General features: G+C 32.1%; 2 protein-coding genes across 4 annotated transcripts; one reads left to right on the forward strand and one right to left on the reverse strand.

Annotated features, from left to right (window-relative positions):
- The first annotated feature begins 4025 nt into the window (after nucleotides 1-4025).
- Nucleotides 4026-25450, forward strand: LOC134680856 (asparagine-rich protein-like). Of its 3 annotated transcripts, none has more exons than XM_063540123.1 (9): nucleotides 4026-4251; nucleotides 10222-10298; nucleotides 14351-14506; nucleotides 15049-15195; nucleotides 16991-17137; nucleotides 18069-18427; nucleotides 20649-20739; nucleotides 24590-24666; nucleotides 25154-25450. In XM_063540123.1, exons 2-9 carry the CDS (start codon nucleotides 10226-10228, stop codon nucleotides 25259-25261), a joined length of 1158 nt encoding a protein of 385 aa, XP_063396193.1. In that variant the 5' UTR covers nucleotides 4026-4251; nucleotides 10222-10225; the 3' UTR covers nucleotides 25262-25450. The 3 variants fall into 3 exon arrangements, with proteins under 3 accessions (XP_063396193.1, XP_063396194.1, XP_063396195.1); XM_063540124.1 differs by having other exon boundaries at nucleotides 15055-15195; XM_063540125.1 differs by lacking the exon at nucleotides 14351-14506.
- Nucleotides 25451-27028: 1578 nt separating this feature from the next.
- On the reverse strand, nucleotides 27029-57489 carry LOC134680858 (uncharacterized). The gene is made up of 25 exons (XM_063540126.1): nucleotides 57365-57489; nucleotides 56358-56449; nucleotides 55446-56003; nucleotides 53929-53958; nucleotides 52862-53410; nucleotides 51956-52528; nucleotides 51253-51282; nucleotides 49979-50361; nucleotides 48852-49008; nucleotides 48268-48300; nucleotides 47427-47954; nucleotides 46499-46849; nucleotides 46166-46291; nucleotides 44297-44902; nucleotides 41901-42470; nucleotides 41196-41348; nucleotides 39266-39841; nucleotides 38467-38511; nucleotides 36435-36656; nucleotides 35566-35805; nucleotides 33998-34171; nucleotides 31524-31882; nucleotides 29413-29527; nucleotides 28173-28261; nucleotides 27029-27124 (listed from the first exon to the last, which is right to left on the reverse strand). The coding sequence occupies exons 2-25, from the start codon at nucleotides 56428-56430 to the stop codon at nucleotides 27065-27067; spliced, it is 6600 nt and encodes a 2199-aa protein (XP_063396196.1). The 5' UTR covers nucleotides 56431-56449; nucleotides 57365-57489; the 3' UTR covers nucleotides 27029-27064.
- Nucleotides 57490-72089: the final 14600 nt, after the last annotated feature.

Genomic DNA, 72089 nt, shown 5'->3' on the forward strand with positions numbered 1-72089 from the left:
TACTAAATTCACACAAGTTAAAAAAAGATGTTCATAGATTCTTTGAAAGTTTTCTCAATACACAAAAAAATGAAAATAACATTCGGGAAACGACAGAGAAAAAAAATCGTTTTTGGTTAGAACTTTTAAAAATGTTGCCCTGAATTCTGCAAGCAGCTTGAGACAATTGGTAAATTGAAAAAGAAAAAGAAATGGAAACTATGCAAGAAACTGTACCATCGTAGTTAAACATTATCAATTTGGGATGAATTTTTGGTTTTAACCCACCTGTAGTTCATATTGACTTTAAAGAAAAATCATGATTGTTAAAAGGAAATTACTTCCTTCCATCCTCTTGAAATATTGACGTTTTCCGGTCTGACATAATAGATCATAATAAGCATGACGGCAAAAAGTTTTAGAAAAGTTTTAAGTACACAAATTAAAACAGCCTTTGATAATGAGCAAAATATATACTTCCGCTTAATGAGAATAAACGAACAAGGCACGACAAAATTTGAAACAATACAACGAAGAAACCCTTATGTTGATCTAGCAAGAAAGAATTAATTGTAATTGGTTTCTTTAAGCTGGGGTCACACATTCACGATTTTTACTACCCTACTTGACCGGACCGTTCCCGATTAAAATTTATTAAAAGTCTGATCAAGATCCTGTGAATCGTGGATGGAAATTCAAACTTAAGCTGGGGTCACACATTCACGATTTTTACTACCGTTCTTGATAGGACCATTCCCGATTAAAATTTATTAAAAGTCTGATCAAGATCCTGTGAATCGTGGATGGAAATTCAAACTTAAATTAAAATTTGTAAAAAAAATAATTTGATCACGACAACAATCAGATAGTATTCAGGAAGCACCGATATTCAACCGTTTCTAAGCGAATTAGTCCCGATAATACCGTTCTGAATCCGCTTCTAATCCGATTTGTATTTTTCGCCAGGTAAAATTCGACCGAGTCTGTCACGACTGCGTCCCGACTCTACCGAATGTTATCCGACTGAGATCAGACAGTGACCGGACAGTGAACCGACGCTGACGGAAGTTATCCGTTCGAAAACTGTCGGCATATTCGGGATGATCAAGTACTGTCGGAACGTAATCCTATCATAGTCCGCTCTATCGCATTGCAAACGGCTTTGTCTGGTCTCAGTCGTATTGTATTCTGTAATTGTCGGGACTCTGACGTGGGTATCATTGACGAATTTCGTATCAATAACGGGACTGTTTCGGAACGGTTTCGGCAAAAAACGGTTCGCAATCGACAAGATCTGGATGCAATCTGGACTCAATCGGCAGAAAAACAACTATGAAATTTTACTCCGGATCATTCCCGTTCCACAGGACACCGTCCAGAATACACAAGACATTGTTCGGAATTCGATCCGATACAGCAGAATCTGTCACGACATAGCCACGATTGTAATCCGACTAGACAAAATCGGCTGAGTTGCCCCGAATGTTACGGGACGCACCTAACTGTCGGGATGCTTTGCCGAACTATTCGGACCCTTCCCGATCCGTAGGAATCTGTTACGAACTAAAACGAATGCGTTCAGACAATGATAGGACATTCCAGATAATTGAGGATACTAATCCGACTTTTTCACTTTTCGTGTCGTATTGCTGTCTGATCTCAATCGGGAGCAATAATCGGCAATGTGTGAACCCCGCATTAAATTAAAATCTGTAAAAAAAATAATTTGATCACGACAACAATCAGATAGTGTTCAGGAAGCACCGATATTCAACCGTTTCTAAGCGAATTAGTCCCGATAATCCCGTTCTAAATCCGCTTCTAATCCGATTTGTATTTTTCGCCAGATAAAATTCGACCGAGTCTGTCACGACTGCGTCCCGACTCTACCGAATGCAATCCGACTGAGATCAGACAGTGACCAGACAGTGAACCGACGCTGACGGAAGTTATCCGTTCGAATAGTTATCAAAAGTACCAGGATTATAATTTCATACGCCAGACGCGCGTTTCGTCTACATAAGACTCATCAGTGACGCTCAGATCAAAATAGTTAAAAAGCCAAACAAATACAAAGTTGAAGAGCATTGAGGACCCAAAATTCCAAAAAGTTGTGCCAAATACGGCTAAGGTAATCTACTCCTGGGGTAAGAAAATCCTTAGTTTTTCGAAAAATTCAAAGTTTTGTAAACAGAATTTTTTTAAAAATGACCATATAATTGATATTCATGTCAACACCGAAGTGCTGACTACTGGGCTGGTGATACCCTCGGGGACGAAACGTCCACCAGCAGTGGCATCGACCCAGTGGTGTAAATAGTTATCAAAAGTACCAGGATTATAATTTCATACGCCAGACGCGCGTTTCGTCTACATAAGACTCATCAGTGACGCTCAGATCAAAATAGTTAAAAAGCCAAACAAATACAAAGTTGAAGAGCATTGAGGACCCAAAATTCCAAAAAGTTGTGCCAAATACGGCTAAGGTAATCTACTCCTGGGGTAAGAAAATCCTTAGTTTTTCGAAAAATTCAAAGTTTTGTAAACAGAATTTTTTTAAAAATGACCATATAATTGATATTCATGTCAACACCGAAGTGCTGACTACTGGGCTGGTGATACCCTCGGGGACGAAACGTCCACCAGCAGTGGCATCGACCCAGTGGTGTAAATAGTTATCAAAAGTACCAGGATTATAATTTCATACGCCAGACGCGCGTTTCGTCTACATAAGACTCATCAGTGACGCTCAGATCAAAATAGTTAAAAAGCCAAACAAATACAAAGTTGAAGAGCATTGAGCCGAAAACTGTCGGCATATTCTGGATGATCAGGTACTGTCGGAACGTAATCCTATCACGGTCCGCTCTATCGCATTGCAAACGGCTTTGTCTGGTCTAAGTCGTATTGTATTCTGTAGTTGTCGGGACTCTGACGTGGGTATCATTGACGAATTTCGTATTAATAACGGGACTGTTTCGGAACGGTTTCGGCAAACGACGGTTCGCAATCGACAAGATCTGGATGCAATCTGGACTCAATCGGCAGAAAAACAGCTATGAAAAATTACTCTAGATCATTCCCGTTCCACAGGACACCGTCCAGAATACACAAGACATTGTTCGGAATTCGATCCGATACAGCAGAATCTGTCACGACATAGCCACGAATGTAATCCGACTAGACAAAATCGGCTGAGTTGCCCCGATTGTTACGGGACGCACCTAACTGTCGGGATGCTTTGCCGAACTATTCGGATCCTTCCCGATCCGTAGGAATCTGTTACGAACTAAAACGAATGCGTTCAGACAATGATAGGACATTCCAGATAATTGACTTTTTCACTTTTCGTGTCGTATTGCTGTCTGATCTCAAACGGGAGCAATAATCGGCAATGTGTGAACCCCGCATTAAATAGAATGCTGACTGCTCTAAGGATTTTAGCTTAGATAAACGTTGGTGTTCATAATTATGATAATTGCATGATAAAATATCAAAAATTGGAGGTAATTAATATAAGATTTATCTAAAACTTTTTGCCGTCATGCTTATTATGGCAGACCGGTAAACGACAATACTTCCGCTACGCGTCGCCAGGTAAACTAAATTTGCGACAGTAAAACTACCGATGGACGTCTTTAAAGCTTGAAATACACTACAGTATATACCTCTAAAATAGAAGATGATAGGAACCATATGAATTCGTACGTCCAATACTTAAATCAAAGCTTTGATCAAATAAATAAAAAAAAATAAGAACTATGTTGAAGTAATAAAACAAATAGATTTTTTTTATAGAATTCCGAAGAAAGTGATCTTATAACAAATCATATTATGAAATAAAAAAAAATAGTATCCAATAAATCACTACAAATAGGGTTACACCATAGTAAATATGACCATATAATTTCGAGGTGTTCGCTTGCTAAATCAAATAAAATCATTGACATGTAATGTTTATTCATATTATGTTACGATTCCGCAGTAAATAATGACAGATTTGTCTCCCGTGCAGTCACATTTACACATTTATACTCCATGTACATATATTTTATTTCACAATGTGCACATCTACCTGCATATACAGTAGTATAATGCGGTAATAACATTGTCTTCCCTCAAACATGACAAGAGTTGACATTTACATATCAAGACAATCATTGTCACGCACAGTCAGACTATCTATTATTACTTACTAGGAGTATCTGTCATTCACCAAAAAAAATATATTGATAATTTTCTATATGTATTGGGATTTTACTAAATAATCAGGTAAAGATATTATTTAACTGTTTGTCATTTTTTTGGTAATGGTTTTATATTTGTATGCAGTAACAGGGTAAAGATTTGAAATAAAGAAAATATAAACATTTCGGAATTCATTTTATTTTCAGATGTTTACATGCACTAATAATACGATGCACTAAATATATGCACGAGAAATCGGAAATTGCCATTTTATCTGATGTAACTTCTTTTTAAAATTGCGTTCTATGCGGTTTAGTAGACATCGAAGACCATTCTAATAATCTTCAAATATTGATGCTAAATAAGTTAGTCTTATTAATTTGTTTCTTTGTGTTACGCGGTGAAAACATATCCACAGTTGAAAACTAGTTCGAAATATTTCATTTTTTTTTCGGTAAAAAAAGACGACATCTTATGTTACGCAATAAAACAAAACAAAACAAAAAGGCGTCTGACATTTGTAACGGCAGGTCGCTATCAAACAAATTAATTTCAAATGCTAATACTTGTCAACTTTATATACTGTTGTAACTTTTGTTTTAATACACGATTAAGACGTCAATGACATATAGATGCAATTATAAACATCATGATATTCAAATTTTATGTTTCTATTAATATTCTAATTTAGCATATACCTTGCCAAATATATTTAATATCATTCGCTTGCGTCAGTAACGAATCGAGAATAGAAAATTTGAATTGGTCTTGGGTGAAATTGATATTCTTTACGACCTACTTCATAAAAATTTATGATGTTCGGTGCAAGCCAAGGCTCCGTGCCGAAGACCGTACTTTGACCTATAATGGTTTACTTTTACAAATTGTGATTTGGATGGAGAGTTGCCTTATTGGCACTCATACCACATCTTCTTATATCCATATAGCATGATGCCGATAACAGCTACAACTTTTTTTTCATAAAATTGTTCGTGTAATTGGAGTTTATGAAGGTGTAGTTAGTGGTCCTACGTTTTCTTATTTTTTACTTATTTTTTGCCATTTCCTTTAAATATAATTCTGTAAATTAGCATGTAAATATTTTGCTATTAAATTATCTGTATTTGTATTATTTTTTAATTATGTACATCGTTTATTTCGTATAATATATAACTATGTATATATTTTGATTTTGTTATTACCTAAAAATATTGCATTAAACATATACATATAAGTAACTCTAATGATTGCATTTTGCTTTATTTATAAATCTAAAAAGATAGTCTTGACCGTTGGTTTTCCCGTTTGAATGGTTTTAAACTAGTAAATTTGGGGCCCTTTATAGCTTGTTGTTCGGTTTGAGCCAATGCTTCGTGTTGAAGACCGTACATTGACCTATAATGGTTTGCTTTTATAAATTGATATTTGAATGGAGAGTTGTATCATTGACACTCACACCGCATCTTTCTATACCTATTTGCTCAACTTGTTTTGGATTTTTCAAAACTCTTCTTTTAACATTCAAATTTCTGTATTACCCAATAAATAACGAAAAGGATTAAAAATGTAAGGTAATGTTTTAAGATTAATAAATGATAAGTGTACATGTCTTTAATACGATATTATTGAGGGACGACATCAAAAGATCAATGTAAGATAAAAAAAAAAACTTAATTCAAATAGTTTGGGGTGGGGCCGGGGGGGTTGAACTGCTGCAAGATTTGGTTATCCGACATTGATTTTAACATATATCCATATGGGTCAATCAATTTTTCCCAAATTAAGTTAAGAGGGGGGTAGGGGGGTCAGTGAAAAAACTATGTGAATGAAGTTTTTTTTATCCTTCATTGAAATTTTGATGTCATCCCTAATTTGAATAAGAATTTAAATTCGTAGACACTCCATACAGAAAAACCACAAGAACAACATGCTATTTGTTTCCTTCAATTTGATTGATAACGTCCACCACAGGAAAATAATAACTTTTTTTAATACACTTTTTTTTTTTATATTATACATAAACAGGACATCATTAAGCGGTTACCGTAAATTCTTTTGGTATACTTTTTAGCCCAACTTGTTTTTATTTTCTTTTATACAAAATGACGTGGTCGATGCACAAGGATGATTAATATACGCCATAGATAGGATATATATAATTTAAAATATCACAACCAATTTGTTCAGTATTTGATATACGCCATTCACTCTTTCACCCGTTTATTCGAAACGAATTTCTCCGTAATATTTTACGATAGCTCTTGCTAGCTAGTAAATGTTTAAAAAACACTTTTTTTCTTAAGATTTTTTTTTTAATAATTTATATTTCTAAATCGCATATGTCAATTATTTAATACATGATTGAGATTGAAACTTTAATTAAATAATAATTTATCGATTTTTGTCAAATTTTGACAAACTTTTATTGAAAAAGAATATGTCATTGCTTTAATCAAATGACCAGTGAATCCAGTTTGATTTGATGTATAATAATATGGACACTGGGTTTCTACAGAGAAGGAACAACTTGGAAAACTACGCTTGACATTTTAAGCAACCTCATGTTTTAATTTATTTAACCTCTTTACAGAATAGAAATTGATATATTAAGTTTCTAAATTTGAAATGGATAGATGTGACAACGAAAAATATAAATCTGTCAAAATTTTATATTTGGGTCAAAGTTAATTGATCTTTTCAAATCTATTTTAACTTATATAAAGAGATGAGCGCCTAATTCTAGTCGTAAATAATAATGAATGTATGTTGTTTTGACAGCCTTTAAACTGTCGTAACAAATTATAAAATGTATGTCTCAACCGATCTGTTATCTGACGAAAGGGGTAGTTAACAGACCTCTTGCTTGTGCCTCAATTTGGCACTATGGCAATCAGTTTGTATTAAATACTCGAACTCCTTATATAATATATAATATATAATGTTTGTGTCATTTTGGTCTTTTGTGGATAGTTGTCTCATTGGCAATCATACCACATCTTCTTTTTTTTTTATATTGCCAGTGTTTTGATGACCATAATAACGTACAAAGCCTTACAAAAAAATTATAAAAAAATTATAAAGATAAAAAAGGGGGGACTTTTGATGCTTTTAACGAGCATAACTATCCCTATTAGAAATGCTAGCAACTAGTATTCTTATTCATACACAATAATTACACATTCATCTATTTGACCATAGAACAAGGAAGAGATTTCATTATAATATTTTTATATCATACTTGTAGTATATTTTGTGAAAAGTAAATGGATAAACAATCAATGATTTATTGTTTGATGTTTTTTCTCGTCATTATTTTTACGATCAGAAACATTCTGTATAATTATGTGGCACTTGTAGATGTAACAATATGAACATAAATATGTTGTATTGTACTCGACGCCTATACATGTCATTTTTATATTTTGACATTTGTAGTATAACATGTTATAGTCAACATGAGGTAAACTTTACAAACAATACACCTTCTTGGCAAATAAATGTTTCATTTCATACCACACAAAGATGTTAAAAGTATTTTTTGTAGTGTAGTATGTTATTGTCAACATGAGGTAAATTTTACAAACAATACATCTTCCTGGCGAATAAAGGTTTCATACCACACAAAGATGTTAAACGTATGTTTTGTTTGATTGAGTGATTGAATACCTTTAAACGAAAACTTTAGTATGTAGAAATCCAGATATCGTATCAAGACCTGCCACCACCATCCATGTCATGTGGTCTTTGGTAGGAACATGTCTTGTTACCAATACGTCTATTTTTATACTTATACATATAAATAAACTAATATATGTCATTTAAATACTAATCTTCAAAATACGGTAATTTTACAGAAATATTGTACACACCATGTTGTAAACAATAAAGTACAAATGTAAGTTATCAACAACATGTTAGAATTATAAATTATTCGTAATTTGATATATGCCTAAATTTAAAAAGCTTTTGTCTTGAATCAAATATTGCGTCCATGTAATTAGTTCTTATTGATGCTATTGAAGTCCTTTGGACCAAAAAAAAGACGAGGAAAGGGACAGCTCTGTTGTATTACTATCCGTATATTTTCCCATCTACTATATGTAAGTTATACGGATGGTGATACCACAGGGTTGTCCATTTTGTCCGATTATTATACACATGTAACTAATGTGATCAAATGTATGATATGGAATAGTTATCGATGGTACCAGGATTATACTAGTAAATTAGTACGCCACACGCGCGTTTCGTCTACATAAGTCTCATCAGTGACGCTCATATCAGAAGAGCCATATCATCAATAGTGTTAAAACTAAAACTATATGAGTATCATTAGAAACGTCAAAAGGAAAAAAAACACCACTTAATTATTGATGATATGTTTTTAGTCCATGTTAACACTATTTTGCCAGTCTTCTGATAATAGTAATGGTGTCTTATATTGCTTTAAAATCTTTGTTGTAACTTTGCTTATAACGTTATCTATATAAAATAAAATTCTGAGAACATAAACCACGTCTATTCAAAGTGGGATCGTATGTTTTATCAAGGTAATTACTATCGCAAAATTTGCATCTCCTGATCCGAGGACACAGTTATCGGCCTTTGATAAACGCTTGCATTTCTTTTTATTCACTCTCAAAATTTACTTCCTTAATATATTCTATGCTTGAAAATGAAGTAGAGAAATGAAATAACATGCTATAAAACTTTGGGTGATGAATGGTAAGATAACTTTAAGAGTGCGATTTTTTATAATTTGAATTTGTTTGTAAAATAAATGCACGTCGAAACATGTTTTCAGGCCAACTGGTAACCATGTATGTTTGTTCTTGTGAGTGAAAGTAATAAAACGTTTGTTAAGGTTTAGTGTAATCACCGTTGACTTACACCTCGTACCTTGAACAACAGGCGAAAAAACGAAAAATGTACCATTCATCAATTATATAATATCTCATTTGCATATTTTATTAATACCTTTTGTGTATAATTATGTAAGTTGTTTAAGAAGTCAGTTTAAATTATATAATGAAAACTACATTCATTCTTGTGAATTTTATAAATTACAATATAAATTCACATTCACGAATCAGATTCAGAAACAACAGTCTTGTGTTCTTGAAAGAATTTAACAAGGAAAAATTGGCTCAGGATGGGTTCCCATCTACAGTCGACACAATTATAACCTGCTATCTTTTTATACAAGTGAGAGGTTTAGCTAGCTATAAAACCAGGTTCAATCCACCATTTATACATAAGAAAATGCCTGTACCAAATCAGGAATATGACAGTTGTAATCCATTCGTTTGATGTGTTTGAACTTTTGAGTTTGCCATTTGAATGGGGACTTTCCTTTTTGAATTTTCCTTGGAGTTCAGTATTTTTGTGATTTTACTTTTTACTAAGTATTTGATGAAATATAATTAAAAAAAAACTTAAACACGTATCGATTGAATTAAAGTTGATTTACAATGTTCTTAAGTCATTTGTACCAGAATGTACCATTTTCTCGTAAATCAGATGTTAAAACTGTTAGTTATTTATAGTCCGAAGATCAATGTAAATCGAAAGGCAAAAACTTTCATTCAAAGATTTATTTGATAGGATAAAACGAAACACCTGTGTGATTGTCTTGATTCATCACCCTAAAACAAAACCGCACCTCTGGCAACGACCTCAATGTATATGAGTACGCTATTAATAGGTCAATACACATCATTGAGACACTTTAGTGTACTGGAAACGGTATTTCTCCAACCGGTAGTTTACAGTCAGCATACATAAACATAATATTTTTTTTTTAATTGGTCAGCAAAAGTGGATAAAAAGATATATTTTTGTAAAGTGACGTCCTAAAAATAAAAGCTTTTGTTTTTCTGTTGTACCGGCAGTATGAATAGCGGTAAAGCCCCTAATATGAAGGCCTTTACAAGAAGAAGTTATGAGTTTCAAATAAGATACCAGTTTACAATTAATATACAAGATGTCTTATATTTATATCTGACACAATTATTTAACGAAAGTGTCTTAAACGTGTAATTTTTTTAATTTCAGAAGTATGCAGGGACTATTTTTATCTGTTTGTATTGTCATATCATCGTATTTACACACATGTATATCACAAAGAATGAGTAAGTATTTATGTCAGCTTCAGAAAAAATCTCTCAATAATGTAAAAATAGATTTATAATATATTTCTCATAAGCATACGATCAGCACGAAATGACGAAGAACGAGATATTCGTGAATGATATATAAGAATATCTTTAAATAAAAATTGGCACAGATAATAACATTAACAGTACCAATTTTGTAAGTAGAAAAAACATTATTTATAAATCTTTCGTAGTTATGCTTGCGTTTTTGTTCATTGATGTAATTGGTGTCTATTGATGCTTGTGGATGATACCTGTTGAGTTTATTCACATACAATATAGTTTGTTGGTTTTGTAGTTCCCCCTTTTTATATGAAGAATTTCAAAGCCAATGAAGAAAGCTGATTTTTTTATCATGCATAACTCATTTTAATGATACATTTTTGTAAAATTTATTTATTGACCACTTTTTCGAATGTGCAAGATATTCTTTATTTTTTAATTTCCCTTTTTTTATGATCAATTAATTCGAAGGCAAATTGTTAGGAAGATTTTTTTGAAGAAAAATCCCCAAAATTAAAAATAGTTTGAAAGTACAAAACCGACGAAAACATGGTATTTAAGTTAAAACAAACAGTAATCCCGAATTACTTGTAACAAAAAAAAGACAGAAAAAACAAACTATGCAGCGTGATTACCCAAAAAAACCAACACCAAACAACCCCCACTAACAATATAAAAAACAACAACCCACCCAACACTGCATGAACATTTAAAAGTAATAGAAAATAAGAAACAAAACTAACTAATAGGAATAAACATGCAAGCGTAAGCTATAGGTTCATATAGCACATAATGGATATGTTCTCAGACGTGTTAACTGTTTATGCATGGTTGATTTTTGACACAATTTATCATATCTTGAGTTAACTTAGCATTACTCTATTACTTAAAATAGCTTTTGATGTTTTCCATTCATATAAATATGTATTACTATAACATTATACTTAATCATGAGGTGTTTGTCATTTAGCTTTTGCATTACTTAGCTTCTTAAAACAACTTGCAAAACTGGGATAACATTTTGATATTTAATGTTGCTAGTTTAAGGTTGTACATATCACTACAGTTATATTCCTCTGTAAAAATCAGCTGAACGTTTAAATCAAATTCTATTGTTACGGAAATATTTAAAAGTTTCTCATTGATAAAAATTAATGTTTGTAAAACTATTATATATCAAATGATTTTTTTTCCGATAAAGTTTGTGATTCGCCTTTAATAAGATTTTTTGATATTTTTGTCAAAAATTAATGAAAATTTAAAGATCGAAATTAATTTTAGCCACTGTATTTGGTACCCTTTTAAACGTCCTTTGGAAAAATCATTAAGTATTTAATCAATTGTAAATAAAGCAATACCACAGGGTTGTCCCTTTCCCCAACTATTATACTTCATGTATAGTATGGAATAGCAACAAATACTAAATAGTAACAAAATCTTAAAATGAAGACGGCATTTAAACTAGAATTATTGATAATATTTGAAACAAAATTAATTTGTGCCATTTAAATGAACATTTGTTTTTGTAATTTATATTTTTGTGTATTGGTCAAAGAAAAAATATTTTTGTAAAAATTTGAGAAAATTTAAACGAGATAATTAGATTTTTTTACTTAAAGCATAAAGTACCACCTTACTATGCTTACTTTGCATGTAGTATACATCATTTTTTGTCTTTTAGACACCGCAAGGAATATCATTTTCTATCTAAACAAGTTGTATTGCAATTTTAAAATACTTGGTGTTGAGCTATTCTGCGATTATGACAGTTTTTATACCTAAATTTTAACAGCACATCTAAGCAAAGTCGATGCTACTTTAATTTTTGAAGTAACACGTCTTCTGATGGCTAAATGTTTTTGTCTATCAGCTCATATACGTTTAGTTTTTACGTGACCTTGATGTCATGAACATTTTTCATGCTCTCATTGAAAATGGACCTGGGAATTAAATTATAAGGAATGGTTGTAGTAATATTTCTATCTGTTTAAAAAACCCTAGAAAATGTGGTGAAAACTTTAAAATAACCGTGTTCATCACATTTTGGATGTTTTTTCGTCATAGACAAAAAATATATTGCGATTCTTAAATAGCACAAATTCTGGAATCTGTGTCACATATCATATATAACAATCTATCAAATATTTGAGATATGGGGTCCATCAATTTTAGTTTATAGTGCATTTTCTGAATTTAATGACCGTCATTTTTAGACGGGCATATAATATCTTTAAAAAATCCATCCATCATCTATATATATTTTTGTAAAATAGCACACTTCCTGAACTGGTAAAACATTCAATCATATGAAACACACATATTCAAAGTCCAAAGAAATCCATGAAATAGCAACAGCAACGCATATTATGAGTCGTTATTTATTTTTTTTGGAAAGGGGGGGGGGGGGGGGTGAGGGGTAAAAGTACATTCCACAAAGCTCTGTAAAGGTATAACAGAATCATATCAAATGATGCTAGTTTACTAAGGATGCCCTGCCATGTAACATTTTACCTATACACGTAAAAATTATGACATTGAATGAAAATTATGTTCAACAGAACCGGTTACTCTAATTAACATTCTGATCAATGAATGGTACAGCTGTACAGAAGCGTACGACACAGCAGAGACGCTTAATGCGCATTTAAATTGAAAAAGACTGATTTTTTTTAATATATATTAACAATTACAAAAAAACTCTAAATAATAAAAGAAAAAAACCCAAAAAAAACCCACCAACCAGACATATACGTAATTGTTGTAATGTAAAGAATAAGCTCAATTTGCTGATAAAGTGCAAATTGAAAAATATTTATTGTACTTTAAATTATTTACTTCTGATAAGTGCTTAGACGAGCGTGTATATACTACAAAGCTTTTGTTTCTTACTTTCTTACATATTTTTTCTTTGTGGTACTCCAGTCTGCTTGATTACCAGTAACACTCCTTAGTGTTAACATACTTCAGATTTCCTAGACGCTTTATACTTCTTTCTGCTATGGCTTTATGAAGTTTGATATGAGCGTCACTGATGAGTCTTACATTGTATGTAGACAAAACGCGCGTCTGGCGTACTAAATTATAATCCTTGTACCTTTGATAACTATTTACAACTCTGGGTCGATGACACTGCTGATGGACGTTTCGTCCCCGATGGTATCACCAGCCCAGTAGTCAATACTTCGGTGTAGACAGGAATATCAAACATGTGGTCATTATTAAAAATTTCCTGTTAACAAAACTTTGAATTAATCCTTAGATTTTCTTATTCCAGGCATATATTACCTAGCCGTATTTGGGAATTTTGGATCCTCAATGCTCTTCAACTTTGTACTTGTTTGGCTTTATAAATTTTGATATGAGCGTCACTGATAAGTCCTATCTAGACGACACGCGCGTCTGGCGTACTAAATTATAATCCTGGTACCTTTGATAACTAATTAAACCTCTCATTTACATATGTATCGACAAATGCTCATAGGTTAAACGCTTATATTATGTAACGCTTCTAGAAAGTACGCACGCAATGCTTATTTGGCAACTGCTTGTAAAGACTGTAAATTCACAAAGGATTACACGCGCACATTTATAATCATGATCATTGCCAAAGAAAACGAAGTGGTTTTAATCAATAACATTTTAGAAATAATAGCATACAAAAATGCTGTCACACTAAAATATGCTGTCTCTTATTTACGCGTTTTCATCAAATTACATTATCCACATTAAAAAAAAACTCGATCCTAAGACATTCTGAGTTTGCAGTAGACAAATGATGGCAACAGCTTTGCTTGGTTCATAGCTTCTTAACACAAGTACTGTAAATTCAGAAATTAACTCGAAATTTTTATTATTGCGAAAAATGCGAGTTGTAAACGCAAATCTTTAAACTCACATTACGAAATATTTTTTATGAATCGCATTCAAGTCTAAAATAAAAAAAAAAACCCGCAATAATTTCTGAATTTACAGTAAATAAAAAAATCGAAGTCACTTCCTGTACCAAAAATGTGTACTTTTTACAGGGAGTTGTGTATTACGTCCTGTAGAAGGGGATACAACAAAATACAAAGTTTATTTAACCTCATCACGTGCTTCCGGTGAATTTAGATGCGCTGATGGAACACATTTTAATCAGGAAAAATGTTTATGTGATTGGCCACCAAGAAATAATAACTCAGGTGATATATTATATTAACTATTAGAATTAGCGCCAAAAAATGAAAAAAAACGTCTTAACCCTAATTTTACTTTTATCACCATCGTGATCGGATTTACACATTGAAAAAATAAAGCAGCTAATATCATTTTATATAATAGAAATGGGAGCGAAATTAAAACAAAATTATCGTCCGAAAATTTCAAGTTTTAACACCATCGTACGTGATCAGATATATACTATTAGGTTCGAAAAGGATTGTCTTTCGATACCTTCTTCAATCTTTCTACTCTGTCTACTCAATGCTTGTTTTTCTTCTCGATATTCATCTCTCCTGCTTTGTGCTTCTATCACTACCTTGAACGGAACATTTAGAAATATGAAACGTATGATTGAAAAGGGAACGTCAATTATATTGTTCAACACAACGTATTGGTATATTTAAATATTAAGTATCTTGCTTTGGACATGTTAAAATGCAATAAAGACAAAATGTGTTTAGCATCGACTTCAAATAAAGATTTGCCAGTAATATGTATGTGAACTGTCTTATTTATCTTTTAGCTACAGACACTTTACCAACAAGACCTAGACCAACTACTGAACCTATCTATAGACCAGGAAATGGAAATACAAGACCGTTGGACCCAATAAGGCTTCCTGGAGAACAGAGACCTGGATTTCGACCATTTGAATCTACAACTAGAGGGCGTAAGTAACTAATTAATAAGTGTTCCCAGTGCTTAATTTAAATACAGGTAACAGGAGCATCACTTTTTTAATTACTGTAATTGAGAGAAAGTTAAGTAGTGGTAGATTATTCTTTGTAGATGTGTATTTCATTTCCGTAAGTTTGATTGATAATTTTGGGTATAAAAAGGTAAAATGCCAAGATGAATGATTGCAACTCACTACCTTTGGTATTTTCCACCACAGATTTTGACTTTTCTAAAACCTGTCTTGCAAACATACCAACTTGTCTTATTTATCAATTTTGACTCCCATTAGGAAAAAGCGTACACAAGAATAAGATGATTTTGATGATAATAATGTATAGAGTAAACAAACAGTAGTTAAAACACAAAAAAGAAGATAAGAAGTCTAGTGTTTTCCTAAAGACAATAAGTGAAAAGTAAAAACATTGATAAATTATGTCTGATTGCGGTTGTGTTGACATTTACCCCACACATTTTCTTTCATAGGAAAACAAACACGGAGGTAAACAATGTGTTTCTTGCATGAACGAACGAGATATCAAATAAAAGTACATAAACTAGAAAAACTTTTGAAAATACTTATAAAGCAGATATATAAAAATAAAATGTGTAACCAATATCAAATTTTAGGATAACTGCTAAGTATATAGAAAATGTAAACAGGGTTACAAATGATATAAACTAGAGACTTTTCAGATCATGTGTCGCTTCTGTATGTAGGATAATTCCACGAAAGTAGTTTTGTTCGCATTGACATTTAAAGTGCTTTTTATGTTGTGCGTGTTTCACATTTACCACAACACGTACTCACCCTGGTTTTTTTTTTTAGTAAAATAAAGCCTTTGTTCTAAATCATTAGACTTCTAAATTTGCATTTGAAACTTTTACCTCTTGTCAATTTCTAACATTTCTGTTAAATGTTTGCACTTGAGTCTATGTATCTATTTGCGTTTGTAATATATTTGCATTTGTAACATTTTTTTAATGTTTAGTTTTCTCTTTATACTGTTAAAAAAAAATCCAAATCGCAACGTGGGTGAAAATTATCATTCAATTATCAATCACTCATATTAGAAGTGGACTGACACTTTTTGTTTCGTTAACATGATTGTTGATCGTATCATGTTGATCACTTACCTTTACTGGTCTCTCTTTCTTCAAAAAGTGTTTACCCAAAACACAAAAGCATCGAAACTGTCAATAAGAAAACAATTGACTATTTGACCTATGTTGATTTATTTGTAGATCTTGTTTCGCTGATCAATTTTGCGTTTTTATCTTCTATAAGTCTTTGAAAAATAATATGGGAAAACAAAAACATAGGAGAAGATCCTCATTTGTATCTCCAATTAAAAGCTTCTTATTTCAGTAATGTTGAATTACTTCTAAATCATGTCTTACTGCTAATTTTTGTTTTTAAAGTCTCTTGCTTTCTATACATGAAAGCGTAAAAGATAATAGGCAAAATTAATAAAATGACAGTATAAACAATTAAAGATCACCGTACAGCTTCCAACCATGCGCAAAACCCATACCGTATGGTAAATTTTAACAGCGCCTGGTATGACAAAGTGTGAAACTGGTCGATATTTGCTATATAGAGTAATTATAACTCACAAATGGTAGACAGGAGGAAACAACGACCACGGGCCTATAGGGTTCTGACAGAAAAAATAAGTTTTATTTAAGCATATTTGTGAGCGCACACACATTATCGTTTCCCTATACCTAGTATTCTTTTGAAAAACAAATAATTTTAGTTTAAAAATGAATTGAACTTTGTTTTCCAGCTTGTTTAACGTCACCTGACGCCGACAGAAATTATTTCTCCCAATATATCCATGGATACGGTACAGTTAGACGACGTTGTCCAATCGGAACTCTTTACAATGACAGAGAATGTGGCTGTATTGATTTAGCACCTGTAACAAGTATTTGTAAGTATTGATGAGTTGTAATACACATAAAAGAGGGACGAAAGGTACATAAGGGACAGTCAAACTCATGAATCTAAAACAAACTGACAACGCCATGGCTAAAAATGAAAAGGACAAACAGAAAAACAATAGTACACATGACACAACATAGAAAACTAAAGAATAAACAACACGAACCCCACCAAAAACTAGGGGTGATCTCAGGTGCTCCGGAAGGGTAAGCAGATCCTGCTTCACATGTGGCACCCGTCGTGTTGCTTATGTGATTACAAATCCGGTAAATAGTCTAATTCGGTAGGTCACATTCATGAAAGGGAAGGGGATTGTAGTTACGACATAAGGAAACATATCCGATATCATTTGTGAAACGGTTATTCCCTAACGGTCAACCAACTCGTGATGGCGTCCGTAAAAATGAGCTATATGATCAACCCAAAGAAAATGACTAGATGTTAATTATAATTTGAGTCAGTGAATTCGGATGACGGGTGATACATACAAAGCAGGATGAGTCGAGACACTTACCGTTTCAGCGCACCCGGTATTTAATTTTGTTTGTAATAAAATTGAGAAAGGAAATGGGGAGTGTGTCAAAGGGACAACAACCCGACCATAGAGCAGACAACAACCGTAGACCACTAGTTGTATCGATCTACGAGATTTGAACTATGGTTAATTACTGTTACCTTAATTTTTCCAAATCATTTCCTTGTATTGATGCAGCCATTTGGCTCTATGACAGTTGCTATCTCTGAAGAGAACTCACTTGCTGTTTGTTATCATTAGTAATATATCGATATTGAATCAGTAATGTTCTGTTTCATTTTTGCCAAAATAATGATGATATTCCGATGTATGTTGTAAAGCAAAGTCATGTCACATTTTATAATTTGTTAAGTTAGATATTCTTAAATCAGTTTTTCAATTTCAGATTGCAGACCAGAAATATATTTAGACTTTGATAGTAAACCAATTATAGATAATGGCGGCACAAACATTCCCATTGGTAATAATGGTCACGTTGATTCCGTTGCTAACGCTGGTAGATTTAACGGTATCGGACAGTTAACAATATGGATGTATTCAAACATTGACTTTGGACAAAAATTGACAATTAGTTTGCGTTTCTACGATTTCCCAGGAGGCCCTGATGAACAAGTTTTAGTTTCTAATTGTATGGATAATGAATTAGGTGCTGTTGAAATTGCATTAGCGCCAAGAAATAAAGAAGTTATTTTTAGAGCAGATACAGTTTCTAGTGGACCTGCGGAAATCCGATTACCATATAAGGTAAGCATGCAACAAGAGTAACTAGAGTCTACATATATTGGCAACTATTTTTAACATTCAGTGAAATTTTCTATTTATAGGAATCCAATTAATAACTGGGGAAATGCAAGGTTTTTTTATGAAAATAATCTGGAGACGTGATCACACTACAATTATGTAAAATGGCCTTAAATAAGAAGGTTTGGTTGTGAATTGCTTTTACTCAAATTCTAAATTAGAACGTTTATATATATATACAACTCGTCTAAACATCAACCCAACAATGTAAGATCTGTAAATTTGCTTCCGCAAATTTTTGGGTCTTCCCTCGCCGGGATTCGAACCCATACTATTGAGATATCGTGACACCAAATCGCCTGCACTGCAGCCGTCCCGCTAGACCACACGACCAACTGGGTCTCTCAAAAAAGAGCTTTCACTGGCCATGTGTTACCTTTCCACGTCAGTTTTAATCTAGCGGCGTACTACAGTACATGATATATAAGGCATGAAGATTTATATTCATCATTATGCACTATTATAATCAAAACCGTAACCGAAATTGAAGTATTTTGAATATGAAAAGACCTTGAACATACAAGCAGGTAGTCCTATCACCAAATCAATGTCAAACAGTGCGAAATTGCGAAAACACCTGTTGTTAGCAATGTGGTCTCAGAAAATATCGTCGGATAGAGATTTATAGTGTTTTTCTATTTTATTGTGGACTTTCCGTTTTAAATTTTCTTCAGAGCTCAGCATTTTTGTGAATTTACTTTTAAATGTTGTGAGTGTTTGTTCTAATGTTCTTGACATTTCCAACAACACGTACTCAAACCCTGTTTTAAATCAAGCCTTTGTTTTAAGTCATTATCCTCCTAAATTTACAAGTCGTCACATTTAAAACCTTTACCTCCTGACAATTAATTACATTTTCATGTCGAATGTTTGCACTTGCAAAGCCTTTTTTTGCTAGGACAAATCTAGTTTTTTCCGAACAAATAGATGAATAAGTTGTTTGATGTTTTTTGTAGTTGTTTATGCGAAGTATATAGCTGTTTTGTTAATACAGGATTTTAAATTGAAATATTTGGAATAATAACATATGTATTGCTGTTTTTAAGTAAATAACTTCTTGTTTATATGTTTAGCCTGCATTTCTTTGTAAGTCATAAACAATGTACGATAACAATTGCTTTAGTCATGTTGGTATCAATCATTTGTGGGTTTTTATAAGAAATATTCAGAAGAATCATTCAAAGTCCGGTTATCGTTGTTTTTTTTATTTTCACCACCAAAACCGCTTTAACGTGTTTGAATGAACACGAAATAGGAGAAATCATGAATTCCTCCCACGGTATTATAATCGTATCACTGGTATTTCTATTTGAATGATGTTATTTTAAAATTGTGATTTTACTGACTACCTCGGTAGCCAAAACTTAATCCTTGTCGCTTTTTAAGTTAACATTGTTTAACATTCTCAAAATACGTATACCCTTTTAATTTGTTTTGTTATCTTAACCGTATGTGTTAAACTGGAAGTAAAATTTATTTGTAAATGCTTTTTTTTTTATTTCAAAGTCTCATGGCCTACGAAATTTTTTAAAAAGGTATAACAATAATTCCAAACTCCTATGTAAATTCACAAAAGTCCATTAAAACTAACAAAATCAAACATTATGTATCAATTGAACATTGTCAAGTGAAAACAACTACATTTTCCTCGAAATTAAATAACTGTTTTTGTGATAAATGTCGTGGATTTGAAGCATTGTTCTTGATTAACCTTCACCAGAAACACTGAACCCAATACAATGAAAGCTAGAGATATATAAATACTTCAAAACTTATTGAACTCAAAATGGAAAAAAAAGAAAGAAGATATATAGGTAAAAAGAAAACTACACCATGGTCAAATGAAAAAGACAGACAAACAGACAACGCTCCACTTAACACTACACAGACGATTATATTTAAGATTCACTAACCCCACAAACATTCGGTAATAAGCTTAACTGAATCCGAAGTGAAATGAGTTCCGGTTAAACTATTGGTACTGGTTCGTGATTCACGACAAGTACACGTCCAAGCAAAATTGCTTTCAACATATTATTCTTCGATACATACATTGTTTGGCTTTACAACACATGTAGATCAGACATCCATGGATCAAACGGTATTTATTGGGAAAAAACTTTGAGGCTAAAACAAATAATTATTGTTTATTTTATTTCAACAGGATAAAGCATGGAAGAATGTAACATACGTATATGATGGAACAGCATTAAGGGCAAAGGTTGATGATGAAGAGCAGGCTGTTGCAATGAAAGGTAATATGAAGACTTATTTTTTGTATAAAAATGTTTAAGATTCTTTAGCAGATGTAAAGAAACCATCTTAAGTTTCATGTATGATGAATCAAGTCAAATCTCATCAAAGTTTGAGAATATCGCTGTGTTATTGTGTCACGTTACTGTGTGCCTTGTGTAATAGGTCGACCACTTTTATCCCTTCTTTATCAAGACACTCTGTTTTGTTTTATATTCAATGTATATAAATAGGGTCTCATCATTATATCATTACGCTAACTGTCTGTAATTTTTATCATCTTTTGTGAAGTCAAATTTCTATTGGTACAACTCTACGAAGATGTTACTTTATCATGTTTATCATATAAGGTAAACCTTTTATACATAAAACAATCGCACAAAAAAAAATATCGTAAGGTGGCCGTAGTCATAATAGTGATCAGTAGGTTATACATGCATATATTGTTACACTCATGAAATTTTGTCGTTACGAAAGCAAAGAGAGCAAGAGTTAACTGGAAATACTTGAGCTGATTTAGGATTTTTGTGAGGATTTTAAATACTCTACCGAATCGATTCCTAGTCTACAGTTGGCTATATATATGTATATGTACTACCGTGATTTTTGCGTGCCTTTTTTTCTTTAGCAATAATAGTATTTCAAAAGATCAGAATTCTTTTAAGTGATTGTCCCTGCCTTTGTAAATTTTCATGGACTGATTTAACGGCCATGTCATATATGGTTGCTTATCTGATTTTTTGGGTGTAAACTTAGAGCTTATAATTCAACAAAACACCAATGGGTATGAGATTGCATATGTGCACTTATATATGTAGACAATGCGTTTTCAATAAAATGCAAAAGGCTGATGTTTTTAAATCTTCATATCATACTGTTTCCAAATTTTGCATATTACGGAATAATAAGGATGTTCTTACGGAATAATGAGGATGTTCTACCCAATGAATAGATTATCTTAGCTGAATTTTGCTAAACCTTTCTAAACTATGTGTCCTCAATGCTCTTCAACTTTCATTGACCTTTTTAATGTTTTCAATTTGAGCGTCACTGATGAGTTTATGGAAGACAAAAAGCGCATCTAGCGAGCATTATTGTATGCCTGGTATCTTTATTGAGTAAAAGATGATAACACTTATTTTAAAGATTTTGAACCATTCATGACAATTGCTTTAAAGTATGAAACACACCTTATGTCGATACAAAAATAGAACCTATCACATGCAAGATTGTGTAAAATTGAAAATCATTCCCACTAAGAAAATACTAATCGAGATCATTCTTGATGTAACGGAAAACATGAGGAAACATAAATAAAAATTCCCATGGTTTACTAACTTGTCCTACCTATAAACCATCTCTAATGAAGCATAATGTGACAATTCATGTAAACTGTCGCTATAGTCATCCATCTTTATTCGACATTATAAGGTTTAAAGATACATAATGGAATGTAATTAGATAGTCTACTACTTCTTTGTTTTTTACTGTCATATCATGTATTACATTATATCATTAGTCAGAAAAAATAGTTATATGTTAACTGTAATCTTATTTTTCGCGGATACTTTATTACGCATTTAGCCCTTACTATTCCATTTAACGGTTACTTATTGTCGCAATTTTGAAATTTGCTTGATGAAGTTAAATTAGAAAAGATTCCAGTTTTACATATTCGCGATGGTTTATATTGGCTTTATTTTTTACTTGCGAAAACAGATCGGTTGCATAAATTAGTTGGTTCACAGTACTCAAATATAATATAAGTAGGACCATGGAATACTATAATAAAAAACCCTTTCCTCTTTAATTGACCAATCACGAGATAAACGCAAAGATTGAGACAGTTTCCAAAACTGCCTTCCATGATATCAGATATATTTTGGTGTACAACTCGTAATTGTCATCATTAAGTATTTCCAAATATCTGCGATTCTTGAACAATTGATTTATTTTAGTAAATAGTAAACACAACGAAAATACCGATCTTCAAGGAAAACTTGGAACAAAAAGTTTCTAATCAAATGGCAAAATTAAAAGTTCAAACACATCAAGCGAACGGATGACAACTGTCTTATTCCTGACTTGGTACAGTAATTTTTGTATGTAGAAAAGGGTGAATAAATATGTTTTAGCTAGCAAAACCCTTACTTGTATGACAGTCGTATATAATTCCATTACATTTACAAAAAAATGTGCGACCAAACAGAAAACAGTTATAAAAGGTAAAAATGTCCAAAATAGGGGTACAGCAGTCAACATTCAGTAACTTTTTCGATTTTTTTGTCTAGAATCCCTTAGTTAAATAAAGGCACCATCTAATTAAAAAAAGTGTATGACAGTACTAAATGTACAAGGTTCACTCATTAAAAACATTTAACAGACGACTGACATATTCATTTTTAGTTGATCTCTTGATCTTAAACTTAGTAATGATTATCTATTCGTTGTCATGATCTATCAAATTGACTTTTAAACATGTATTTACAAACAGACATCATTGTCAAATGGACTTTTCAAATTCCAAATACACTTTTAAAAGAGCAAAAACCATTTTTGGTGTTTTGACACTCATGATTGAAATGCACATTTTGCTGACCATGTCTACATGCAAACAATTTATTGTATAATAATTATGGTTTTGCTAATCGTGAAAAAATGCGCTGGAACTAGAGTTGTGTGTCTAATGAAAAAAAAAGAACACTTTAGCCATTTCGTAAATCTAAAGCTCTTTCATGAAGTTAATTAACCGCGCTTTCATGATGATACCTCAACATTAACGCTAAAACGCTATAACTCAAACGTTTGGAAGAAAGAGAGGTATAAGACAAAAACAAAAGAGGAGCAAAAGATGACACAATAAAAACCAAGAAGGAGCCAAATTCATCACAGATCAATTTGCCCAAACAAATTTTAGTGTCTTAATAATTTCTTGATCTATCAATGGAGGAATAACGAAACGTTTACTATACATTTAAGCACCGACTGATCATCCAATTATACATTCAAAGACTACCATTCTTCACGAACTAACTGCTATTAAATAAAAAAAAAATCACTGAATCAATATCGAAACGCTCAATCATTTTAAAGGCAGAGTTGTACATATTCAGCAAAATAACTATCATTTTCAACGACAACAAAATATGATAAAAAACAATAGATCTAACTTTTTTCGCTTTATCTTTTATTAAATCATGAAAACTGCTTCCCTTTTTGTCTTTTTTATGTGTTTTATACGTTAGGTTATTCACCATAAAAGCTGAAAAATATTCTAAACAATTTTTACAATAAGAAACATTTGTATTAAATATCAGTTTTAACTCAAATATGAAGCTTCATTATAGAGATAATTGAATGGACATGCCAACAATTATGCCATATAACAATAATCTATTACTCTCTGGGGATGGGACATTGTTATTATTCCATTTCCGGAAGACTTGCTGAATTACTTAAACATGTTAAAGCAATGTTAGAGCAATAATAAGATATATAAACATCATAAATCCATTAAAATAATTTTGATTTATTTTGGTTTGTACGTTTTTCTATACATGTGAACGTATTGCTTGGCTCGAGCGCAAAATATGTTTTAAAGAGCATTTGCGCGTGATCCAGTCATTTATATATATATATGTCTTGTGTCTGTTTGCATTTGCATGTGAAAAATATCTCTTAAGACGATTGCTGATTTATGACGATCGTTATCGTTTTGTCAATACATGTAAATACTTTATCTAAATGTTTGTTTTGAATGTAATTTTGCTGTATTTGTGTATATTGCATGCTACAAGGTCTCTAATAATCACTAGTACCTATAGTTATATCATATGTTTCCTTTTCTTGCAGGACATCTAGATACACGAGCAGGCGGATTCGAGATAGGGATGTGTAATAGACGAGGATACGTTGGATATATTGATGATGTAAGTTTGTACTCATACCATTTTAGAATCTTAAAGTTTATATAATTTCTAACATCTTATAAACTCGTTCAAATAGCTGACTACATTTTAGCAATTCCATGAAATAGTTACAAAGCAGATCGTGATCCTACATGTATCAAATAATGATCAGTGGAGTACTGTCTCTAATGGCTTTAACTACATTTTTTTTTACAGGGAATGTCTTTGTTGATAGGAAATAATTTGCTTTTTGCTTATACATTTTGTAAGGAATTGAATATGTTTTGACTTTATGTTCAACCTAGTGTATTTAATTACTCCAAATTTATCGTTTTCGTTTTTCAATTCTCACTTTCACTCTTTCTAAATGGTGAAACACTTGTTCGTAATTTGTTTCTTGTTTTAGTTTTAAATCGCCCATTTGTAGTGTTTGTAAACTTTCGAGCATATACATGTTTTTTTTTATTCTGTATGAAAATTGCTTACTAAACATATTTCTTTTTTGTAGTTGAAGGTCCATCGTTGTGTAAATATAGACTATGTTATTGGAAATGGAAAAGGACCACTTAGTCCATATGATGCTAGAGATACCAACCTAGATATTGGTGGACCTTGAAAATTTCTTTACAACTAAAACACTTTGATATTTTTTTCTGTAATTCTTATTTTGAAAATCACATGTTCGTTTCTATGCTAGGTCTGTCTACGAGACTACTTGAGTTTTGGAAATTTTATTTCAACGGGACTATGAAATATATACCACGTATTTAGAGGGGACCAATAAAGAAGTTGAACACCAGAAAAACTAATTCAAAGTAGAAAAGAGGATAAAAGAGAAAAAACTTGGTATATACTGTTTTGGTATAGGATCAAACTCGGTAATTTCGAAAGTTAAATCTACAGCAACAGCAGTTAGTTGTCTCTTTGTTCATATTATTCAGATATTGTAACAATGTTCAATTACCTACCCAAATGATCAATTACATGGGCGATGAAGGTGACCAATGAAAACACTTAAATGGCAGGGATAAAAGCAGACAAACACTAACCAACGGAGTAATGCTGAGTTTAATTACACCACTTATATTATTTTCAATTTTAGCTTTGTTTGGTACCATAGGTATTTTTGAATTCCCTTAATAATCATGTTAAAGTATATAGCAAATTAAATTTACAAGAAAAAAAGAAAACAAAGAAGTTAGATGTCATATTAGTTTAATACCAATGTTTCTTGTGATTTCATGTACAAAAATAATAAAATCCGTTTACATATTAATATATATCATTATGATCAAAATTATTTTGAACATTTAATACCTAGTGCATACCAATTATGTATTTTGTAGAAATGTTAGTAAAGTTTTACAATGTTTATCAATATAACCAGTCACTGAATCATTGTTTTTGTTTTGAGAAGTATAAACATAGTTACCATGGTTACCGTAAATGAAAACAATGATAATATATCAATTAAATTACCAATATTTATCGGTAGCTGCATGATATTTTAATTTTATTACGAATATTTTACCGAAAAAGATGACGATACCATTGTTTGAAATATGTACTACAAGTGGTGAATAAAGTGTAAATGAATTAATTACATTTAAAAATAAAGAAACACAAAAATACATAGAAAGTGTCAAAAAAAAAAAAAAATTATTGCGATCTTATTTTGTTCTTCCTTTTCTCTATGCGACAAAACAAAGAGGATAAAACAAGAATGGTAAAAACATCATGTTACCATAGTCACAATCATTTTTGAAGTTCTATTTATATCATATTATGCAAGTCTTTGACAAAAGACATATTAATTGTAAGTTCCTGTGTACTACGAGGTTTACAACAAACTTGTATTTACAATCAAAATCTGAAGACAATAAAAAGACAATGTATGTACAATTATATTTTTGATCACCGAAATCAAAACAAACTGGATGTTTTGAACATTATTTACATACATGCAACATGAAATTCTACATTAGAGTTTGCATAGGATTTCAAGAGAGAGAATTGATATTAAATGCTGCAGTAGATACAAAACTTGTTCTAAATTGAATATTTAATTATTTTTTTTCAATTTTCATATATCCTCAAATAATATCGATTATCTTATAAAAGCATAAATAAATACTAACCATGTAAGTATTTCATACATTCAACATTTCAGAACAAAAACAAATGTATATATGATTTGTGGTTGAAGTTAACATTCAGGTCTGCTATGATTCTGAATTAGCCAACTAAAAGTTAACTATACATGTATTTCAACTGTGCAAACACTTGACAAACATGACATTACACGTGTATATGTAGGATGCCAACATGAAAAAGAAAACAATCACGAATATAGTTCTTGAGAGTGAAAACTTTTATATATGCCTGTATATTGTTGATAAAATGCTTGGTTAGCACACTTTTAATTGAATAAGTACTCCATACTGGTTGGAACGTTGTCGCATCCGTTCCAGACTTTCCACTGAAATGTATATAAGATTTATTAAAATACATATAACATGTGTTGTCTCTTTGAAACATACCCCATTTTCATTCTCAATTTTATATAGGAACTTTATATTTTATCCAGATAAAAAAAGCTTTCAAAAAGTAGAATGAGTGGAAAGATATGAGTTGAATGACATCTAAAGAACGAATGATGGTTTATACTGGCTGAAACAAATGGTTAAATGTTCAAGTGTTGAAAAAGATGTGTTAGGTGAAGTAGCTAATGTACCAATCCCTATGTGGAAATTTGATGCTTTACGCTATCAGATAGAAACGGGGACAAAAACATTAAAAGGAATGCAATGAATATTTTTCTTGTGAAATTTACCACGTTACAGGGTGCATACCCTTCTACTAAAGTTATACATAGTCTTTGTTTGGTACGTGTGGTTCTTTATTTTTTGCCAGATTCAAATAAGGTTATCTAATATAATACTGTGGATTTCTGATTGAGTGTTTGGTTGTGGGGTATTGCTTTCTTATCTTGTTATTATGCTGTGTTGTTAAACTATGGAATCTGTTTAAGAGCAGAATTGAGTGCTCACAAGTATATACAGCACCGGCAAGTATATACAGCTCCGGTACAGTATGTGCATGTGCATGATCAACATTTAGAATCTATAATAAAATTGTTTTTGCTGATTTCTGTCACTCATATTTGTTCTTCATTTTGTATAAATTTTTCATTCGAACATTTTAGTAGGATTTTTTACCCCTACCATTTATTGTCATAGCAAAATATGACACAATAAGAATCTTCAACGTTATAATTAATTGGATTTTGTAAATTGATTTGAGTGCAACTAATGAGTCTGAAGAAGACGAAACATGCATTCTCTCATCTTCCCTGAAGGTTCCTAATTATTTCAAACTAGCATGTTCTTCTCTGTATATTAACTTCTCAACGCGAAATAGACTTTATGCACTACTGTGGCGTAAAACAAACACCAATCACGTTCATTTTTACATTCAAATTTTCACCAAGATAGTTAATCAATATTTACAAAAATAACTTTACTTACGTCATAAATATCGCCTACAAATGGTCCATTTCCACCGAAGGGTTGTCCAACATTTAGTGCTCCATTACATGCAAGGAAATCTTTTGGAGCTATAATAAAATTAATCGTATATCAGAATATATTAGAAGGGTAGTGTGTTCACATAGAAATTATTAAAACTTTGTCTCTAAATGTTTGTTGATCTGTTCAAAGGAGGGGCGAAAGATACAAGAGAGACATTTAAATTCATAGATGGAAAACAAACTGACAACACAATTGGCCAAAAAAAGGAAACAGACAAATAATAGTATACAAGACGGAAAACAGAAATCTTAAATCGTACGCAATTTCGCTGTATTCAACGTCATTGATTTAAATAAGTTAACGTGAAGTAAGGTAGTGTTTTTCTTTCAATACTCACTGAAGGGACATAAATAATCGATATGTGTATCCATTTCAGTAAACTGATACGGCTAATACAGTTTCAGTTTAACATTTTATATATTCTAGAACACACCGGCGAAATTGCGGGCATTCAGAGCGTGATTGAAAGTATGTAAAGAATTTTGTAAAAGATTTCTATCGGACACAGAGGCATGATGATCACTTTAATGTGGAAGGAAAAGAAGCGACACACAACATGAGGTCTTCTCGTTTAATAGTATAGTTAAAGTCGTTACAATGTCAATGGGAACTCATTTACGTTTCAAAAGACCGTTAGTTTTTTCGTTTAAATCTTTTAACATTTGTCATTTTGGGGCTTATTCTAGCTGACTATGGGGTGTCATGTTTGTTTATCGTTGAAGACCATACGGTGACCTATAGTTGGTTAATTTCTGTGTCATTCGGTCTCTTTCGAAGAATTGTCTCATTGGTAACCATACCATCTCTTTTCCTTTATAGTTACTTAAGACAAATACTATATCAAAAGTCTTATTATCGGCTACATCGTGAACATGCATGCAATGTTTCAAATTTTTCGAAATTAATGTTCAATAGTTATTGATGCGGCTCCTAAGAGTTTTTCATTTCTAATTTTTTATATAGATTAGAAAGATGGTTTTGTCGTTTGAATGATTTTTCCACTGGCTCTTTTGAGGCCCTTTATTGCTTGATTCTCGTGTTGAAGACCGTACTTTGACCTACAATTGTTTTTCTTTTACAAATTGTTACTTGGATTGAAAGTTGTCTCATTGGCACTCATACCTCATCGTCTTATATCTGATTCAGTGATGACGGTATACTATTAATTTTAACTTACCATTACTGAAAGCTACTTGTTGAAGATCCGTTTCTACTGCACTTAATGCCACTTCAACCGCCACCATTTCTCTGTTGAAACCTAATGTTATAGTAACTTCTTTGTTGTCATAAATCTGAAATTGAACACATGTAAAAGGTAGAAAAGTTGTAGCCATAATAAAAATATGAATATTTTCCCTATCATTACATATCAAGAAAAGAGCTGCCTAATAAAAATCAATTATTGTCCTGATTTGAAATTGTACTTTTAATCAAATAGGCTAAAAACCATATCACACTTTAATGCTTCTGCTGACAAAATTAGAAGAGAATGCCTGCATACCTGCCTGTCTCTATCTCTACGTAGGGTTTGCGCAAACCAAATTATTTTTAAGTGTACCCCCATAATTCTGTATTTTATATAAGACTGATGAGCATACAAGTGCCAGTAGTAACAGAAAGACATTTAATGTTGATTTCCATTCCAAAACAGGATAAATACCAGACTAAATTGTATTATGAGACGAAGAACATCAATACTAGTGTTGTTTCTAGTCGGATACCTGGACAAATTATACTGCGTCGATATCATGTAGCGGAGAAAATCAGTAGCCAAGACCCCAGGCTACGTTGTTCATGTGCATATACTGATTTTGTGTCATAAATGAATAACTCATATCCCTTTTTCTGTTATAGTCTAAACTTCACCCTTCTAATGAATCAAAATAGGTTGCTTTACATTTTGCACACTTCCAATGAATCAAAGAAGATTGTTTTACATTTTTTCACACTTCTAATGAATCAAAATACGTAGTTTTACATTTTTTAAATAAGTAGATATTTTTTTTTATCACAAAGCATCTTAAACATGCAGGTTTGACAGCAGTAATGCATACGTAACTGACAACAAAACAAGAAAATTGTATTATATAAATATGAATAAAAGAGATGAATTAAATTTGTAAACGTCTCTGACATATCGAACCAACAAAGCAAATTAACTCAGAGACAATATATAGAAATCAAGAAACAAAATAGAGTAGATTAACAAGTAAACATAATTAAGCTTGACCAAAATACGGAATAGTTTGAAATTTTAGAAACATTTTACCTTGATATTTCCGTTAATGTCGTCGATGGCTACCTTTAGTGTTTGCTTTCGTTTTTTCTTTCAAACACAACTAAGGTCGTTAGTTTTATAGTTTGAATTGTTTAAATATTGTCATATTGGGCCATTTAAAATTACTGGGTGACCTACACATTGCTTACTTTGTAAATACAGTTGTTTCTCAAATAATTATATCTATAAGTACGTCTGAACCAGTAACAACTCTACAACAGATTTATTCATCGGATCACCAGCAGTACTAGTGATGATGAAACATGACTGTGTTCATTCTATATGCAACTCGTCTAAACATCAGCCCAACAAGGTATGTATATGTATATATATGAAGCCCAGGTGGTCGTGTGGTTTAGAAGGACGGCAAAAGTGCAGGCGATGGGGTGTCACGATATCTCAGTAGCATGGGTTCGAATCCCGGTGAGGGAAGAACAAAAAATTTTGCGAAAGCAAACTTACAGATCTAACATTGTTGGGTTGATGTTTAGACGAATTGTATATACATAATGTTCTCAGCCATGTATCATCAGCATTGCTGGTGATCCTATAGATACATTTGTTGTAGACTTACTCAGACGTACTTATAAATATATTTTTTTTCTGTGACTGTATCTTGCATTAATTGGTAGGATCCTTAACTATAGATAATTGAGCTGATCTGTAACAATAACATCTCCATGCCTTTTATATCACGTACTGTAGTACGAAGCTAGATTAAAACTGATTAGGAAAGGTAACACAAGGCCACAGAAAGCTTTATTATAGTGAATCCCAGGTGGTCGTGTGGTCTAGCGGGACAGCTACAGTGCAGGTGATTTAGTGTCACGATATCGCAGTAGCATAGATTCGGATCCCGGCGAGGGAACAACAAAAAAATTGCGAAAGCAAATTTACAGATCTAACATCGTTGGGTTGATGTTTAGACGCGTTATATATATATATATCAATGAAAAAAACATTGTGTTCAATTTGTTAGTTACAATTTACATGGTAAAAACAATACTTACATCATATTTATCATTAGAGACAGTTATTGGCCTGAAGTCACTTATCATCACTTTTGTAATAAGCTTATTCTTTGTGTTACCGGTATTTCTTTCTGCGTACATTTGAATAGATGCCATTGGATTTCCTGAACAACTCTTCAATAAAGAGTTGCTTCCAAAACTAAATGATGTATCCATTTTAAGTTTAAGTTTGGCAATAAATATTGGCATTATATTGTTGTTTAGTTGTGGATTGGCAATAAATGAGAGTCCACCAAAGTAGCCTTTACCGTTAGCCACTTGGACGTTGTCTTGTCCTTGAAGTTGTGGGTTAGTGCTTAATATTGTTGAGAAATCTAGATGGATGCTTGGAATACATTCTAAAAAATAAATAAATATTATCTTTTAATAGCATATTGTCGATTAGAATACAGAAATATTTTATTAAATAAAAGAACATCACATAACAATTAATAATGGTTTATTTTTATAAATTGTGATTTGGATGGAGAGTTGCATCATAGGCACTAATACCACATCTTCCTAAATCTAATAACTTTGAATTGTGAAAACATGCTAGTCATAAATTGGTTGATGTCAGCAAAAAGTTAAAAATACAAAAATATTGAACTCCGAGGAAAATTCAAAACGGAAAGTCCCAAATCAAATGGCAAAATCAAAATTCAAACACATCAAACGAATGGATAACAACTGTCATATTCCTGACTTGGTTTCTTACCCCAGGAGTAGATAACCTTAGCCGTATTTGGCACAACTTTTTGGAATTTTGGATCCTCAATGCTCTTCAACTTTGTATTTATTTGGCTTTTTAACTATTTTGATCTGAGCGTCACTGATGAGTCTTATGTAGACGAAACGCGCGTCTGGCGTATAAAATTATAATCCTGGTACTTTTGATAACTATTGGTACAGGCATTTTCTTATGTAGAAAATAGTGGATTGAACCTGGTTTTATAGCTAGCTAAACCTCTCACTTGTATAACAGTCGCATCAAATTCCATTACATGGTCAACGTTGCGTGAACAAAACAAACAGACACAATGGGTTAAAATGTCAAAAATAGGAGTTAATATCTTAATTTTTTAAAAGGTAGAACTTGTGATTACGAAACGCATTTTATATTATGAAATAAATATAAAAGGCAAAACGAGTTTAATTGTAATTTACATCTAACAAATGACACCCAGCTGCTTGTATGTAACAAACAGATAAGAAATAATTGAATGATATAAAAATGTAACACACAGTATAGGAAGCTAACATTAAATAAACTCATCATAGATGCATTTTTTATTTACGCAAAAACTAGCGTTTCGTCTACAAAAGACTCATCAGTGACGCTGGAATCCAAAAAAGTAATAATAGCCAAATAAAGTACGAAATTGAAGAACATTGAAAGTTTTGCCAAATACAGCTCAGGTAATGTTGATTCTGAATTTCAGAAATCCATAACTCAATTTTAAAATGTTTGATGATAATTTATCTTGGCTATTTTGTGAATGAATACATAAGTATATGGTCAGCAGGGATGACCGAATAATTTGAAAATGCCTTACAAGAAGTGACATAAAATTTTAGGATCTGATTTAAAGTTATTGAGAAAGACAATAACAATCAACACCAAGGAGTAAACGAAGACTCACAAAACCAAAGGACATTTACACCAACAGTTATAAAAAATAAATAAGTAACAACACGAATTCTACTAAAAAACGGGAGTGAAGTCAGGTGCTCCGGAAGGGTAAGCATTTCCTGCACCGTACACGGCACCCGCCGTTTTATTTACTTGTTCAATTCGGTAATGATGGAAGGTTAAGATGACTAAGGAAGAATATCAGATATGATTTTTGACACATTTTTTTGACAAAATATTTTCTGAGTGTCGGACGGTTGGGCGTTAACCAGATCCACGTCCTTTACAGTTGGTAAATAACCTTACCGAAAAGTAAAACGGTGACGATTTAATATTATAAACAGTAGACAGGTGAGCTCTGCAAAGTTTTGCAGCTGATGATATGTATGTGTCAACTGAATATAATACAAATCAAAACATGAATATTGTGTTACATAGATATAAAGACAATTAATGCGCGGGATAAAAAATAAAGGAACTATAACTTTTCCTATTTGAAAGTAAAAGAAAACAAATGATAACAAATCACCGCATTAAGATGAAAGCAAAATAAAACAGTAGTGCTTGCTTTCAAAATTTACTAAAAAGGCCAAATATTAAAATATGTGTGTTTCCTATTTCCCTACCGACCCTATATTTCAAGCTTAGAAAACGCCTTCTTTAATTTTTCAATAAGCACTGTCAAAGTTAGAATTTCTCTCCCATAGACTCAATGAAAAAATTAAGTGTAACTGCTCACCTTATTTTTTCAAAGATGCACTAGGAATCACACATATTATCTTAATTAGCATAAGTTTTATTTTGTCATTTCATACTGCCCAATCCATAAGGTTATATTTACCTCCACTACTTGTTGGCTTAACTGTTGTTGTGACTGTAGGAGTTGTTGGGAGTTCTCCCCAAACACAGCTGCACCTCTCCGATTTAAATATTTTCCCTGTTACACATTCTTTTTCTTCACCGTCCTCAATATATTTAGTATCCCCAATCTTAAACCTTTTACATCTTTCTAGTTCTGGAATTTAGATTAAATAAATGTAAGCATTATCTAAATTTGATTAGAACAAATTTTAATATATTCAAAATCGGTTGATCTATCACGCTGCTATAAGATACGATAAACTTCTCTAACATTTTGAAAAGAGAGTTGAGTGTATTTGAACTTCAATGATTTAAAACATTTACAGAAATATGGATTTCTGAAAGAAAAATATTCAGTTGCTTGAGTATTTGAATTAAAAAATCATTTTTTACAATTGGTCTTCGAGACAATCACTCTTTGTAAGTAGAAGAAAAAATAAATGTTGTTCTTTGATTTTAAATTCACAAACATGTGTAAACCCATTGACCTATATATTTATGTTTCACATTTATCGAACATACAACAGCAGTCTACTGGCCATATTTTCAGACATTACAATTGATAGTATAATTGGTCTTAATTTCTCCCAATTACTATTTACATGCTTAATAGTCTATATTATCGTATTTTGACTCTGAATTTCATAATTTTTCTACAGGTGACCTTTTATGTGGTAAGACTTCGTAGTACCACCAAGGCAAGTAAGAACAAAGCAAAGAAGTAAAACCGAGCTTTTAATCGGTACAACTTTTGGGAAAACTTAACTGCTTTACACTTTCTTTTCAGGACCAAAAACATCCAGAAACTGTAACTTTCCCCTCAAATTGCAATAATTATATATTTGATTTTACTTATTTTTGTTGCTCATACTAGGCCGAGTACCAGGATGGCCAACCACAGAAAAGGTGACTTGTTGAATTAAGATGTCATTTTATTAAAAGTTCGCATTTGTGTTTACCAAATAAACATAAGTGTAAGCGATCGGTAATACTTTCCTGTAGTATAGCTTATATTCTCTAACTGTTTTTTGCTGAAGATTTTTATTTTGATATATTAACATAAAAAAATATATATAGAAAATTTTGCTTTGATAAGTCAAACTTTGAAAATCATAAATCGCAGCTTGTACAAACAAATCGAAATTTTGAACATGGATGATATATACATCAATGACCTTTGTTGTACAGATATAGGCATGTATGATAGAGGGTTATATCATTGCAACTCATACCACATATTCGTTTCTCTATTGATTTACGATGTAAAATTTGTAAAAGGTATGCAATATCATTAAAAGAAGATTCAAGTTCTTCAATGCATAATCATGTACAGTTAAACCTGTTTAAGAGACCACTTCCCGGAGAGCGAAAAGGTGGTCTTTTAAACAGGTTCAATTTATACGAAATGTTCTATGGGGGTATCTGAAATTGATAGTCGTTTACACAGATTTTTTCTTAATACAATGTGTCTCTTAAGCAGGTTGTACTGCATGCTTAATGTTTCGTAGTATATCTTTGGTTTACACATATATCAATACGACTTCTTACTAGGAGTAGTCCTACTGTTGTCCACGATACTACATGCATTAGTGGTATCTTTGATACAGTGATCATGATCGTCAGTTCCGCTGATGGTGGTGTCGTACTTCAACTTATTTTCACACTGACAAGCTTGACTAGTGTGAATCATCATTCCGTCTTTAGTGTGTTGGCACTTATAATACAAATTACAACTGTTAGGTACTGGATACGTGGTACCATTTGTCCATTTGTTTATTACACAAGGATCTGGAGTACAAAAAAGGTAAAATAACAAAAATACCAAACTCAGAGAAAAATTCATATCGGAATGTCCGTAATCAAATGGGAAAATCAAAAGATCAAACACATAAAACGAATTACAATGGGTTACAACTGCCATATTCCTGAAGTTGTTTATTATAAATTATCTGTTAACAAAACTTAGAATTTGTTAAAAACAAAGGCTTTCTGCCTTATGAGTGCTTTATCGTAGCTTTTTTATTGGTCCTCGATGCTCTAAAACATTGTTCTTCATATATCATTTTAAATGTTTTTTTTTTATTTTTTATATATATGTAGTTTTTCTATGAGTTTTTTTAAGGCGAAACGCGCATCTGATGCAAATACAATTTTTTAAATGCTGGAATATATAATGAGTTTTTAGAAAACGTTAGGTAGAAAACGTTAAGTGACATTAATAGAAAATTATTTTATTCACACATACACTTTTTTGTCAACTAAAATTTAAGTATAGATAAATAATGATAAATGAAGACGATGGATTGACAGCCAGTTGAACCTCTCACTTGTATTATATTGACAGTACATTCGTTTGACCCTTTTTTACTCAAAGAAACCTTGAAATTTTTGATCTTAGTATATAAGAAAACTCTTACCTTGTTTACAAATGAATTCGTCAAGATGATCACATTTGGAAGTGTCTGGATTGAAAAAGTAATGTAGCCCACATTCTTGAATACTGTACTGCACAAACTGGGTAGCGCCTGCCTCTCTGACACAGTCCAAATAATACTTGCAGTTTGTTGGATGGGGAACGTAGCACCGAATTGCAGTTGGGTCACATCTGGTGATACATTCGTTAGCAAACTGTGGTGTAGCTGGTATATAAAGAAAGTAATCACAGTCATTTATTTTCAATATCAAATTAAAAAAAAAAACAATCTAAAGAGTAGTATAATATATGAAATCATGGTCTTTTTCTTATTATCAAATCATCGCATAGCTAACCTATATAAAGAGTAGTATAACATATGTCATCATGGTCATTTATTTTCAAATTCAAATCTTATCAAGGTTAACCAATCTAATGCGTAGTATAACATATGCAACCACAATTATCTATTTTCAATATAAAATAACATCAAAGCTAACCAATCTAAAGAGTGGTATAATATATTTAATCATGGTCATTTTGTTTTAATATCAAATCATCGCATAGTTATAACCAATCTAAAGCGTAGTATAAAATATGGAATCATGGTCATCCTATTTTAATATCAAATCATCTCATCGCTATTACCGATCTAAAGCGTAGCGTAAAATATGTAACCACAGACATCTATTTTCAATATCGAATTATATCATAGCTAATCAATCTCTATATATACTAGAGCTACTAGTAGCTAAAGTGTAGTATAAAACATGTAATCATAGTCATTTATTTTCAACTTTAAATCATCTCATAGCCAACCAATTCTAATGTGCAGCATAAAATGTGTAATCGTGGTCATTTTGTTTCAATATAAAATCATTTAATAGCTAACATATCAGAAGCGTATTATAAAATATGTTGTTTCAATATAAAATCATCTCATAGCTAACCTATTGAAAGCGTAGTATAAAATATGTAATCATGGTCGTTTCGTTTCAATCTCAAATCGTTTCAGCAATGACGCAAATAGTGCAAGAAACACGACATTATACAGTATCACAGACTCAACTGAACCGAATTATCATTATAAATTTTATTTAACTCAAGTTTAAGTGGAATCTTATTTTCACAATAACTTAGTATTTGGAAATGAAAACGGTTGTTGAGCCCTATATTTGGAATTGTACACAGACGTTAAAATAGTCGGAACGCATGTTAAATAGATATCTGAATTTAATAAAGAAATTTAGACAGTTTTCATTAGATTCATTGTCTTAAAATTACTGCAAATTATAAGTGAAAAAAAGAGCTAGGGTCTGCGTTTTATTGCAAAAACCCAATGAAACTGTGTAGAAAGAGGAATAACTCTAACTAATTTCTATTTTAAGAACGACTACACATATAGTATTGTGAGCTGTGCGAATACATGATAATAAAATATCAGTAAACTGCTGTTATGTTAATTTGAGACTCTTTGAATATTAATCAGAAACCTACAGTTTTGTTATCTCTGATCTATGCAAGGTAAAACAAAAGTATTCCTAATAATTTATACATACTATATCATCAATTAGTTGTCAACCACCCCTTATTCAAGTTACTCTGTTAACCCTCAATTAATATTCTTTAAACCAAATTATTTTCGGAATCGATTTGTTTGCGCGTCTTTCGCGAGAAGAAAAATAACGCAATATAAATCATCGCGAAAATGTCAAATTTGGCTTTTTTCATATTGATTTGATTTTTAGTGTTACTGTAGTTACTACTTGGACCACTAGGCCACTGAAGACCCCATTATTTTCGCATCTTTCTCGGCGAGTAGAACAAAAACGCGAATATTTAATTCGCCGAGAATATGTCAAATTGGGCTCTTTCCATATTAAACAGAGCAAATTAAAAAATGGTTAAATCAGGTCACCGCAAAATTGGCTAGTAAGAGCTTAAACGGAATAAAGTATCCGCAAAAATAAGTTGGTTTACAGTTTCTCAATCTTAGTAAGGGTAAGTTGATAAGACAACAAATGAATGGTACTTACTTGTAGGAACGGTGACAGTGGTAGAAGTTGTGGTCGTCGTGGCAACTGAAATTATAATCAATATTTTAAAATATGAAAAGAAAAATACTCAATGGTCGTCGTGGCAACTGATTATAAACAATATTTTCAAAATATGAAAAATACTCAATAATTCAGATAAGATTTTTTTCTAAAAATGGGAACATTCATATTGAAGAACAAATTATAGTCTTTTAAAAAATGTGTATAAGAATTCACTTATCGTTTGTTAAGAAAATAAAGGTAGGTAATTTATGGTGTGACCAATAGCTCACTTGATGGAAATCCAAGTTAGAATTGCAACTTCAGATGTATTTAAAACATTGCCGGGGATAAAAATGGACAATTATTTTGGTGTTCCCTTTCGAATGAGTCTTAAAGGAGCACCTCGAACTACAAATGTTCTAAATATTCCTATCAGAATCGAACTAATTCTACCGTTTCATTATCAATGCTAATTTGAACATGGGTTTAATGGAAAGGCATTATAGTTGTCAACATTTTACACTTTGATTACGCTCGGTGTAAAGATATTGACGAAAAAAATGTCTTATCATGTTCAAATGATCTTAGAGCAAGGCACGACTGAAACATTTCTTGTTTCTACAGTATATTCCCTCCATACATTCCATTTAGGCTTACTATAGAGACAATAAGGTCTACGTAGTGTGTTTTCAAAACAAATAACACATTTTAAATAGAAAACAAAATGACATATATAGACGCTATATAGGCTAAGTCATTAATACTTAGAATGTAACTGATAATTGTTAATACTTACGATTACAAATTAAAGTATTCAATATTGGCAGAGCAGTCAGCATTTCATCGAAGTCTTGTACAACGATAACATTGGATATAATATTAGCCGCTATTCTATATAATTCGTCTATCATCGTCTGCCGTTCGCTAATCGAATATTTGGGACTGACAATTCCAACAACGAACATAGTGATGCCTTGGTTATATGCCAAATCAGCCTCAGCTTTCGTTAGAGCGGGATAGGCCGATTTACCATCAGTGATTATAATACCGAATTGTGGATTGGTAGGTATTTGTGGAGCCCTTTGTAATCTCAATCTGATTTCTTGAATAGCTAAATGTGTATTGGTACCTATTTTCAGCATAGTAGCTGCTTGCAATAATGCTCTTATAATATTTTTGTCGTACACATCATCAACTATATCTTTTATGGTTGTGCTGAACGTAAACACAGATCGCAGTCGAATGTTATTGACTCCTATACGCATGTTGAAAACTAATGTATTAACAAAATCCTTCGAGTTTTGGAAGTCTGGTATTTGTAGACTGTCTGAGGAATCTAGAGCAATTGCAATATCAGCAGGACCAAGGCATTCTGCAAAAAAAGAAGAAATGTGTTCATTATGCTAAATGCAATAATATGTGTATTTCCTAGTACATCTTTGAAAAGATAGGTAGGTAGGTAAGGATTTTTAAATTTTACAATTACACAGAGTTTATGAATGAGCAGTTCTGTCTTTAGCAGCACTTATCGAAAAATTACCAAACAAACTTTCAGGTACGCTATTTCTAACTTGAAATATAGCGCAGGTAGGGAAATAAATAGTTATCAAAGGTACCAGGATTATAATTTAGTACGCCAGACGCGCGTTTCCTCTACATAAGACTCATCAGTGACGCTCAAATCAAAAATATTTATAAACCCAAACACGTACAAAGTTGAAGAGCATTGAGGATCAAAAATTCCAAAAAGTTGTGCCAAATACGGCTAAGGTAATCTATACCTGGAATAAGAAAATCCTTAGTTTTTCAAAAAGTTCAAAGTTTTGTATACAGGAAATTTATAAAAATGACCACATTATTGATATTCATGTCAACATCGAAGTGTTGACTACTGGGCTGGTGATACCCTCGGGGGCGAAACGTCCACCAGCAGTGGCATCGACCCAGTGGTGTAAATAGTTATCAAAGGTACCAGGATTATAATTTAGTACGCCAGACGAAATAAGACACACACATATCTTTTTTAATTTGGCCTTATATCGCAGTTACAGATACACAATATTGTTTGAACACTCCAATCGTCATATATATAACTTGCCCAAGTTATTAAAGGTATAAAATGTGTATAACTCTTCGTCTGAATTAATAAATAATGTTGTCCTTTTCCCAATTTAAAATTTCTGGAGGCAATGACTTATAATTGCTTGACAATTTAAACGCTAATAAAAACCTGCCAGTATTTTTTACACTGACTATTAAAGTGTAAAGTAAGTGCAACAGTAGTATACCGCTGTTGTTAAATTCAAATGTTGGTTTTTCTATTATGAACTATTGAGAGTTTTACACACACAAAAAAGAACTTTTTTAAAGTTGATATGGTACTTCTAGCTCAATTCCTGTTTTATAACTCTACTACTGAGGAGAAAAATATCAAAAAGCATTAGTTATTAGAAACACTAATTTCACATGAACATGGATGTATAATGACATTGTAAAATGACGTTTATAGATATCGTATACATGATTGTATAATGGATTTCGTATACGGATTATATAATGACGTTTTGAACACGTGTACATAATTGTATAATGACGTATTGATCACTCACGTATACAGGATTGTATAATGACGTTTTAATCATGTGTACATGATTGTTTAATGATGTTTTGATAATGTGTTTGGATTGTTTAATGGCGTTTTGATCACGTGCCCGGTATTCACCTACCTGTTAAACCTGTGTTATAGTCGCGTGTTGTTGTTTTGATGGTTGTAGTTGTTGGAGCTTGTGTCGTCGTTGTCGTTGTTGTTGTTTTGGTTGTTGTTGCCAAGGAAGTTGTCGTGGCAGCAGTTGTTGTCAAAACTGGATTAAATGTATTTACTGCAAAATAAAGCCAAAATATTACTGCTAATTGAACTGTAGATGTTTTATACAACTAATTATAATTACATTTAACTAAATGCGCATAAAATGTATCTCGAAGAATCAGAATATAATAATATTGCGATGATGCTCTTGTCGTGTAATGGTCTATTTTATTCATAAAAAGCAAAAATATCTAAAAATAAAATACGATTTACAATACCCTTACGTCCCATTTTGCTAAAAGAATAAACGTCATTAATAATCTGTTTGACCAATTCCAGTTATTGACCATGTAATCAGAGATTCATTTTGTAAATATTTTGATTACATTTAAATTGTTGTTAAGCCAATTACTTTTGACAACCGATGTTATGGTTTCACTAAAAAATTGTAAAAACGGTGATATGTCACTCACAACTTATTATGCTTTGCGTGGGCAAAATGCCAATTTTGTCTGGTGTAGAACTATTTTACAAATAACAAAGGGAAGTTATTTGCTTAGAAAGAGTGTTATAACAGAATCAAATCGGGAATTGACAAATGTGCAATCTAACGTTGAAAACTTACATTGACCCAGTATGTTAATTAGATACGCCTTGCCATCTGTATTTAAGCTTGCTATATTGTTAACTGTAAACGTATTGGCTGCCACACCATTAGCCATGTTGACCTTGTCTTGTTGTGAAAGCAATGACCCTGCCTGTGATACGCTCATAACAATTACATGCATCCCTCTCGCATATGCGTTGTAAGCTTTTATCAACGTCTCGTATTTTGAATATACTTCATCATCAACTAGGAGAACGCCAGCTTTAACCATATCTGATTGTTGATTTTGAGAAAGTGAATTAATTATATACTGTATAGCAGCTGATCCCCTTGGGTAAGCGGTTCGAATGTCACTTTGTGTCTGGAAAGCATTCTGTAGACTGGCATAATCACTATGTAGACCAAAATGTATCAACGGAGCATACGTCGTCTGGTCGAATTCGAACACACCCATTTTCATTCGACCTCTACAATCTTGTTCTGACGTTCCAATGAAAGCTGCTATAATTTTACGAACTTCTTTCAATGCACTTGGATCTAGATCTCCCATTTGACCCATGGAGACATCAACATTACAACCGTAATTACCTTAAGAAGAATTAAAACATCTATACTGAAACATGTAATGCTACAATTTGATAAAAACGAATGGTTGTATAACCTTGATTAAATGGTTGTATAACCTTGATAAAATAGAATAAAAGCTTTCGGTATTAAATTGCTAATACAAAAGTATCTGATGGTCTTAATGAAGGATCTGCATTTCTGTTTTCTTTAATTGTAATGTCATTTTTCTCCATGCTTTATATTTTTTGCCAAATATTTTTTATGTTTCATTTAATCATTATTTTCGATATTTGTGTTTAATATATTGAGGCGATAGAAGTTTACCGTGGTAAATATCGTAAATCGATCAATGAGATACCAATGATGAGCGAGATCAGGCCTTGAAGGCATAAAACTTTGCTCAGTGCTCGGAGCACAAAAATCATACTCGAAACATGAAATCCAGCAATTTGATTGGTTGATTTTCAAGTCTGAGTACAAGAATCATGCTCGAAAGTTTTATGACCGTGAGGCCTGGGGTTGAAGTCATATAACTTTGCTCAGTGATTGGAGCACAAAAATCATGCTCGAAACATGAAATCCAGCATTTTGATTGGTTGATTTCGGAGTACAAAAAACTGACTCAAAAGTTTTATGACCGCAGTGCCTGATATACAGACTTGAAATAAGTAAATACTTAGATATCTTATAGTAGCAATTTTACTCGACCATATCGAGAAATAGGTATTTAGTCGGATCTTAACACGTACTTGGGATTTGGTTAAACCGGTTTTCCGTTATAAATATACGGAGAAATGTCGAAATGTTCAGGACTTAATTGAATCCGTATTTCGGTAGGATGGTGCAAGCATACGATTTTTATTGCGTCTTACACTTTGAGAAGCGAATAATCTTTAACTACTTTATTCAAATATTGTGTAAAAACATTAATTTTGAGCTTTGAAAGTCAAGTGACTCGATCATTTTCCTGAGATAGTTTGAAAAAATTGCAAAGAAATATTTTTACAGTGAGTTAGCTTTCATTAGTCTTCACTATCTATAGATTAACAACTTTTGGTTATATTTATAATTTAGAATCATCATTGAAGGTGGAGCACGATTGCGCAGTTAATTAATTCTATTGATGTGCCATTTGTATGCAAGAGTGACATTCCGTTGTATTATGTGCCAATTCGAAAAAGTTATGCGAGTATTCTCTCCCCTTATCAGGTTAATTATTTTATAATTAAGTTTACGTTTCTGATATAATTTTGAATAATTACAAAATGAATACATTCAATATATTTCAGTTTTTGTTATTGGTGTATCAAAAACATTAATGTACGAATATAATTTCATAAATTTGAAACGTTTAAAATGATTACATACCAATATAAAGAACTGTTCATCATTTTTGAAAAAGACTACAAATGATATTTGAATAAATTATCTTCTCTTGATGATGGATTGATTGGCAAATGAACCAGCGTTATCTAATGATAATCACAGAAAGGGACCGGCGAGCAATTTTTAATTGTAGCTTATTCAACCTTAAAACAATTTTCCACTATAAACGAATGTTACTTTATTCAAATATAAGGACTTAGTTAGCTAAATCTACAAATTTTATTAGATATTATGAATTTTTATTGCAATAGATTAATATGCTACAAGTTATAGGTCTTAATTTAATAATATATTGAAAGAAGTCCTCTTTCTAGAAATTATATGACATATTTGTCAATGTGTATTTTTTTCTTTTAATTTTCAGACCTAAACTCATCGTTAAGTGTTTTTTTTTTTAAATTAAGATTTCAAAAATGCAGATGTGTATGCATGACTGAATTTAATGTCATAAGGTTACTTACCAACGTTCATGATATTGTTTTTCAGATATCCGCTCAGTTCAATTGGGTTTTTTGTTTGGTTATTTCTGATATAATTTCTGGACAGCCACATAACGTTGTTTGCGTTACCACCAGCCATGAGAACTGCATCTTTATACTCAGCAGAATTTTCGACATCAGTACTGATCCCGTCCACATTATATGGAATCACTGTTATACCATTGTCCCTCATCATCTGTGCAATTTTCAACACCATATTTTTATTGCTGCCTAGACCTCCGGAATAGAACACCACTGCGTATTGTGGTCTTCCTGCTACTTTCTGTTGAGACAATGTAAAGTACATATTCATCATGGACTGGGCTAGAGGTTCATTTGCCAATTGAGCAAGGCTGTTTTCCAGTTGAACCAGATTGATATTACTTACAGCAGTAAGCGGTTGGACCAAGTAAAATCCGTTATACCCGATAAGGCCAGCTGCAAGTTCTATATTTTTGTTACCAAGCTGCGACAGCTGTTTATACAAGTTGGCTGCTGTGACAACGACGTTTCTCATATGACTGAATGCATTGGCCGACATTCCTGTACCAGCAATGGCAAAAGCTAGTTTTGCGTCCATACCAAATTCTGAAACAATTAATAACAAAACAAACTATTTAAAAACAAATAAGAAAGTTTTTTTTTTTTACTTTAGATTTATAACAAATTTATTTCTGTTTTGTCAATTGTGTTCATCCTTTTTTGCTTTTTTCTTTTTTCATGACTCTTTTTCTTCTTAAACCTATCCGTTTGAATTCTAAATTATCCGAAATTCTAATCAGCTGTTACGAAGTTCTATTTTGGTAGAAGTTCAAAGTAGCAGACGTCATTAAAGTTTCAGATTTTGCTTAGAATTTTCTTACAAATAATTGAGACTTTAAGAATTACTGAACATCCTCGAATATCATGTGACAATTCATCAGCAAAATATAAAAGTTCTAGGAATAAATATTCAAAAGTTTTTAAAAAAGGATCTCCCTAGAAACAACCTGTTAATATGCCATGATCAATAAATAATATCTCCTCCATAACAACCGGTTATTATGCCATAATTAATAAAAAATATTTCCTCTGAAACAATTGGATAATATGCCATGATTATTGAAATGATATCTCCTTCGAATCAAACGGTTTATATACCATGATTAACAAAGGCAACAGTAGTATACCGCTGTTCGAAATTCATAAATCGATTGAGAAAAAAAAACAAATTCGGGTTACAAACTGAAACTGAGGGAAACGCACGAAATATAACAGTCACTACGACACAGCATTAAAATCTAACACACACAGAAACGGACTATAATATAACATTGGCCATTTTCCTGACTTGGTACAGGACATTTTAATAAAACAAAATGGTGGTTTGAACCTGGTTTTGTGGCATGCCAAACCTCACGCTTTTATGGCAATGTTAAATATAACATTAAAATGACAACTTACATAATAGGACTACAATACAAATAAATGGGAGAACATGTAGGACAGAGAACCACACGAATAATAGCTAACAAAATGTGCCAAGTTTAAAATTTAATACGCCAGACGCGCGTTTCGTCTACACATGACTAACCAGTGACGCTCTGATGAAAACAGTTCGAAAGCCAAAAGGGGTACAAAGTTGAAGAGCAATGAGGACTAACAGTTCCAAAAAGTTGTGCCCGATACCGCTAGGGTTTTCTGCCAGGGATAAGAACATGCCTATTAGAATAATTCATACATTCGCAAACAGTATTTTTTTTTTTATAAAATGACTATATAATAGATATAAATGTTAAAACTGGTGACTAACTACAAAATAAAAACGGATATATAAATAACCTGAACCAGCATATAAAAGTATAAACTAACCCGATACCAGCTGTACAAATCTTGAAGACATTTGGATGAGTCTATTACTGCTCTCATAGTACGAAACCAAATCACTAGATCCCGCTATCGCAACCAGTTGATCTAATGTCACATCCGGTTTAAATCCTTGAAAACAAAATAAATTATTTATTTTTCAATTCATTCTTTGTTTTGAAGTAATTTGATTTTATTTTTTGGTTAGAAACACGTTTATAAATGGATAATGGCATCATATTTTTAATAATAAAAGAAATGCATTCCTTGAATAATACTTATATTTTTAGTACTGAAATATTTTTATGCATAACATACTAGTATACTGATTTTTATTACCTATAACATATATGGTGATATTTTCTTTTTTGGCAAGCTCTCGTTCTCTGTTTACAAGTTCGATATTTTCTGCACCTTTGTTTGTAACAATAAATGCATACTTCTTTCCAGATTTATTTTTGAAAATCCGTCTAAAATTTGCAATAGCGTCATGAATGGCCAATCCATTTCCGGTGTAAACTGCATTTGATATCCGACTATCCATTTCATTCCTGATATTTCCAGTTAACATCCTGGTCTGGCCCTGAAGACTGGTTACCAAATGATTATATCGAATGGACTGGTTGCCTAAGTCTATCGTCGGATTGAAACCAACAAGTCCCATGGCAACGTATCGGTCACTAGCATTGGCTGCAATTTGATAACAAAATCAGACAAATTTATCGTGAAATACTTTTATAAATGCAATAACAAATTAATTGAGCAAAATCAAAATAACAGATGACAACAATATAGACCTATATCATAGAATTCGGCTAAGGAAAGAGAATTAAAAAACTAAATAAATTTTGACAGATCTGGATAGAGCCATTTAGGCCTATGGTACATGTACAAGTATCTTATGATAAATTATTTTAAAGGTTTTTTTTCCAAGTTATATTCAAAAGAATGACCTTCTCAATGGGACAGCTACTAGGCTGGTGGTATATCTGATTTTTAATCAAAAGTCTACAACTCATCTGAGTGTAATAATTCATAGCTTGAATTTTAAACATTGTTCCTCTAAACTGTCGTGATAACTTGAATTCCGTTGAAAGCTCATTGTGTGCGGATGCCATTTTAAGCATATACAGGAAAGGAACCTTTTTTTGTTGGGCACTCATTACACATCTCCTTGTATCTAATAGCTAAAAGAGGAACCATATTACAAACAACTGATTTTTTTTCATATCACATATATAAACCAACATTTTAAAAATTAACATACCCATTGCCATAAAGTTGGTAATAAGGAAATTCATCCCCATAACGTTAAGTTGATTAAGAGGCAATTTCATATAGCCGTTAGGACTTATTTGTGCCAACTTCATTTCAAGGTTCTGCTGTCCGTAATCGATTCCAATTGCAAAAAGAGTAATGCCTTGCTGGTACGCATACTGTGCAATCAGTCCTAAATTCGGTTCAATAGTAGCATCGTTTACTAAGACAATTCCAATTTTATTCGATGAGCGGATATCATTAAAATGCAGAATGTAGTCGCCAATTATTTGAGATGCTGTCCATTGCTTGTTCGCCATTATATTTTCATATTTTAGACTAGGATGGATATAATACATGTCCTGATATGAGCTGATTGGTTCCACTTTAGAGCAAAACGAGGCTACGTTTAATTTGACCTTGTTGTCCTCGACGTTGATATATCTAAGAACATCTTTAGCAAAGGCACGGTAGAAGTTGTGCATGGTTCTATCGCAGGAGTCCATCATTAGTGAAACTTCGGCAGGACCCATAAATTCTAAAATTATTAAACAATACATTTGTACAAATTCATAAAATTCTTGGCTCATAAATGTTGGAACCCATAAAATATTTAAACGAAAGTTGAAGCAGCGTTCATGTCTTTGATACCAAACATTACCCCTTTATGATATCGGAACATGAAAAAATAAATAAATAAATATTTCACATAACGAGACCTGTTGGAAATTGAAATATAATGTAAGAAATTTCAGAAAGTGAAACACAAATGAGAAATTATCGTCCCTAATTAGTAGTCGTAGCTAAAATTTAAAGAAAAATCATATTTGTTTTAAATTATAAAAACTTACTTAGTAGTGATGTTCCACTCCAATCACTTATAGCTACAAAATAATAAATAGGATGCAATGATAAAGATTAAAATGTAAAAGTCATTCCCGTAAATACGAAAACTATTATTCTGAGCATCATTAACATGTGTCTTACAAAACTTCAAAGCATCAGACGGTTTTTTAAGTTTCGCTCCATACAGACGCAAAGTGCATTCAGTGTTGCGTTTTACAGACTCTGATATTATACAGAAAATACAATAGATTAGGGAATGGGAACTATATGTCTGAAAAATCAAAACCTAGTCCTGGAAAATAAAAATAGATAGTAAGATAATGCGCAGGTCGGAAATGTTACTTTGCATTGGTTGCATTCTATTAACCGTAGACTAATTTGCATTAGAACAAACAGCAATAAAGTTTTAAAAGTTAAATCATTTTTGTGTATTTAGTTTTAAGAGACATCAACATGTACGCTTTATATTACAGGTTAACATTTTATTTTTACCAGATCCGAATTAAGATTGTTCACTTTTTTTGCGACATCATTATTGTTAGTGGCCCCTTCAACACAATTCAGAAGCTTTCGATATTATAATACATACCATGACAGACAGACATAATGACTAGGTTTACACCACTACTTTGTAAACCTTCCTCTGATATAACGAATCTATTCTGTATTATACCACCAGCTATTCCGGTTATCTCGTTCATATCCACAGCCGATATATCTTTTTTTATTAGACCAAGTGCTAAAAACTTTAAATAAAAGAACAGAAATGATGATGCTACATAATAATGTTCTTCGATTAAATAAAAGCATTAAAGGTACAAATTTTGATTTACTAGATGCACATTTTGAACAACTAAATCAACGTTTCTACAGTAAGGCAAGAGGTCAAATATTTGAATATAGCTCCCATTGATGACCTTTTACCGGTCTTTGGTTGAGTTGTCGTCTCTTTGAAACATTCCTCGTTTCCGTTCTTAATTTTATCCAAAATATATTACAAATGTGAAAAAGAGGATCAAACTAACATGTCAAGAGGATAGACAAATCCGGACATGCAAGGAATCCGAGCTTTGATTTTAAAGTGGTACCCAACACTTTCACTATAATTAATTTGGCTCGCTTAATTTTCATAAAATTTTGACAAAGTATTGCTTTGATCCTTAAACAAAAGTATAAAAATTTCAAAAATTTTGAACCAACCACTTTATCAGAAAAATTACACTGGTTATATAGCAGTTTGACAAACACCAATTTTGATCACTGAGAAGCTTAATATTCCCTTTACCACACAACGTAATTAAAACGTTAAGCTGACTCTACAGAGTTATCTCCCTGTAGTGTTAGGTAACACCTTAAGGGAGATATTATATTGCTGAATGCAAAATAATGAGATGATATTACATAGTTTAAGCTGTGGTCAAGGATACATTTATTTAAGTTGTCATCTGGTACATGTGTTTGATAATCGAACTCATCAGTTCAGCATAATACGTCATCATTCTGACATTAATAAAAATGCCTCTAGTCACGATTCTACAGTAGCGACCAAGCACTTGCGTACTTTCAAATGTTGAAGCAAATGGAATATTTTGTATGGTATATAAACTTGTCATATCGTGGAGGGTCATACGTGTAACAGGTTCTTATTATTTTTGCGAATAGTTACGGCAATGGAATTAATACCATGTCCGTATTTATAAAAGAAAGTATGCATACCTGAATGTCATTTGTTGCAGCAATTCTAGCAGCAGCTATAGACGAAGCAGGATTAGTCGATTTTCCATCAGTAATGAACAATACAATTCTAGGCATGATTGGTTTTGCAGCAAATGTCTTTGCTGCACGATTTATGGTACCAGTGTGGTTGTAGATAAATGTGTCAGAATTTGTAGATCTCAAAATAGTATTCCGAATAGTATTGCTGTCAGTATTGGCGGGAAAATTATACTCTGCCCCTGTACTGCCAATCACAATAGATACCAACATTTCTTGTACTTTAAGATTTGCTATAAGCTTAGCAGCAAACAGTTTTACTTCATCAAAGTTTTTTGCATCACCGACATCTACTGCTATCGTAATGTGAGCAGCACCTTCACATACTAATAAAAAAGAAAATGCAGTAAAGTATTTAGAACGTGTTTGCTATGAATAATTATATATAACCATTGGTCGTCTCCACGAGATGGATTTTCTCGCTTGAACCGGTACTGTGATATAGCGAAAAGCAATCGAATTGAAATGACCAATGGTAATCGGTTTATCACTATTTTACATAAGACGAATTTGTTAAAATCGTTGACAACGGCACGTGCGCCTTATTTTCTAGCGATATCATTCTACTGTGCTGAGGAAGGCAATTATCAGTCAGAACGATTAAAGGAAATTTCGAAAAATAGCTGTGACAAATTTTATATGATCTAGTATTATATCATAAGAGTCTCCTATCTCAATTGAAATGTAATAAAGACACCGTGGCCTTAGTGGCCGAGTGGTGTAAGTTACTACTGTATCACTAGCCTGCCGTCACCGAAGCTGTGAGAACGAACCCCGTATGTTGCAGGTGCACTCGACTCTATTCTTAATGGACAGGGATTTTCAGTTTTATTGCAGAATGTCAGTTGTTCCCTCTAGGCAATATGGCGTTCTGGACTAATTAAATCTGACATGAAGGATATAAGTGTTCAACGTTAATCTATAATTTCGTATAAAGGACATTCAGCTAGATTTGGACAACGAGAAAGAAAAAAACATCAGCCCTCTCGTATTTCAGAGATGATGGTTTAATTTAGTAATTCATCCCGATTTCTGTTAGTTCTGATATCATGAGTACTTATATTTTTTATAACTTAACTATCTTAATTAATCATTATATCAATTCAACAATTATTCTCTGAAAAACCTTAATGAAACTATACATTTATTTTTCAAAGCATTAATGAACGGCTCTCTTCAGATACATGCAATATTATTTCTAAATCACTGTAACATACCTTGACTCGTTCCCTGGCCGTCTATGGCGACTACAAAATATAAAAAAAGTCAATTTGAGAATGCTGATTTTTATAAAGCTTCATAGTAAAGTTTATTTACAAGATTAAATGCATTCATGATACTATACATTTATAATTAAAAACAAGTAAATTCTACTGAGTAAATGAAATAAACGACTCCCTTTAAAAAGTCCCCTTCGCCAATAGCCGTCTTATTGCAATACCTTACAACGTGTATGTTTTAATCAATCTTTTCCGTTGGTATTTTGAAATAAAAAAAATCAGAAATTGTATCCAGTAAATCCAAAACAGACACTGTGACTTGAATATAACATGCAGGTCATTAGACAGACCCTTATAACCGGAAGTTCATTGAGTGGTTTTGTTCGAATTCCTTGGTGTTTTTCAATACAACGGCCTTGTCTTACTTTAGTCTTTATGGATAAAATTGATCCAATGCGGTAGTGTTGTGAAAACAAAATGGTTTTACAGAGTGTTTGAAGGTATTGACCACAAAAACTTTGAACCAAAAATAAAAGATTTCGAGAAATCTGGTTTGATAAGAAATTCTTTTTGTAAACCCCAAAGCATAATCTTTTTTTTCGGGCGCTAAAATTTGGAATGGACACGAATTATTAAATGAAAGTATTTAATAACCCAAGCAAGCCGACAATGTCCTATATTGAAATGTCATGGAACTTACATAAACACAATCTATCTACTGTTTTCGAAGCAGCGATTGATGTCAGATCTTCAAAAGTAGATTCAATTATATTTTCTTGAATTCCATTGGTTAAATTGCTCAACTCTTCCATTATATAGCCGTCCCCAACGCCCACGGCTACAGTTATCAAATTGTTCATTGCTGCCCTAATAGCACTGTTTTGTAGATTTTGTAATCCATTTGTAGATTTACCGTCTGTAACTATAATAGCTACTTTCGGAACTCCTGGTCGTCCCTTTGAGTTCGTCCTATTGATCATATAGTCTAAGGCTATATCTGTATTAGTTTTATAATCGTTCGAAATTGGTTGAGCAAGGTTGATGTTTTCAATGATATCAATGAGGTTGTCCCCAAAGAACGATACATGGAAAACACTTGTACCAAACGCAATGATGGCTATTTGTGCTGCATGGACTCTATTGTGAATAAAACTGTTGGCAATAATTTTGGTATAAGCCTTGACCAATTGCACTTTTTCCGGTTGAGATGCTATACTGTATGACGTATCCATGGCAATCATGACGTCAATCTCCCCTGGACATCTTTGAATTGCTGAAAGTATAAAAAGTAAAAAATTAGCCAATTGCAAGAATGAGCTAAGACAACCGTAACTGATAGATACTAGGCAGCGATTTATTTTTAATTCTTAAGACACCAAACATTATAAAGAGAGAAGTATGATTTTCCATAATTTGGTCACGTGGCTGATGTCATATTGGGAATACAAAAGTCTTTAGCTTTCCTCTTTTGAACTATAAACAACAGCTAAATTTGGTTTATTACTTATATCGTTTGGTTGTGTTCATGTAAAATTAAACCAACCATGCTTAATTTTGAAGAATATAAAATCAAAGCAAATATTCAAATATACATAAGAAGCCTTACCATAACATACAGAGTTCATTACTTGGTTCAGTCCGCTTACAGAGAGGGTCGTATCTGAAGTGACTATCTGGTTTTGTAAGTTTTCCTCTGTTAGTACTAAAAGAGTCTGCAAACTTGGCTTTAATTCTGCTTGTACTGCTATGATTATCAGCTTAATGTTTTGGTTCCGAAGCATATCTACTGCTTGTCTCATTTGTGTGGCAGAACCAGAATCCTGGTCTGATATAAGAATAGCGACTCTAGCCATGTGCATGGTTGTCAGTAGACTTTTATTAAAGGCGCTTACAAAGTTGTCCACCATACCCCTTGCATCATATGAACCTGAATTTAAACGACTGGCTGCCTCGCTTTGAATTTTACCGAACTCTGATATAGAATTTACACCAGGGGCAAATGTGTACTCATAGTTATTAGCATCGTTTAACAACAATGTTCTTCTAACTTGTCGTACGTTACTGAACAGTGCAATACCAAGATTTAAAGCCATGTCGAACCGGGATTTTGTTGATAGGTCAATGCCGAGAATAACGTGAGCTTTCCCGGTACAGTCTGAAATAAAATCAAAAAAGTAATGTAACCGTTCTTTTATGGTCATTTTGCTAGCTTTGTTTCAGTGTTATCGCAAAATTAGTGGAAATGAAATTTCTATTCGATTGTTTCTTCAGAAATGTTTTAAAGTGGATGCTTATTTTATTTATGTTCACATTTATAATTAAGAGCTTTATCTGTAAAAAAAATGTCAATTCGTAAAGCAAAATTTGAGTTATCTAATTATATAATGACGGAATGACTGTAATATTTTTTTCTGTATATCCGAAATAACCTCAGTACGTTATTTAAAGTGTGCACCATATGTTGAGGTTATTTGAATAGACAGAAAACATGTTACAGCCGTTCCCTATAATTCAATTCAAAATTCTAATGTTCAGGATGAAATCATGAAAAAAACGTTTAAGAGGTCACATCTTCATGACAAATGTATGTCAATGAGCTAATAAACAAAAACCTTTCAACCAATCAAAAGACATGTTAAATCCAAAATTAAATTCTATTCAAAAGGTACTTACTTCGCGGCAAGACAGTTCCTCCTATCATATCTGAAAAAAACATATAAATGAAAAGCTGTAGTAATTGATTTCGGAAGTCTAGCAAAAGTTGTATCGTGCTTACAACTTTACACATATTCTTCGGGCTTATGAATGTTGATGTACATTACCAATGGCATATTTGTATTAAATATATACACACGTTTAAATCATATTAAACCACCATAATGATTATGATTTTTCAAACGTGAAAATCAAATGCAGGAGTACTATATTGCAACATATTAGTATAAGTTGGGGTGTAAATTTCATACAATTGGGTTTAAGCTTACCATTCTCAATGTGGCATCTATAATGTAAAGGAGAAGGTTAAAAAATACCCCTTTTTGGCCCAAAAATATAGAAGTTTTACAAAATTGTGAAAATGTAATCTCTTAGCTAGTTATTGGAAAGTAAAATGCTTCTGCTACACAAATATTGGCTGTTGTTTGACAATACAATGCACATATATCGGGTACTACTATCATAAAGTCATGCTAAATTACTGAAATCTTCACAATTTTAGCATTTTAGTTAAATTTTAGCATTTTAGTTAAATTTTAGCATTTAAGTTCAATTTTAGACGGTTTTCGTCTTAAATGAAAGTGGACACATCGTGTTCATTCATAATATGAAAATATAAGTTGTATTTGATGATTATACATAACATATATAAAGGTTGAGGATGAAAACGGATGCGGCCACTCTCATTTTTGACAAAAACAATCTGAAAAGTGACGATTTTTTGCAAATTTGATAGATTTTTCATATTAAAAAGCTTCAATCGGAGCGTTTTTAATGACTTAATCAGTTAAAATCTTTCAAAAAAGCGAATTGAATCAATTGAAATAGACACTATAAAGTGTTTAAAAAGTGTCCAAAATATTTCGTTAGATGAACTTGAAATTTGCCCGACCTACTCCTTTTTGTAGATGTTACAAACATGTATGTCATCTTCTAATACAGTTAGTAGAGACAGTTCTATGACTTGAGTTATCATTGATATTGTCATGATTATAAATTAACTTTTAACAAAACTTTGAATTTTTGAAAATCTAATGCTTTTCTACCTCAGGAATAGATTACCTTAGCTGTATTTGAAAAAAAACTTTTAGGAATTTTTGGTCCTCAATGCTCTTCAACTTCGTACATTATTTAGCCTTTTAAATTTTTTTTTTTGACTCGAGCGTCTCTGATGAGTCTTTTGTAAACGAAAAGCGCGTATGGCGTAAATATGAAATTTTAATCCTGGTATCTATGATGAGTTTATTCGCTATATTGTACTTTCAAAGGACACGATTTAAATTAGGACTTTTATTCTCTGATAAAATATAAAAATGTTGCTAAACGATATTCTTATTAATATATTCCATGCAAATTTCAAAATTAGAAATGCAAAATATTGATAAACAAAAGGTTAAAAATCAATGTCTGGATTTTTTTAAATTAAAATTTTAAAATGATGTAAGTACGCATGTGTAATTTTAAATCAAACTTACATTGGCACACAGCGGCCATATCAGGTTCGTCATCTCTATAAACTGCAGAAATAATTCTTCCTGGTACATAGCTTGTGATGGTATCAAGATCCCGAACAGCAAACGTGGAATTTGCAGAAACAGCTATTATTTGAATGTTCTCGCTTATTGCTGCCCTTTTAGCGGCTAATTTTAACGTAGAGAAATCTCCATTTGTGTTTCCGTTAACAAATATAATAGCTATTCTTGGTACACCGCGGCGATTGAATTTCTTAAATTTCTCAGTGATGTGGTCTAGTGCCAAATTGGTATATCGAGTTGGTAGTCTCGGATATGTTAAGGCTTGCAACTTAGTAAGTATACTGTTCTTATCAGCACTGAAATCGGCAATCTCCGTTGATGTTGTTCCGTATGTAAAAAGAGAAACCATTGTACCGTTGATAAAATTCAGTGTTATTTTGTTCAAAATTTTCTTGATATACTCTTTCATGAAAACAAATTGTGTATGTTCCGTAGGTGTATTTAGTCTGGTTCCATCTAGAGCTATCACTATGTCTGCTTTGCCGTCCAAACAATTATCTGAAAAAGCAATTTATCTATTTAAGTTAAAATGTGTTCGTCTATCTTAAAGTAAGAAGATAGATACAGAAAAAGTGTAAGAAATCGAGCATGAAAAATGCACATTTGAAAAAAAGATATTTTGTAGATTTTTTGCTAAATGATATTTGAAAATATCCTGGTAATATACATGTATATATGATCATATATAATTAAATATGGAAGGCACACAGATACCAATCTCCGAGCGAACCGTGGCACTTTCTACCTTAAAAAATGTATCCGGTAAGCTATAGACCGAATGTATTCGAAGTCAAGCATACAAAGAAAAAATTATTATTGTTTGGCAGGAATATGTTTTACGAGAACACTCACCGATCTGGCAATATCCCAGTGTTGATAGAGTGGCAATACACACTGCTAATGTTACTAACCACCGCATGATCATTGTAAAAGGTGTCTTATAGCTGAAAAAAGAATAAAAAAAGTATAACAAACAAACAAATTGGATGGTTAACCTATTGTTTCTGAAATGCGGTACATTATAAAAAATTCACGGTGCAAACAAGAAAAATAAACTTAAAACAATTTCCTCAAATCACATCTTTAAAATAAATATACATGTAATTGAAAACACAAATAAATGAAATAACGATTAAGTTATGAAATTCATATGCGAATAAGTACGGAAGGGAACTATATCCGCAATAATTATTAAATGTACATTTCTTAATTTGTAAAATGAAATTTCTTATTAACAATTTCTATACATAAAATTTCATTATTTCTTAAATTGTAACATTTTTTTTACTTTTTTCAATCCGTATCCTGATGTTAAACACTTGTAACTTCTTAATGTGTAAATGCAATTTCTGAATTTGTTAACGTATTTTCTTCGTTCTTTACATGAAATTATAAATTTTCAAAATTAGTGAAATGTAATTTCTTTGTTTGTGTCCCGTTTTTGGGTATAGTTTACAGATCACTATCCTAAGTGTTGAGGAATATTAAGCGCCAACTGGTCAATGGTTGCATTGTGTACAGGCATTTGTCTTAATAGCACCCAATATATATTCTTCATATAATTCTTTATTATACAAGTCTCTTATGTCGTGATCAAATTAACATCAGTTCTTCAAAATATTTTGCAATATTGGTAATAGAAGCAAAAATGTGTATAAAAAAAAACTTTTTAAAAGTCCGGTATACCAATTATACACATGGAATTTTAAATTCTTTTTTTTTTAAATACTTCTGACGGTTAAAAAAAAGAAAAAAAGGATTAAATTACCATAATAGACGAAGATTCTGTGTAAAACTAACCAGAACTTTGAATTTCAATCAATTTACAATGAAAAATTATGATTTTGTTAAAATCTTACCAAAACTTCAAATGAAATAAATATCCACTTCAACCGAAAAATTAACAAGACACCATCACACGGAACGCTCTCAGGGAACTATTTCTTTTAATGGCGGAAACCTTTGTCACATTATACAATATTTATTATTCGTTCCATCAGGGTGAAAACTCAAGATTTTAGATTCTGATAGTCGATTAATTGTCATTTTGTAGTCTCCCCTGAGCGTTTTTTGTGTAAGGAGTTACCGGACCTAATCTATCGTGAAGAAAAAATGGACATTTTTAAATGATGACTTTAGCCATGTGTTTATGGAAGAATTTCTAAAGCCCTAGGTAAAAAGTAACGGCCTGGAAAATGTGGAAATTTGATAATATCAGATGATGTCTAGTAAAATGCACGATTTCACAACTTTGCATAACCGGAAGCGGGGTTTTGTTCTAGTTTAGACAAATTTACATGAAATAAATCGGATGAATTGTAACTCATTTCTTTTATTACAACTTAGAGGCTATTTCAAGTATTGAATAAAAAGTTTGTTCTAAGATATTGAATTATAATAAAAAAAAATGTCAAATCCATATTCATGAGTACTTGATGGTAGAATTCATTACATAAGTAGGACGTACACTAAATGTAACTAGGTATGGATGTTATTTTAGTTAAACAAGTTACCGAAGTGGACTTACTGCACTGGTAACCTATTTTTAAATCCTTTTTATTCGAAAAAGTTTAAAAGAGGTAAATAATTTTGCCATATGAAAAAGGTCTGTTTATAGAAATCTCTACGTTTTTTTTAAATGTTCGGGAGTCTATTCTTAGTAAAGAATATCTAGTACAGTGAGTGCAGACATTTCTGTGAATTATATATCATAAAATCGTTCGACACCGCAGGGTTCTGTATAATTAATATCTATAGTGAGGATAGAATAATAATGTAAAGTAATGGTTGATCGGTGAAATATTGGTCCAGAGAGGTTATTCATGTTGGTATTATGTACCTTTGATTATAATTAATTATTAACTAGAATATTAAATAATTTTATCTACTTATGACTTTCGTGGAAAATAAATTTAAGTCACAACTTTGCTCCAATATAGTATAATTGGTATAATACATGTACAATGAAAGCTAAATACCAAATTGTTTAACTGTTATGTAGATATAAGAGTAAAATTTTAATTTGTCATATATAAAAGTGGTAACACTTATGTAAATATAAGAGTATAGTAACATTTTAATTTGTATATATAATAGTGGCAACACTTATTGCCCCCACACTTTAGATAATAATCTACAACCACAATAATGACACACCTACAATGTTCCAATTACGTCAGGAACATGACATTTTTTAAGAGATACCATCAACAGAGATTGCACTGATATCTACTATCAGATTGTATGAATGACATACGGGTATTTGTCTAATGCACATTTCTTTGCCTTTGTCTTTGCGATTGCGATTGCGCCTGCACCGCCTTGCGTTTGTTTTATTTTTTCAAAGTGTCTTCTTTAACTTGTATTTGATTAATGTATTTGTTATCTATAAGTTTTTTTTTATAATCTATAGAGAATATTCAATTAGATTGTGTTATGTACGACAGTTTAGGATAAAGCCATTTGGCTTTTTTAAATTAAGAATCGTTGAATAACATTTTATTAAGTTATCATTACTAGTCTAGGTACCGCTGATGAAGTTAAGTACATTTTGTATCACTTTCCCTTGCGTGACATTACGACTGTCTCCTGAAAAATGTTGAATAAAAATCAATTGAATGCTATATTCAGAGGTTTTACAAGAAATCTATTTGATTGTATATCTTGAAAACACATAATAATTTACCAGTTATTCATAGATTGCATTTATTTCAATATTAATACGTCACTCTAGGGATTGGCATATAGCGAACCAGATTGAAATATGCATACCTGTAATTCAGTGGTTGTCGTCTTTTGTGGGACGTTGTCTCATTGGCAATCATACCACATCTTCTTTTTTATATACCGTTGGAAGGGCCAAATAAGCATCACCATCCAGTAAAGAAAAGTTAACATAGGGAAATTTGGAAAAGGCTTTCTAAATGTTTAATACAATGTGCGTATTACTAGACTTTACTTTTCTGCATTGGCTATATGTATAGGGGAGGGTTGAGATATCATAAAACATGTTTAACCCCGCCGCAATTTTGCGCCTGACTCAAGTCAGGAGCCTCTGGCCTTTGTTAGTCTTGTATTATTTTTAATTTTAGTTTCTGTACAATTTGGAGTTTATTATGGCGTTCATTATCACAGAACAAGTAAATATATAAATGTATATATGTTAAGGAGCCAGCTGAAGGAAGCCTCCGGGAATTTCTCGCTGTATTGAAGACCTATTGGTGACCTTCTGCTGTTGTCTGCTCTATGGTCGGGTTGTTGTCAGACTCTCTTTGACACATTCCCCTTTTTCATTCTCAATTTTATTTCTCGTGTAAAACTCAAATATTCAAACTAGAAAAGGATATATATTATAAATGTTTATACTAGTTTTATCTAAGGTCTTAGTGATAATCGAGAGAATCGGGAAAAAATGTATCGGGGGAAAGTCGCTATGGTTTCCCATAGAAAAATATATTTCACACATTCATTTCAATGAATCATCAAAATATATTGTGCTTCGTAAGAATTTTTTTTTAATTGAACATTTGATTGAGATGAACATGTAAGATAAGATATTGTATAGATAAAAGTCAGACAAATTAAGATTGTCGCAATTTAGATACAAGTTGCCTAAAGGGCATTGACATAGTAACTCATTTAAGTACTGACCACAGGTCTAAAATGGTAGCAATGATTGTGATGGGACTAGTATCAATATCTTAATTTGAAATTGGATTTAAGAAAATTTTAATGATATTTTTCCTGAGGAAAAACAAAACAAATGAAAATTTCAAATTCTCACCACTCACATATTTATATAAAGAATTTATTCAACATTTGTCAAATTCACCATTTTAAGAACAGATTGATTGATAGCGTATTTTCGTTAATGTTCAGTTCAACGTTAGTTGTTTTTATATTTGTAAATAATCAAACAGTCAGACTTATATGTGGGAAATAAAATCAAATCGAAAAAAAAAACCGTATACAAATGGTGGCATTTGCCAAGTGAAAAGTTAATTCGTGTACATTTTTAAGTCGCTGGGATGCTTGGTTATTTTGATTGCTAGGTTGTTGTCCCTTTGGCGTTTACCCCATATTTTTATTTTTTTTTGCTGCACACTATATATTTTCAATCATTCAGTACATGTGTTATTTTATGTATTATAAAGTGAGAAAATTCAGGAGAGAAGAGCAAAGGACTAAGAGAAAAAGAAGAAATGATGGTTTTTTTTTCGCCGTCAAAAACAGACCAGTTTTGGCCGCTCGTAAATCGGTTGTCTAAATATAGTTCCTGTCATTTTTATGAATGTTAACTATAAGTACTGTGTCTTTTAGGGGAACATTGTTGGCTTAAAGTTGTAAGTTATGTTATTCATTTTTTAGTGATTTGTATCATCATTTTGTAAAATTTTAACTTACACAGATTGCATTGTGGGACTAAGTGTCAGAATTGTATGGATGGCAACTCTGTCTGATCTAAACAGCTCAACAATCGTAACTTTAAAAGCGCAATTTTTTAACATGTGTCTAGTAACTTTATTTCTTGTCTCTAAGCATATCATAATAAGTAAGCACACAAGTACATGTCAAGATGTGCTACAGATTTAATGTTTTCTTTTCACTGTAAAGCTTCTAATGTGTGTTTGCATAAAAGAAATGTCTTCACTGGGGACTCTAGAGCTGAAACCTGTAGTATTCAGTTTAGCAGGGACTTAACTCTTTAGGTCCTTTTTTGTCCTTTTTGCACATAGGATCTAAAGGACACAGCCAGTGCAGAAAATCTATACTTCCAAAACGACATGTTTACTTAGCTACGAAATAATGCATCAAAATAATGACTTTGCGATATATTTCTAGAAATTTTAGCAACTCTTGGACATAAAACACACCCTTTCTTCTAAAGACAAAAAAATATATATATAAAGGTTTCTACCTAACGTTTGACAACGGACTTAATAATTATTTTAATAGTTTAACTTGGTTAAAAGTTAGATTTAAAAGGTCACCAACCTTAAATTGTGTTGGACTGAAAGACCTGAGAACGTAGGCCCTACCTATCATGGCTTTATCCTTCCAATCCTGTATGTAAGTACAGTGATACTTCTTTGCCATTCACATGCATAAGAAAAGTAGGTAGCTTACATTTAGAAATATTTCTAAATAAATGTTTCTATTTCCACAAAACATTCAAATAAGAATTGCCATCTGATGTAGTTGAATGCTTTATGTGCAGCGACAAATATATCAATCATAATATATAAAGATAGTACCATATATGTGTTGCAATACATTGCTTTTGTCAATTTGAAGTTCCAGTTAAAAGATTCTACAAGGTATTCACAGAGAGGTGTTATTGGATGAAGTTGATGCATGTTCAGCGACAAATATGTCAGCCACAATACAATGAGATAGTAATATGTATAAGTTGCAAAAAATTTCGTCAGTCAAATTAAAATTCGAGTTTACAGATTGTTGTTTACCAAACCAAAAAATCAATTATGGAAACGTCTGAAATACACAATGGTTGATTTTATTGATATCTTGGTGTTTAATGCCACTTTCATCCCTATTGGCGTTTTCATTGCGGACAGTTTTGATATGTGGAAAATAAAATCAAATCGAAAAAAAAATATACAAATGGTAGCATCTGCCAAGTGAAAAGTTCGTTCGTGTATATTTTTAGTCGCTGTGATGCTGTCTTATTGAGGAAAACGTGCATATCCTATTTCACATTTTAGAGTGCACATGTTTTTTGGTCATTTTGATTTCTAGGTTGCTGTCCCTTTGACGTTTACCCCACATTTTGAATTTTTTTTTTGCTGCACACTATATATTTTCAATCATGCAGTACATGTGTTATTTTATGTATTATGAAGTGAGAAAATTCAGAAGAGAAGAGCAAAGGACTAAGTAGAAAAAGAAGAAATGATGGGTTTTTTTTCGCCGTCAAAAAACCGACCAGTTTTGGCCGCTCGTAATCAATATTTAGTTCCTGTAATTTTTATGAATGTAAACTATAAGTACTGTGTCTTTTAGGGGAACGGTTTTTGGCTTAAAGTTGCAAGTTATGTTATTTATGTTGTAATGATTTGTATCACCATTTTGTAAAGTTTTAACATAAACAGATTGCATTGTGGGACTAAGTGTCAGAATTGTATGGATGGCAACTCTGTCTGATCTAAACATCTCAACAATCGTAAGTTTAAAATCGCAACTTTTTAACATGTGTCTAGTAACTTCATTTCTTGTCTCTAAGCATATCATAATAAGTAAGAACACAAGTACATGTCAAGATGTGCTACAGATTTAATGTTTTCTTTCCACTGTAAATCTTCAAATGTGTGTTTGTGCATAAAAGACATGTCTTCACTGGGGACTCTAGAGCTGAAACCTGTAGTCTTCAGTTTAGCAGGGACTTAACTCTTTAGGTCCTTTTTTGTCATTTTTGAACATAGGATCTAAAGGACACAACCAGTGCAGAAAAGCTATGCTTCCAAAACGACATGTTTACTTAGCTACGAAATAATGCATCAAAATAATGACTTTGCGATATATTTCTAGAAATTTTAGCAACTCTTGGACATAAAACTCATCCTTTCTTCTAAAGACAAAAAAATAGATAAATAAAGGTTTCTACCGAAAGTTTGACAACGGGCTTAATATTTATTTTAAAAGTTTAACTTGGTTAAAAGTTAAATATTAAAGGTCACCAACCTTAAATTGTGTTGGACTGAAAGACCTTTAAACGTAGGCCCTACCTATCATGGCTTTATCCTTCCAATCCTGTCTGTAAGTACAGTGATACTTCTTTGCCACTCACTTGTATGTGAAAAACAGGTAGTTCACATTTTGAAATATTTCTCAATAAATGTTTCTATTTCCACAAAACATTCAAGAAGAATTGCCATCTGATGTAGTTGAATGCTTTATGTGCAGCGACAAATATATCAATCATAATATATAAAGATAGTACCATATATGTGTTGCAATACATTGCTTTAGTCAATTTGAAGTTCCAGTTAATAGATTCTATAAGGTATTCACAGAGAGGTGTTATTGGATGAAGTTGATGCATGTTCAGTGACAAATATGTCAGCCACAATACAATGAGATAGTGATATCTATAAGTTGCAAAATATTTCGTCAGTCAAATTAAAATTCGAGTTTATAGATTGTTGTTTACCAAACCAAAAAATCGATTATGGAAGCGTCTGAAATACACAATGCTGGATTTTATTGATATCTTGGTGTTTAATGCCACTTTCATCACTATTGGCGTTTTCATTGCGGACAGTTTTGATATGTGGAAAATAAAATCAAATCGGGGAAAAAAATATACAAATGGTAGCATCTGCCAAGTGTAAAGTTCGTTCGTGTATATTTTTAGTCGCTGGGATGCTGTCTCATTGAGAAAAACGTGCATATCCTATTTCACATTTTAGCGTGCACATGTCCTTTGGTTATTTTGATTGCTAGTTTGCTGTACCTTTGACGTTTACCCCACATTCTGATTTTTTTTTTCTGCTGCACACTATATATTTCAATCAAACAGTACATGTGTTATTTTATGACGTATTATGAAGTGAGAAAATTCAAAAGAGAAAAGCAAAGGACTAAGTAGAAAAAGAAATGATAATGTTTTTTTCGCCATTTAAACAGAACAGTTTTGGCCGCTCGTAAACCGGTTGTCTACAAATATAGTTCCTGTCATTTTTATGAATGTAAACTATAAGTACTATGTCTTTTAGGGGAACATTTTTGGTTTAAAGGTGTAGTTATGTTATTCATTTTGTAGTGATTTGTATCATCATTTTGTAAAATTTTCACTTAAACAGATTGCATTGTGGGACTAAGTGTCAGAATTTTATGGATGGCAACTCTGTCTATTTTAAACAGCTTAACAATCGTAACTTTAAAAGCGCAACTTTTAACATGTGTCTAGTAACTTTATTTCTTGTCACTAAGCAGATAAGTAAGCACACAAGTACGTGTCAAGATGTGCTACAAATTTAATGTTTTCTTTTCATTGTAAATCTTCAAAATGAGTTTTTGCATAAAAGAAATGTCTTCACTGGGGACTCTAGAGCTGAAACCTGTAGTCTTCAGTTTAGCAGGGACTTAACTCTTTAGGTCCTTTTTTGTCATTTTTGCACATAGGATCTAAAGGACACAGCCAGTGCAGAAAAGCTATGCTTCCAAAACGACATGTTAACTTAGCTACGAAATAATGCATCAAAATAATGACTTTGTGATATATTTCTAGAAATTTTAGCAACTCTTGGACATAAAACACACCCTTTCTTCTAAAGACAAAAAAATATATATATAAAGATTTCTAACTAAAGTTTAACAACGGGCTTAATATTTATTTATAAAGTTTAACTTGGTTAAAAGTTAAATAAAAAAGGTCACCAACCTTAAATTGTGTTGGACTGAAAGACCTTAAAACATAGGCCCTACCTATCATGCTTTTCCCCTTCCAATCCTGTATGTAAGTGTAGTAATACTTCTTTGCCATTCACTTGCAAATACAAAGAAGGTAGCTAACATTTTGAAATATTTCTCAATACATGTTTCTATTCCACAAAACATTCATGAAGAATTGCCATTTGATGTAGTTGAATGCTTCACGTGCAGCGACAAATATATCAATTATAGTATAAAAAGATAGTACCATATAATATTATGTGTAATACATTGCTGTGGTCAATTTGACGTTCCAGTTAATGGATTCTACAAGGTATTCACAGAGAGGTGTTATTGGATGAAGCTGATTCATGTTCAGCGACAAATATGTCAGCCACAATACAATAAGATAGTAATATATATGAGTTGCAAAACATTTCGTCAGTCAAATTAAAATTCGAGTTTATAGATTGTTGTTTACCAAACCAAAAAATCGATTATGGAAACGTCTGAAATACACAATGCTGGATTTTATTGATATCTTGGTGTTTAATACCACTTTCATCACTATTGGCGTTTTCATTGCGGACAGTTTTGATATGTGGAAAATAAAATCAAATCGGGAAAAAAAATATACAAATGGTAGCATCTGCCAAGTGTAAAGTTCGTTCGTGTATATTTTTAGTCGCTGGGATGCTGTCTCATTGAGAAAAACGTGCATATCCTATTTCACATTTTAGCGTGCACATGTCCTTTGGTTATTTTGATTGCTAGTTTGCTGTCCCTTTGACGTTTACCCCACATTCTGATTTTTTTTTGCTGCACACTATATATTTCAATCAAACAGTACATGTGTTATTTTATGACGTATTATGAAGTGAGAAAATTCAAAAGAGAAAAGCAAAGGACTAAGTAGAAAAAGAAATGATGATGTTTTTTTCGCCATTTAAACAGAACAGTTTTGGCCGCTCGTAAACCGGTTGTCTACAAATATAGTTCCTGTCATTTTTATGAATGTAAACTATAAGTACTATGTCTTTTAGGGGAACATTTTTGGTTTAAAGGTGTAGTTATGTTATTCATTTTGTAGTGATTTGTATCATCATTTTGTAAAATTTTCACTTAAACAGATTGCATTGTGGGACTAAGTGTCAGAATTTTATGGATGGCAACTCTGTCTATTTTAAACAGCTTAACAATCGTAACTTTAAAAGCGCAACTTTTAACATGTGTCTAGTAACTTTATTTCTTGTCACTAAGCAGATAAGTAAGCACACAAGTACGTGTCAAGATGTGCTACAAATTTAATGTTTTCTTTTCATTGTAAATCTTCAAATGTGTGTTTGCATAAAAGAAATGTCTTCACTGGGGACTCTAGAGCTGAAACCTGTAGTCTTCAGTTTAGCAGGGACTTAACTCTTTAGGTCCTTTTTTGTCATTTTTGCACATAGGATCTAAAGGACACAGGCAGTGCAGAAAAGCTATGCTTCCAAAACGACATGTTAACTTAGCTACGAAATAATGCATCAAAATAATGACTTTGTGATATATTTCTAGAAATTTTAGCAACTCTTGGACATAAAACACACCCTTTCTTCTAAAGACAAAAAAATATATATATAAAGATTTCTAACTAAAGTTTAACAACGGACTTAATATTTATTTATAAAGTTTAACTTGGTTAAAAGTTAAATAAAAAAGGTCACCAACCTTAAATTGTGTTGGACTGAAAGACCTTAAAACATAGGCCCTACCTATCATGCTTTTCCCCTTCCAATCCTGTATGTAAGTGTAGTAATACTTCTTTGCCATTCACTTGCAAATACAAAGAAGGTAGCTAACATTTTGAAATATTTCTCAATACATGTTTCTATTCCACAAAACATTCATGAAGAATTGCCATTTGATGTAGTTGAATGCTTCACGTGCAGCGACAAATATATCAATTATAGTATAAAAAGATAGTACCATATAATATTATGTGTAATACATTGCTGTGGTCAATTTGACGTTCCAGTTAATGGATTCTACAAGGTATTCACAGAGAGGTGTTATTGGATGAAGCTGATTCATGTTCAGCGACAAATATGTCAGCCACAATACAATAAGATAGTAATATATATGAGTTGCAAAACATTTCGTCAGTCAAATTAAAATTCGAGTTTATAGATTGTTGTTTACCAAACCAAAAAATCGATTATGGAAACGTCTGAAATACACAATGCTGGATTTTATTGATATCTTGGTGTTTAATACCACTTTCATCACTATTGGCGTTTTCATTGCGGACAGTTTTGATATGTGGAAAATAAAATCAAATCGGGAAAAAAAATATACAAATGGTAGCATCTGCCAAGTGTAAAGTTCGTTCGTGTATATTTTTAGTCGCTGGGATGCTGTCTCATTGAGAAAAACGTGCATATCCTATTTCACATTTTAGCGTGCACATGTCCTTTGGTTATTTTGATTGCTAGTTTGCTGTCCCTTTGACGTTTACCCCACATTCTGATTTTTTTTTGCTGCACACTATATATTTCAATCAAACAGTACATGTGTTATTTTATGACGTATTATGAAGTGAGAAAATTCAAAAGAGAAAAGCAAAGGACTAAGTAGAAAAAGAAATGATGATGTTTTTTTCGCCATTTAAACAGAACAGTTTTGGCCGCTCGTAAACCGGTTGTCTACAAATATAGTTCCTGTCATTTTTATGAATGTAAACTATAAGTACTATGTCTTTTAGGGGAACATTTTTGGTTTAAAGGTGTAGTTATGTTATTCATTTTGTAGTGATTTGTATCATCATTTTGTAAAATTTTCACTTAAACAGATTGCATTGTGGGACTAAGTGTCAGAATTTTATGGATGGCAACTCTGTCTATTTTAAACAGCTTAACAATCGTAACTTTAAAAGCGCAACTTTTAACATGTGTCTAGTAACTTTATTTCTTGTCACTAAGCAGATAAGTAAGCACACAAGTACGTGTCAAGATGTGCTACAAATTTAATGTTTTCTTTTCATTGTAAATCTTCAAATGTGTGTTTGCATAAAAGAAATGTCTTCACTGGGGACTCTAGAGCTGAAACCTGTAGTCTTCAGTTTAGCAGGGACTTAACTCTTTAGGTCCTTTTTTGTCATTTTTGCACATAGGATCTAAAGGACACAGCCAGTGCAGAAAAGCTATGCTTCCAAAACGACATGTTAACTTAGCTACGAAATAATGCATCAAAATAATGACTTTGTGATATATTTCTAGAAATTTTAGCAACTCTTGGACATAAAACACACCCTTTCTTCTAAAGACAAAAAAATATATATATAAAGATTTCTAACTAAAGTTTAACAACGGACTTAATATTTATTTATAAAGTTTAACTTGGTTAAAAGTTAAATAAAAAAGGTCACCAACCTTAAATTGTGTTGGACTGAAAGACCTTAAAACATAGGCCCTACCTATCATGCTTTTCCCCTTCCAATCCTGTATGTAAGTGTAGTAATACTTCTTTGCCATTCACTTGCAAATACAAAGAAGGTAGCTAACATTTTGAAATATTTCTCAATACATGTTTCTATTCCACAAAACATTCATGAAGAATTGCCATTTGATGTAGTTGAATGCTTCACGTGCAGCGACAAATATATCAATTATAGTATAAAAAGATAGTACCATATATGTGTAATACATTGCTGTGGTCAATTTGACGTTCCAGTTAATGGATTCTACAAGGTATTCACAGAGAGGTGTTATTGGATGAAGCTGATTCATGTTCAGCGACAAATATGTCAGCCACAATACAATAAGATAGTAATATATATGAGTTGCAAAACATTTCGTCAGTCAAATTAAAATTCGAGTTTATAGATTGTTGTTTACCAAACCAAAAAATCGATTATGGAAACGTCTGAAATACACAATGCTGGATTTTATTGATATCTTGGTGTTTAATACCACTTTCATCACTATTGGCGTTTTCATTGCGGACAGTTTTGATATGTGGAAAATAAAATCAAATCGGGAAAAAAAATATACAAATGGTAGCATCTGCCAAGTGTAAAGTTCGTTCGTGTATATTTTTAGTCACTGGGATGCTATCTCATTGAGAAAAACGTGCATATCCTATTTCACATTTTAGCGTGCACATGTCCTTTGGTTATTTTGATTGCTAGTTTGCTGTCCCTTTGACGTTTACCCCACATTCTGATTTTTTTTTGCTGCACACTATATATTTCAATCAAACAGTACATGTGTTATTTTATGACGTATTATGAAGTGAGAAAATTCAAAAGAGAAAAGCAAAGGACTAAGTAGAAAAAGAAATGATGATGTTTTTTTCGCCATTTAAACAGAACAGTTTTGGCCGCTCGTAAATCGGTTGTCTACAAATATAGTTCCTGTCATTTTTATGAATGTAAACTATAAGTACTATGTCTTTTAGGGGAACATTTTTGGTTTAAAGGTGTAGTTATGTTATTCATTTTGTAGTGATTTGTATCATCATTTTGTAAAATTTTCACTTAAACAGATTGCATTGTGGGACTAAGTGTCAGAATTTTATGGATGGCAACTCTGTCTATTTTAAACAGCTTAACAATCGTAACTTTAAAAGCGCAACTTTTAACATGTGTCTAGTAACTTTATTTCTTGTCACTAAGCAGATAAGTAAGCACACAAGTACGTGTCAAGATGTGCTACAAATTTAATGTTTTCTTTTCATTGTAAATCTTCAAATGTGTGTTTGCATAAAAGAAATGTCTTCACTGGGGACTCTAGAGCTGAAACCTGTAGTCTTCAGTTTAGCAGGGACTTAACTCTTTAGGTCCTTTTTTGTCATTTTTGCACATAGGATCTAAAGGACACAGCCAGTGCAGAAAAGCTATGCTTCCAAAACGACATGTTAACTTAGCTACGAAATAATGCATCAAAATAATGACTTTGTGATATATTTCTAGAAATTTTAGCAACTCTTGGACATAAAACACACCCTTTCTTCTAAAGACAAAAAAATATATATATAAAGATTTCTAACTAAAGTTTAACAACGGACTTAATATTTATTTATAAAGTTTAACTTGGTTAAAAGTTAAATAAAAAAGGTCACCAACCTTAAATTGTGTTGGACTGAAAGACCTTAAAACATAGGCCCTACCTATCATGCTTTTCCCCTTCCAATCCTGTATGTAAGTGTAGTAATACTTCTTTGCCATTCACTTGCAAATACAAAGAAGGTAGCTAACATTTTGAAATATTTCTCAATACATGTTTCTATTCCACAAAACATTCATGAAGAATTGCCATTTGATGTAGTTGAATGCTTCACGTGCAGCGACAAATATATCAATTATAGTATAAAAAGATAGTACCATATATGTGTAATACATTGCTGTGGTCAATTTGACGTTCCAGTTAATGGATTCTACAAGGTATTCACAGAGAGGTGTTATTGGATGAAGCTGATTCATGTTCAGCGACAAATATGTCAGCCACAATACAATAAGATAGTAATATATATGAGTTGCAAAACATTTCGTCAGTCAAATTAAAATTCGAGTTTATAGATTGTTGTTTACCAAACCAAAAAATCGATTATGGAAACGTCTGAAATACACAATGCTGGATTTTATTGATATCTTGGTGTTTAATACCACTTTCATCACTATTGGCGTTTTCATTGCGGACAGTTTTGATATGTGGAAAATAAAATAAAATCGGGAAAATAAATATACAAATGGTAGCATCTGCCAAGTGTAAAGTTCGTTCGTGTATATTTTTAGTCGCTGGGATGCTATCTCATTGAGAAAAACGTGCATATCCTATTTCACATTTTAGCGTGCACATGTCCTTTGGTTATTTTGATTGCTAGTTTGCTGTCCCTTTGACGTTTACCCCACATTCTGATTTTTTTTTGCTGCACACTATATATTTCAATCAAACAGTACATGTGTTATTTTATGACGTATTATGAAGTGAGAAAATTCAAAAGAGAAAAGCAAAGGACTAAGTAGAAAAAGAAATGATGATGTTTTTTTTCGCCATTTAAACAGAACAGTTTTGGCCGCTCGTAAACCGGTTGTCTACAAATATAGTTCCTGTCATTTTTATGAATGTAAACTATAAGTACTATGTCTTTTAGGGGAACATTTTTGGTTTAAAGGTGTAGTTATGTTATTCATTTTGTAGTGATTTGTATCATCATTTTGTAAAATTTTCACTTAAACAGATTGCATTGTGGGACTAAGTGTCAGAATTTTATGGATGGCAACTCTGTCTATTTTAAACAGCTTAACAATCGTAACTTTAAAAGCGCAACTTTTAACATGTGTCTAGTAACTTTATTTCTTGTCACTAAGCAGATAAGTAAGCACACAAGTACGTGTCAAGATGTGCTACAAATTTAATGTTTTCTTTTCATTGTAAATCTTCAAATGTGTGTTTGCATAAAAGAAATGTCTTCACTGGGGACTCTAGAGCTGAAACCTGTAGTCTTCAGTTTAGCAGGGACTTAACTCTTTAGGTCCTTTTTTGTCATTTTTGCACATAGGATCTAAAGGACACAGGCAGTGCAGAAAAGCTATGCTTCCAAAACGACATGTTAACTTAGCTACGAAATAATGCATCAAAATAATGACTTTGTGATATATTTCTAGAAATTTTAGCAACTCTTGGACATAAAACACACCCTTTCTTCTAAAGACAAAAAAATATATATATAAAGATTTCTAACTAAAGTTTAACAACGGACTTAATATTTATTTATAAAGTTTAACTTGGTTAAAAGTTAAATAAAAAAGGTCACCAACCTTAAATTGTGTTGGACTGAAAGACCTTAAAACATAGGCCCTACCTATCATGCTTTTCCCCTTCCAATCCTGTATGTAAGTGTAGTAATACTTCTTTGCCATTCACTTGCAAATACAAAGAAGGTAGCTAACATTTTGAAATATTTCTCAATACATGTTTCTATTCCACAAAACATTCATGAAGAATTGCCATTTGATGTAGTTGAATGCTTCACGTGCAGCGACAAATATATCAATTATAGTATAAAAAGATAGTACCATATATGTGTAATACATTGCTGTGGTCAATTTGACGTTCCAGTTAATGGATTCTACAAGGTATTCACAGAGAGGTGTTATTGGATGAAGCTGATTCATGTTCAGCGACAAATATGTCAGCCACAATACAATAAGAT

The sequence above is a fragment of the Mytilus trossulus genome, chromosome 8 (assembly GCF_036588685.1).
Source record: "Mytilus trossulus isolate FHL-02 chromosome 8, PNRI_Mtr1.1.1.hap1, whole genome shotgun sequence".
Classification (NCBI taxonomy): domain Eukaryota; kingdom Metazoa; phylum Mollusca; class Bivalvia; order Mytilida; family Mytilidae; genus Mytilus; species Mytilus trossulus.

What these genes read in the sequence shown, in the direction of transcription:
- LOC134680856 (XM_063540123.1), top strand. Translation starts at nt 10,226, where the DNA reads ATGCAGGGACTATTTTTATCTGTTTGTATTGTCATATCATCGTATTTA. An exon ending in ACCAAGAAATAATAACTCAG is followed by an intron (nt 14,507 to 15,048) that starts GTGATATATTAT and finishes TTTATCTTTTAG; the next exon opens with CTACAGACACTTTACCAACA. An exon ending in GCAGGCTGTTGCAATGAAAG is followed by an intron (nt 20,740 to 24,589) that starts GTAATATGAAGA and finishes CTTTTCTTGCAG; the next exon opens with GACATCTAGATACACGAGCA.
- LOC134680858 (XM_063540126.1), bottom strand. Translation starts at nt 56,430, where the DNA reads ATGATCATGCGGTGGTTAGTAACATTAGCAGTGTGTATTGCCACTCTA. An exon ending in CTATAACACAGGTTTAACAG is followed by an intron (nt 39,842 to 41,195) that starts GTAGGTGAATAC and finishes CTTTTTTTGCAG; the next exon opens with AATGCCTTGGTCCTGCTGAT. An exon ending in GAATACTTTAATTTGTAATC is followed by an intron (nt 38,512 to 39,265) that starts GTAAGTATTAAC and finishes TTATAATTTCAG; the next exon opens with TTGCCACGACGACCACAACT.